At 47.1% G+C, this 70,750-nt stretch overlaps 4 protein-coding genes across 4 annotated transcripts; 2 read left to right on the top strand and 2 right to left on the bottom strand.

Annotated features, from left to right (window-relative positions):
• The first annotated feature begins 12,019 nt into the window (after positions 1–12,019).
• On the top strand, positions 12,020–12,968 carry LOC125124238 (olfactory receptor 1I1). The gene has a single exon (XM_047774386.1). The coding sequence runs from the start codon at positions 12,023–12,025 to the stop codon at positions 12,962–12,964; it is 942 nt and encodes a 313-aa protein (XP_047630342.1). The 5' UTR covers positions 12,020–12,022; the 3' UTR covers positions 12,965–12,968.
• A 16,437-nt stretch (positions 12,969–29,405) lies between these two features.
• SYDE1 (synapse defective Rho GTPase homolog 1) lies at positions 29,406–36,237 on the top strand. Its single transcript, XM_047776769.1, has 8 exons — positions 29,406–29,554; positions 31,142–31,483; positions 31,585–32,229; positions 32,410–32,624; positions 33,272–33,398; positions 33,612–33,772; positions 34,331–34,556; positions 34,834–36,237. Exons 1-8 carry the CDS (start codon positions 29,467–29,469, stop codon positions 35,235–35,237), a joined length of 2,208 nt encoding a protein of 735 aa, XP_047632725.1. The 5' UTR covers positions 29,406–29,466; the 3' UTR covers positions 35,238–36,237.
• Position 36,238: 1 nt separating this feature from the next.
• On the bottom strand, positions 36,239–46,862 carry ILVBL (ilvB acetolactate synthase like). Its single transcript, XM_047776770.1, has 15 exons — positions 46,718–46,862; positions 45,096–45,297; positions 44,849–44,976; positions 44,625–44,763; positions 44,421–44,532; positions 40,684–40,783; positions 40,445–40,542; positions 40,198–40,334; positions 38,831–38,965; positions 37,675–37,789; positions 37,411–37,580; positions 37,263–37,333; positions 37,108–37,179; positions 36,825–36,930; positions 36,239–36,703 (listed from the first exon to the last, which is right to left on the bottom strand). The coding sequence occupies exons 1-15, from the start codon at positions 46,850–46,852 to the stop codon at positions 36,525–36,527; spliced, it is 1,899 nt and encodes a 632-aa protein (XP_047632726.1). The 5' UTR covers positions 46,853–46,862; the 3' UTR covers positions 36,239–36,524.
• Positions 46,863–52,875: 6,013 nt separating this feature from the next.
• LOC125124602 (olfactory receptor 10T2-like) lies at positions 52,876–64,687 on the bottom strand. The gene is made up of 4 exons (XM_047774665.1): positions 64,613–64,687; positions 64,260–64,371; positions 64,200–64,207; positions 52,876–53,865 (listed from the first exon to the last, which is right to left on the bottom strand). Exons 1-4 carry the CDS (start codon positions 64,685–64,687, stop codon positions 52,876–52,878), a joined length of 1,185 nt encoding a protein of 394 aa, XP_047630621.1.
• Between the last annotated feature and the right edge of the window lie 6,063 nt (positions 64,688–70,750).

Raw genomic sequence — 70,750 nt, 5'->3', positions numbered from 1 at the left:
AGCAAGCTTAAAGGTTACATACTGTATTTTTGCATTAATATAACATCCTGGAAGTGACAAAGCTATATTACTGGAGAAGACTGTGAGAAGGATCTTAGTATATAGAAGTGGAATGAGGCACTCCAGTCATGGCTCAGCGCCAACGAAGCCAACTAGGGTCCATGAGGATGCAGGTTCAATCCCTGGCCTTGCTAAGTGGGTTAAGGATCCAACATTGCCGTGAGCTGCAGTGTAGGTTACAGCTCCAATTCACCCTCTACCCTGGGAACCCCCATATGCCATGGGTATGGCCCTAAAAAGACAAAAATTAAAATTAAAAAATAAAGAAGTGGAATGAGGAGCTCCCTTCATGGCTCAGCAGTTAACAAATCTGACTAGTTACCATGAGGACACAAGTTCGATCCCTGGCCTTGTTCAGTGGGTTAAGGATCTGGCATTGCCACAAGCTATGGTGTAGGCTGCAGATGAGGCTCAGATCCCTCGTTGCTGTGGCTGTGGTGTAGGCTAGCAGCTACAGCTCCAATTGGACCCCTAGCCTGGGAACCTCCATATGCCGTGGGTGTGGCCCTAAAAAGACCAAAAAATAAAATAAAAATAAACATAAAAATAAAAAGAAGAGGAATGAGTCAATTTCTATATCCCGATATTAGGGTGTGATTTGGGGTTGCATGAATCTGTATAGAGTATACAATATATCCAAAAAAATATGAGCACATGTAAAAACCAGTGGAACCCAAATAAGATCTTTCATTTATTTTATAATATTTTAACCAATGTTAATTTTCTGGTTTTGATAATGTGCTGCAATTATATGATGTATTATCAACAGGAAAAGCTGGCTAAAAAGCACATAGGGCCTTTCTATACTATTTTTAAACTTCTCGTGAGTCCGAAACTATTTCAAAATAAAAAGTATGTGTAAGGGAGAGAGTTTATTGAGCTGGAATCTAAGCAGTTCAGAGACAAAACTGGTGTCATTCATATTGGTCCCGCATCATCTTTTTTTTTTGTTTTGGTTTTTTTGGGGGGAGGGAGGTTTCTGTTGGTTTTTTGTTGTTGTTGCATATGGAAGTTCCTGAGCGAGGGATTAATCCCTAACAGCTGTGGCAATGTCAGATCCTTAACTCACTGTGCTGGGCCGGGGATCAAATCAGTGCCTCCATAGTAACCTAAGCCACTGCAATCATCCTTAATCCACTGCACCACAGCAGGAACTCCCAGAGTCTGCTCTTGATCCCAGCAACTTCAGACTACAATATCTTAGCCTACTAACCCTGCTCCAGCAACAAAGTCCAGAGAAAAATATGATTGGCCAAGCCACAGTCATGTAACACAAGGACTGAATGATAAAGCATTCTGATTGGCCAGACTTGCCACACCTACACCACCACCCCATCTGGCTGAGATGATAGGATTAGCCCCACCTGGATCAAGTATCTCTCTTTAGGGGAGTACCCATGGTGGCTCAGTGGTGAAGGAACCAGACTATCATCCATGAGGACACGGGTTCGATCCCTGGCCTCCATCAGTGGGTTAAGGATCTGGCATTGCCATGAGGTGTGCTGTAGGTCATAGAGGCAGCTCAGATCAGTGTTTCTGTGGCTGTGGTGTAGGCCGGCAGCTGTAGCTTTGATTCGACCCCTAGCCTGGGAATCTCCATATGCCACGGTTGCAGCCCTGAAAAGACAAAAGACAAAACATATCTCTCTTTAGGGAACAGTGCTACTCTTATCAGAATTCAAGGGACAGAGCTGCAAAACAGATATACCACCTCATTCTCTAGAGTTGAGTAGAGATTTGAATCTTTATCTTACAGAGAAGGAAGGGGAGAAGTGCCTTGCTCTGGATCACATGGTAAGTAGTGAGTCCTGCATGCATTCCATAGCTTTTTCCACTGCATCATGCCAGCTCCATTAAAACTTTCATCACTTTGCAACACAGTTATCTAAGCATCTGTCTCCTTAATGTGCTCCTATCTCCTTACTGCTTACTACTTACTTTGAAAGCTAGACACTAATTAGGCTTCTAGAGCTTTTTAATACAAGTCAAAACTGAGAAAACAGAAACTTTACACATAATAACTGAAGGGGTTACTTTAAGGTGCAGCTTCTCTCAACAGTGCAAAGGTTTAATGGTTTTGTTAATGTTTAATCCTGAGACCAGGCACATGTAGACAGCTTCCCTGGCCCAACTTCATTGACCTTTGTACAAATATTTATCTTTCATCAACTAGAAAGAGAAATAACTGAGAAACAATATGACTGAAACTACAGAAAGAATGAAGACAAAAACAAGGAAACCCTGGGAAGAAGTTTTAAGAGATAAGAGATTTACAACTTATATCATAGACAAATGGTTAATTCCTCTCATATATAAAAACCTCCTGGAGGAGTTCCCACTGTGGCTCAGCGGGTTAAGGACACTATGTAGTCTCCTTGAGAATTCAGGTTCAATCCCTGGCCTCACTCAGTGGGTTGAGGGTCTGGCATTGCCACCAGCTGCGGGTCGCAGATGGTGTTCAGATCTGGTGTTGCCATGGCTGTGGCCTAGGTTTCAGCTGCAGCTCTTGTTCCACCCTTAGCCTGGGAACTGCCATATGCCACAGGTGCAGCAATAAATAAATAAATATCTCCTGGAAATTGGTAAGAAAAGCCCAACAAATGAAAAGAGAAATAGGCAAAGGATCTGAAAAGACAGCTCACAGAAAAGAAAATATACATTACATTTAAATATTAAAAAGATTTTCCGTCCCACCCACAGAGAAATGCACATTAAAATTCATACCGAGGAATGTATCGATATTGGTTGATTAATTGAAACAAATGCACCTCACCAGTGCAAAGGATTACAGATAAGGGAAAATATATGCAGGAGTGGAAAGAGGAGGAGGATATATGGAACTCGTTGTACTGCCTGTTCAACTATTCTGTAAATCTAAAACTGTAATAAAATAATAAAGTCTTAATTATTTTTTAGATAATACTGAGGTACTGTGTATTTTTTCACATGTCAGAGTGACAAGAATAAAATACAAAAGATGACAGCACAAATTGTTGGTGAGGCTGTAAAAGATAGGCACTCACACATCTCTAAAGGAGCTCTAAATTAGTACAATTCCTATGGAGAAAACTTGGGAATGTCAATCAAAAGGCAACCTTTTCCCCATCAACTCCATTTCTGGAGTCCATGTGCAGATATATTATGTTAAATAATATGTGTACAAAGTATTTATTACAACAAAAACTTGAAACACCCATTAATAACAAATTCATTACACAAATTATGGTACTGTCAACAGAAAATGGGTTAAGTAGATTATGGCACCATCTGTTCAATGGAAAATAAGGAGCTTTAAAAATATTTCCTGCCATGGTGCTGTGGGTTAAGAATACAACCACAGCAGCCCAGGTCACTGTGGAGGTGCAGGGTATATCCCCAGCCAGACACAGTGGGTTAAGGATCTGGCCTTGTCCCAGCTGTGGTGTAGGTGACAGCAGGTCGCAGCTGTGGCTCAGATTCAGTCTCTGGCAAGGGAACTTCCATACATTGGGGGTCCAGCTATAAAAATTTTTTTAATTTTAAAAAAATTAAAAATATATATATTGATATGAAAATGTTACCAAGACAATTTAAGATAATCTGAGAACTATAAAGTATAGAAGAGTATTATAATGTGCTGCTTTATGTACAAAGGAGGGAGGGGAAGAATGTGTGTCTGTGTGTGTGCACACTGGAACTTTACACAAGAAATCATTAACAAACTTCATTCACTGAAGAGGCTTGTTAAGAACTGGAGGAATGAGGACCTAGCTTGGAGGACAGCATTTCATTATTTCATTGCATGAAACTTTCTTAAAAATTTAGTATTTGCATGCTTAAAAAGTTAACATTTTTAAGACCTCAAAAAGCCACTTGGGGAGAAGATAAAAAGAGGAGGATTCCAGGAGATAGAGATGTTTCTTGGGGAACCAGAAAGGGGAGTCATGGCATGGACACTCAACCACAAAGAATAAAGTCCACTAACAATTTCCATTCAAGGGTAGAAGAGAAGGGACTACACCAGGTTAACAAATCCCTTCATGCAGCTGACAAGAAATATTGGGGGGGGAGGGCCAGGGGGGCACATCTGCAGCATATGGAGGTTCCCAAGCTAGGAGTCCAATCGGAGCTGCAGTTTCCAGCCTACACCCCAGCCACAGCAACATCTGATCTGAGCCACGTCTGCAACCTACACCACAGCTCATGGCAATGCCAGATCCTTAGCCCACTGAGTGAGTGCCAGGGATCAAACCTGCGACTTCATGGTTCCTAGTCAGATTCTTTTCCACTGCACCACAATGGGAACTCCAAAAAATCCTTTTTTTTTTTAAGTTTTATTGAAGTATAACTGATTTGCAAGGTTGTGATTTTTCTGCTGTACAACAAAGTGATTCAGTTATACATGTATATGCATCCATTCTCCTTCAGATTCTTTTTCCACATAGAGAATCACAAAATACTGAGTAGAGCTCTCTGTGCTATGCAGTTGTTGTTTTTTTTTTTTTCTTTTTTAGGGCCTCACCTGCCACACATGGAAATTCCTGGACCAGGGATCCGATTGAAGCTGCAGCTGCCGGCTTACGCTACAGCCACAGCAACACCAGATCTAAGCTGCGTCTTCGACCTACACCATAGCTCACGGCAATGCCAGGTCCTTAACCCACTGAGTAAGACCAGGGATCAAACATGCATCCTCATGGTTACTAGTCAGGTTCATTTCCAATGAGCCACAACAGGAACTCCCAGAAGTCATTTTTAATAAGGACACCGTGGTTTGAAACCCCTGTGCCAAGCACAGCACCTGACCTATGGGCAAGAAGTATTTGATAAATGTATTTATTTAATACTTACTGATCGATTCTTTATTCCTTTCCAGGAGGTTTCACTGATGAACCCATCATTATAAATTCCCTTCCCCTGTGAAGTTTCCATCATGGTGGAATGAGAGAAAGAACATCGATTCAGGCATCTGAGCACCCCATGGAGGGGTTTGGACCTCCAGATAAGCCTGCCTTGGAACTGCCATGAGACTCAATCTGGGCTGGGAGGAGACGCGGGGGATGGGGGAGGTGTTCTAATGAGAATAAATCCCTAGTGACATCTCTATGTCCTCACTCACTTCATCCCAAAGCCCACATGCCCTAGAGAACAGGCCACAAGTGGCAAGAATAAAAACAAAACAATTAGCATCTTCCTTCTTAACAAAGAGACATTGGATTAGAATGCCCAAGAGCCCCCAAACTGTAAATATCCTGCTGTATCCCTGGCCATCTGTTCACATACCCCAAGCTGGGGTAGAAACACAGGAGTCCCCACCACCACCCATCAGAGACATCAGACTGCCCCAGCCCTCACAGCTGAGTGGCCTCCTCATGCCCTTCCTAGTGGCTTAGCACTGACCCCAGAACCAGTGGAAAAGGAGTATGCCAAGACCATATCCTTGGTAATACCATCCTGGTAAGTCAGTGGAAAATGGAGAAGGGGAGTGAGCTTGATGAGATTGGGGAAGAGGGACTTCTTTCTTTCCCTCCCAGAGAGAGAAGTGACCAAGACCAGTTCTGTACCTCAGTGAACAACAGGTACAGAGGGAAAACTCTCTGGAGAAAAATATTTAGGATCTGTAGTTGGGAGACAATGAAAAACAGCTGTCTCCAATGCAACGGTTCTGCAGATGTGGTCCTGGGCCAGTGGCGGCAGCAGCCCCTCGGAACTTCCTAGAGGTGCTGGTTCTCAAGCCCTACCCCAGACACTCCAAGGCATGGGAACTGCTATCTGTGTTTTAACCAGCCCCCTAGGTGACACGTACAATAGTGCAACTTAGAGCTTCATGTCAATAACCAAAGACAATGATAAATGCTTTGGCAGGAAGGGACTGTGGACAAAACTCCACCTCTGTCCACCAGTGCCTAATAGAGTGGAGACAGTTTGGGGGGAAGGAGAAAAAGATAGCTTTATTGTTTTGCCAAGCAAAGGAGGATACAGCAGGCTAATGCCTTAAAGACTGTGCCCCCCCCACCCCACCCCCCCACCTCCAGTGGGAGAGATTAGGAGATGGTTTTTTAATCTTGGGAGTGGAAAATAGGGCCACAACTAAGGGTCAGAGTAGAGGCAAGCTTTCAAATTTTCTCCTGGTGGTGTTTGTGACTCCAGGACTGATTCTGGTGGCCCTGAATGAAGAACGCTCCATCAAGTAGTTAACATTTTCCATTCATTGGGGATTTTAGTTCTGCAGAATGGCTCAAAGATGTTGTTATGTATGTTTCTTGAAGAGCAAGCAGAACCCTGCCCCCCAGGCTGCACTAGTCTCTTGACCAGTGCTCCTCCCTGGTCATTGCATCCCCTCCCTTCCCTAATTAGCAACTGTTTGAACCTGCCCTTTGGAACTCAGGAAAGGTCATGGAGCCTGAAGCTTATTCCCTGAAAACAAGAAATGGAGGACACAGAAAGATTTGTGTGCCCAGGAGCCCCACAGGGTCCTACCTCAGTTACAGGACTCACAGTAGTATACACAACCCAGAGAAATCTGAGCTTCACCTTACAAAAAAGCCTCAAACCCAACTCTAAATATCCTTGAAAAGTAGTAAAATCTCTGCTCTGGAGATCTCTTATGATTACCATGCAGGAGCTTATGCTGCTAACCTTCCTAAAAGCCCCCTTTCATCACCTCTTCACCTCCACTTGTCCTGCTCCTTATAGTGAAACTGACAACACTTATGACTTGAACCCAGCCTAAACCCAGATTGGGACTTAAACCCATGCTTTTGCTTTGTTTTATTTTTTGTTTGTCTGTTTGCTTTTCAGGGCCACACCAGTGGCATATGGAGGTACCCAAGCTAGGGGTCAAATCAGAGCTACAGCTGCCAGCTACAACACAAGCACAGCCACTTGGGTTCTGAGCCACGTCTGTGACCTACTCCACAGCTCACGGCAATGCCAGATCCTTAACCCACTGAGCAAGGCCAGGCATCAAACCTGAGTCCTCATGGATACTAGTCAGATTTGTTTCATTTCCGCTGTGCCACGAGTTCAGCAAAACAATGACCTTTAGGACCAAAGGCAGGAGTTTAAGTGAAAGATGATATTGCAAAGTACCTGAGATGATACAATGAGTTTAGGCCATTGTTTGGGCCTCATTTTATCTTTCATTTAACGACCTGAGGCAGATCACGAAGCAAGCCTGCTTTGCTCTGATGGCGATTTTTAACTTACAGTGGATTCCCAAAGTTCCCTAGAAATCTCTCTCTTCCCCCTACTGAAACTTCTACAACTACCTGTATAACTACCCTACTCCATCCCTATCAATAGCAGGTTTTGCATTGCTTCCTTATTCTTTTTTGTTTTTGTTTGTTTGTTTGTTTTTGCTTTTTAAGGGCCACACTTATAGCATATGGAGGTTGCCAGGCTAGGGGATGAATCAGAGCAGCAGCTGCCAGCCTACACCACAGGCACAGCGACGCAGGATCCTAGCTGTGTCTGCAAACTACACCACAGGCCACAGCAATGCCAGATCCTTAACCCACTGAGCAAGGCCGGGGATGAACCTGAAACCTCATGGTTACTAGTCAGATTAGTTTCCACTGCACCACAACAGGAAATCCATCACTTCCATATTCTTGAAACACCATGGGGTCACCCATCACCTTTCTTTTAAAGACCGAACTATGGTCTTCCATTCACTTCGGCAAACCTTAAATCTTTCCAGAAATCAATGTTCCTTGGAAAGCAGGGAGATAAGAATCTAAAACACCAGTAACTGAAGAAGTTTTACCTGGCTCACATGGATAGCACCACCACTCATAAAGGGGTGTGAGTGGCCGTATTCAGAGGCAATGGTGTGTGAGAGAGTGAAAATAAATCTCAGTTCAAATGAGAGGCCAAGCACTTGCAGGATGAGGGCCCCTAGCATCTCTCTCAACTCCCCTCCTTCTTGTCACTAGTTGTAACCAACACCCCCTCCCTCTCAGCATCACTGTGAAAGCTGCGCATAAAGAAACCATAACTCCTTAGAAGGCTCAACAGGTTACAGGTATTGTCATTAAACTCCACTAATATATTCTTGTCAGCAACTGGCTTTAAGACATGGAGACCTAACCAGGTAAGAAATCAGTTAAGCAAAGGAAAAGCCTCTTTGCTAGAAAGAGACAATATTAAGGTTTTACAAGGACCTGGTGAATCATGCCATATTGATTTTTTTTCAATATCATCTATGTATCAGAAGAGAACTGTACAGTGCCTAGCACCTAACATGTGTTCTGTAAATGTTCATTAAGTGAAAGGAAGGATAAATACCCCCACGGAGACTTAGAAAGGCAATGCAACCAGGCTTTGGTGGTTCCATATGAACGCAATAAAGGTCTGATTTCTCTGGGCTTTTGATGAGAAGGTGCTTAGTAAAAAATAGGAATTTTCTAAATAGATGGGGAAATAAAACTAGGAACATACCCATTAACAATTTAAAATGAGTGAATGAGAATATCATGGCATACCTATGTGTCTACATTTCTTTTTTTTTGTCTTTTTTCTTTTTTTTATTTCCCCAATACATTATTTTTTTTCTACTGTACAGCATAGTGACCCAGTTACACATACACGTGTATGTTCTTTTTTCTCATATTATCATGCTCCGTCATAAGTGACTAGACATAGTTCCCAGTGCTACACAGCAGGATCTCCTTGCTAATCCATTCCAAAGGCAATAGCCTGCATGTATTAACCCCAAACTCCCAATCCATCCCACTCCCTCCTCTTCCCCTTGGTAACCACAGGTCTATCCTCCAAGTCCATGATTTTCTTTTCTTGGAAAGGTTCATTTGTGCCATATATTAGATTCTAGATATAAGTTTATTGTGCTTGCATTTCTTAAATCTTGCTCTTTCATATTCATTCCTTTAGTTGATATTTTCAGTTATTGTCACAATGTTATTATACAAATTCACTTTTCTTATCATTGTCGACTTTAAAAAACTGTACAACCTGAAAGTTGAGAGTTAAGTTTTATTTGGGGTGAAATGAGGGCTTAAGCCCAGGAGACAGAATCTCAGGCAACCCTGAGAAACTGCTCTGAGGAGGAGAGTAGGGAAGCTGGGATATATGAGTTTTGCAACAAAGGAAAACTAGTAGGAACAAAAGATTTCCAGATAACCAGATTTACAGACGAAGATTTGCAGAAAACCAGTTTCTATGGGAAGGTGCAAATGTCTGGGCTTACTGGAATCACTCCTTTGATAGGCACCTTGGCTGTGGGCCAGTCTTTGTTCTTTCCTCAGTTCCCTCAGGGCTCACTAGCTCACCCTTTGGAGTGGCTCTTCTCAGAGATGACCATCTTTTGTTTTGTCCATGCAGCCATGCACACATTTTACAGAAGTTTGCTGCTGGTCTCCTGAAGTTTCCTACTAGTTACAGACTTCAGTCATCATTGAAGGGTTTTTTGTTTTTGGTTTTTGGTTTTGTTTTTATCTTTTTGCCTTTTCTAGGGCCACTCCCACCATTGAGCTACTGAGCTAGGCCAGGGATTGAACCTGCAACCTCATGGTTCATAGTCGGATTCATTAACCACTGTACCGCCATGGGAACTCCCATTGTAGGGTTTTAGTGTTTTACTAGATATGAGGAGATGCAGTAACTGGGCTCATAAAATCTTCTAAAAATATCTAACCATCTGATGGACTGTTCTTCCAGTTTTTTCTGAGCAGTCAGAGTGCCTCACTCCTGATCTCCACCCTGAGCTCCGCGCAGGGGGTGCTGTGGGTCGGCAGTTGCGGTAGCTCATGTTTTACTCCATGTAGAGGCTGATGGCAAGGGTCAAACGTCAGTTCACATTATAATAACTCCAGGACTATGCATATAGCACATCCTGCTTTCCATCAAGTAGGCATTTGATCACACCCTTGTCGTTTATGTGAAAACAGTTTATTTCTTAATAGTTTGGGCTGTGTCTGGAGTTTTTTGTTTTTGTTTTTTTAACCTTTTTTTAACTGTATTTTATTGAAGTATAGTTGATTTACAATGTTGTATTAATTTCTGCTGTACAGCAAGTTGACTCACTATATATATATATATACACATTCTTTTTCATATGATTTATCACGAGGTATTGAATATAGTTCCCTGTGCTTTACAGTAGGACCATGTTGTTTATCCATTCTACATATGTTTGCATCTGCTAATCCCAAGACGGGAATCTTTATTTTGAATAAGCTTTTGGAACAGCTGTTTGACATGATATAATAGTGTACATTTTACTGAGGATGCAAAACTCTTTCAATTGGCCATAATAATGTGTCTAAAACTTTAAAAAATACAAAATTTCTTGTCCTGGGAAGCTACTGCTGAGAGAAAATACAAAGTGCCATTAGCTTTAAAGCCCCAGATATTCTTTTTTTCACTGTGAAAACTCTCTTTAAAACCTTAACTAACTTTCTGGGTTCATTCATGGTCTCTGTTTCCCCTGAAAATATACTGACTGCTGTCCCAATATGCTGAATGCTTGGGGCCAGAAGGCTACTCACAAGCTTGCTGAAAGATTACTGATCAATTGAGTTGAGGCATTTCAAATAATCCCAAACCTGATTATGCTGATTGTAGCTGCTGCCGAAATTGTGCTCTTTAAATAATACCATGTAAATTAACAAAAGGATGAAGGAGAGAGGGAAGGAAAGAAGGGAGGGAGGGGGGAAAGGAGGGATGAGAGGGGGAGAGAAGAAGAAAGGTAGAGACAGGAAAATGTCATTTTATGACATCAAAGCTGAATGCTTTGTGAAGACAATAACGCACCGGAGTAACAAAAAAAATTGCTGTCAGATTATAAGCAAGGTAATTGAAAACAATTGGATGTAAAATTGTAAAATTTTAAAAATCTGAAAGGATTTTGCACCCAGATTGTTTTGCAAGGGTCCTTAATTTCCTGCTCCACATTAATGAAAAAAGCCGGAGCACAGATTTCAGCCTATGTGTATGGCTGAGGCAAGGCATTTGCTAAACATTATGGATGCATTCATACTCTGAGAAAAGCCCTTGGCCTTCATCAAAAAGCCTGGTGAATAAATTTACATACTTAAGTTGAAATGCGAAAGGTATGTTTGTGCATGTTTATGTTCCCACCCTTTTGCAGGAGTTTTCAACACTGGTTCTCATCACAAGAGGGCGTCTATCAAAGTGATCACATGGTCACAGATCATAAAGGGCCCCTAATGAACTTTAGGTCACAGGAAGAAGCAGAAGAGAGTTATTTGTCCTTATATCCATAGACAATAACCCCAAATTGATGCTAAAATTATATCTTGTTCATGGAAGGATGAAAAATAGGGAGGAAGGAGAAGAGAGAAAGATAAAAAGAGAGAGAAACAAGAAAACCAGATGATCAAGTTCTCCTTTAAAACCATGTCAGGTTTCAGTTTAGGGTTGATGTCTCTCAATTTTGTCTTCTGTGAAGCTTTGTTCCACTGAAGAAAAACAAGGGTCTTTATGAACAATATCCAAGGTGTCTCTAAATAACGAAGTTGTTTTGTTCATTTGTTTGTTTTGTCTTTTTGCCATTTCTTGGCCCACTCCCTCGGCAAATGGAGGTTCCCAGGCTAGGGGTCAAATCGGAGCTGTAGCTGCTGGCCTACACCACAGCCATAGCAACACAGGGATTCGAGCCGTGTCTTCGACCTACACCATAGCTCATGGCAACGCCGGATCCTTAACCCACTGAGCAAGGGCAGGGATCAAACCCGCAACCTCATGGTTCCTAGTCGGATTCGTTAACCACTGTGCCATGACGGGTACTCCCAACAACGAAGTTATATCATTGAGATTGTCTCAGACATGGTTGATGTGGCTGGGGAAACAGAAATACACTGAAGGGAGTTGTAAGGATTCCATGAATTTTCACAGAACCCACAGATCTGTAGGGAGCTGAGACTGGAACTCCGTCTCTGACATTCATCTTTATGTCACTTCCCTTGAGCCTTTTCTCTTTCACAGTAGACACGGGCTGTCCATGGAACCAGAAAACCTAACAACAGTCTCAGAATTCCTCCTCCTGGGACTCTCAGAAAAGCCAGAGCATCAGAGCTTCCTCTTTGGGCTGTTTCTGTCCATATATCTGGTTACTGTCTTTGGAAACCTGCTCATCATCCTGGCCATCATCTCAGATTCCCACCTCCACACCCCTATGTATTTCTTCCTCTCCAACCTGTCCCTCATTGACATCTTCTTCTCTTCCACCACCATCCCCAAGATGCTGGTGAACCTCTGGACTCAGTGCCAAGCCATCCCCTTTGCAGGCTGCCTCGCCCAGATGTATGCCTTCCACCTGTTTGGGACCATGGACAGCTTCCTCCTGGCTGTGATGGCAATTGATCGTTTCATGGCCATTGTCCACCCTCTACGCTACTTGGTCATCATGAGCACCTGTGTGTGTGGGCTGCTGGTGGGGGGGGCATGGCTGATCACCAACCTCCAGTCCCTCGTGCACACCTGCCTCATGGCTCAACTGACCTTCTGTGCTGGCTCTGAAATCCCCCACTTCTTCTGTGACCTCATGCCCCTGCTGAAGCTCTCTTGCTCAGACACCCACACCAACAAGCTGGCGATCTTTGTTTTCGGCATCATCATGGGCATCAGCCCCCTCGCATGCATCCTCTTCTCATATGCGTGCATTTTCTGGGCAGTCTTCAAGATCCCTTCTGCTCAGGGCAAGTGGAAAGCCTTCTCCACTTGCAGCTCACATCTCACCGTGGTGTCACTATTCTATGGTACCATCTTTGCTGTGTACTTGCAGCCCGCATCTCCTGCCTCCACCCAGAAAGATAAGGTGGCTGCTCTGATGTGTGGGGTGGTTATCCCTATGCTAAACCCCTTTATCTACAGCCTAAGAAACAAGAACATGAAGGAGGCCCTGAGGAAGCTGATTGGCAAAGTGGCCTCTTCTCAGTCCTAAAGCACAGTAGTTGTTGGGTGTCTGTTGTATTCCAGGACCACATTTCAGTGCCTGGGACTCAGGGATACATCCAATCTCTGATCTCAAGGCATTCAGAATCTAGTGGGGAAGAGAGACCTGTAAATAGAGCATCACAGAGCAACATGGTAAATGTGTCATAAAAGAAACAAAAAGTGTTGGAGTTCCCATCATGGCTCAGTGGTTAACAAACCCAACTAGGAACCATGAGGTTGCAGGTTCTATCCCTGGCCTTGCTCAGTAGGTTAAGGTCCCTCGTTGCTGTGACTCTGGCATAGGCCGGCGGTTACAGCTCTGATTCGACCCCTAGCCTAGGAACCTCCATATGCCACGGGAGTGGCCCTAGAAATGACAAAAAGACAAAAAAGAAAAAAGAAAGAAAGAAACATAAAGTGCTAAGGGAAGGGAAAGATGTGCATTTTTCCCATGGTTTATCTTCCCCTGAAGATCAGAGTAGCAGAGAAGACTTTGAAGCAGCCTTAAACTGGCTCTCTCTGGAGTATCAGGCTTATGGAATCACTATGTGGATAATCCTAGTGGAACAAAAGATTAGTTATACTAATGGTGAAAGTCTCTGAAAGCATCCGTTCAATGGAACAGAAAGGAGACCCCAGAAATAAAACCACACACATATGGACAATTAATCTTCGACAAAGGAGGCAAGAATATACAATGGGGAAAAGACAGTCTCTTCAGCAAAGGATGTTGGGAAATTTGGACAGCCGTGTGTAAATCGATAAAGTTAGAACACTCTAAAGTTTAACTTTCACACACTAAACACAAAAACAAACTCAACGTGACTTAAAGACTTAAATATAAGACAAAACATCATAAAACTTCTAGAAGAGAACATAGGCAAAACATTCTCTGACATAAATTATACCAGTGTTTTCTTAGGTCAATCTCCCAAGACAACAGAAATAAAAGCAAAAATAAACAAATGGGACCTAATCAAACTTATAAGCTTTCAAAGCGGAGGAAACCATTAAAAAAACAGAAAGCCCGGAGTTCCTGTCATGGGTGAGCAGTTAATGAACCCAACTAGTATCCATGAGGACACAGGTTCAATCCCTGGCATCACTCAGTGGATTAATGATCTGGCGTTGTCGTGAGCTCTGGTGTAGGTCACAGATATGGCTCGGATTTCACCTTGCTGTGGCTGTGGCACAAGCTGGCAGCTGCAGCTCCGATTTGACACCTAGCCTGGGAACTTCCATATGTGTGGCCCTAAAAAAGACAAAAGGACAAAAAAAAGCCCAACAGACTGGGAGAAGATATATGCAAATAATGCAACTGACAAAGGCTTAATTTCCAAAATATACAAACAACTCATGCAATTTAAAAGCAAAAAAAAAAAAAAAAAATCAAAAAATTGGCAGAAGACCTAAATAGACACTTCTCCAAAGAAGACATACAGGTGGCCAAAAGGCACATGAAAAGATGTTCAACATCGCTAATTATTAGAGAAACTCAAATCAAAATTACAATGAGGTACCACCTCACACTAGTCAGAATGACCATCTTTAAAAAGTCTACAAATAATAAATGCTGGAGAAGGTGTGGAGAAAAGAGAACCCTCCTACACTGTTGGTAGGAATGTAAATTGGTGCAGCCACTAGGGAAAATAGTACGGAGGTTCCTAAAAAAAATAAATGTAGACATACCCTATGATCCAGCAATCTACTCCCGGGCATATATCCAGACAAAACATTTATTGTAAAATGTAAAATGAGCAGGAGTTCCTGTCATGGCTCAGAAGAAACAAATCTGATTAGTATCCATGAGGACACAGGCTCGATCCCTGGCCTAGCTCAGTGGGTTAAGATTCAGCATTGCTGTGAGCTGTGGTGTAGGTCACAGACGCAGCTCAGATCCCATATTGCTATGACTGTGTCATTCCAATTCGACCCCTAGCCTGAGAACCTCCATATGCCACGGGTGCAGCCTTAAAAGGACAAAAAAAAAAAAAATGCTTGCACCCCTGTGTTCATTGCAGCACTATTCACAATAGCCACGATGTAGAATGGACCTAAATGTCCATTAACAAATGAATGGATAAAAAAGATGTGGCATATATTTTGAAACAACATGGATGCAACTAGAGATCATCATACTACACAAAGTCAGAAAGAGAAAGACAAACACCACATGATGTCACTTACATGTGGAATCTATAATACGACACATATCAGGAGTTCCCGTCGTGGCACAGCAGAAACAAATCCGACTAGGAAACATGAGGTTGCCGGTTCCAATCCCTGGCCTCACTCATTGGGTTAAGGATCCGGCGTTGCTATGAGCTGTGGTTTAGGTCACAGACACAGCTCGGATCGGGTGCTGCTGTGGCTGTGGCATAGGCCGGCAGCTGTAACTCCAGTTAGATCCCTAGCCTGGGAACCTCCATATGCCACAGGTGCAGCCCTAAAAATAAATAAATAAATAGATAATAAAATATGACACATATCAACATATCTACAAAACAAAAACAGACTCATAGACATAGAGAACAGTCTTATAGTTGCCAAGGGGCAGAGGGAGGGAAGGACTGGGAGTTTGGGATTAGCAGAGGCAAACTATTATATATAGGATGGATGAATAACAAGCTTCTACTGTATAGCACTGGAAATTATATTCAATATCCTGTAATAGACCATAATGGAAAAGAATATGAAAAAGAATATATATTATGTATACGTACATATGTCTGAGTCACCTTGCTATACAGCAGATATTGACACACCATCGTAAATCAACTACACTTTTTTTTTGTTTGTCTTTTCTGGGACCGCACCTGCAGCATATGGAGGTCCCCAGGCTAAGGGTCAAATCAGAGCTGTAGCCGCTGGCCTACGCCACAGCCACAGCAACACCAGATCCAAACCGCGTCTGCGACCTACACCACAGCTCACGGCAACACCGGATCCTTAACCCATTGAGCAAGGCCAGGGATCGAATCAGCAACCTCATGGTTCCTAATCGGATTCGTTAACCACTGAGTCATGACGGGAACTACACTTTAATAAACCTTTTTTAAAAACAAGCAAATGAGGCCCACAATTTAGGGAAGCTCACTTGCTATTTAATTCAGCAGCCACCAGCCTCAGTCTCACAAGGGGCCTTGTGGTGCTGACTTTGCACAGGGATCATTGTCATCAACAGGCCTGGGACACAGGAGATGCTAGCATTTGGATTGTGGAGATTGTGATTCAACTGGCAGGCCCTGGACCCTGGAATCTGCTTTCTTAACAAGCGCTCCAGGTGGCGGAGAGAGCACAGATCACATGGGAGACACTGGCCCTGGACTAGCTTCAGAGTCCACATATTTCCTGTGATGCCCATCACCTGACTCCAAACAATACAATTCTGCAGCCCCCATCAGCAACAAGAGGATGGATATGGTATCCTGGGACGCATGGGCGGTTAGAGTTAGGGGTTGAATTGTGTCCTGCAAAAAAGGTATGTTGAAGTCGAACCCCCTAATACCCCAGAATGTGACCTTGTCTGAAAATAGGGTATTTACTGGGGTAATCAAGTTAAAATGAGGTCATTAGGGTGGGCCTGAATCAAATATGACTGGCTTTTTTATAAAAAGAGAGAATTTAGGGAATTCCCTGGTGGCTCAGCAGGTTAAGGACCCAGCATTGTCATTGCTGTGGCTCTGGTTACTGCTGTGGTTCAAGTTTGATCCCTGGCCCAGGAATTTCTGCATGTTGCAAGTGTGGCCATAAAATTTTTTTTTAATTTTTTATTAGAGTTGATTTACAGTGTTGTGTCAATTATAAACATTGTTTTAAAAGAATGCAATTTGCCTTTTGCAACAACATGAATGGACCTTGAGGGCATTATGCTAATTGAAACAAGTCGGACAAATACAAGTACTGTACAATCTCTCTTAGATATGAAAGCTAAAACAAAATCAAAACCAGGGAGTTCCCATCATGACTCAGTGGTTAACGAATCCAATTAGGAACCATGAGGTTGCTGATTCGATCCCTGGCCTTGCTCAGTGGGTTAAGGATCCGGTGTTGCCGTGAGCTGTGGTGTAGGTTGCAGACTCGGCTTGGATCCTGTGCTGCGTGGCTCTGGCGTAGGCTGGTGGCTACAGCTCTGATTGGACCCCTAGCCTGGGAACCTCCATATGCCGAGGGAGCGGCCCAAGAAATGGCAAAAAGACAAAAAAAGAAAAAGAAAAAAGAAAAAAACAAAATCAAAACCAAGCTCATAGATTCAGAGAGCAAATTGGTTGCAAAAACAGCGCTGTGGGGAGTTCCCATCGTGGCGCAGTGGTTAATGAATCCGACTAGGAACCATGAGGTTGCAGGTTCGGTCCCTGCCCTTGCTCAGTGGGTTAACGATCCGGCGTTGCTGTGAGCTGTGGAGTCAGTTGCAGATGCGGCTCGGATCCCGAGTTGCTGTGGCTCTGGCGTAGGCCGGTGGCTACAGCTCCTATTGGACCCCTTGCCTGGGAACCTCCATATGCCGCGGGAGTGGCCCAAGAAATAGCAAAAAGACAAAAAAACAACAACAAAAAAAAAAAAACACAAAAACAGCGCTGTGGAAGGGAGGGGTGGGGAGTATACTGTTAAAGAAGAAGAAAAATAAAAAATTAATAAATAAAAATTAAAAGGGGGAATTTATTTCTTTATTAAAGTACAGTTGAAAAGAAACGAAGGAGCAAACAAAAAACAGAAATAGATCATGGCCAAGAAAAGCAGACTTGCAGTTCCTGGGGGAAAAGGGAGGGAGTGGGATGGATGGGCATTTGGGAGGTTTGAGGGTTGCAAACTGTTATATTTGGAATGGATGGGCAATGGGATCCTATTGTACAGCACAGTGAAATGTGTGCGATTGGGTCATTTTATTGTACAACAGAACTTGATGAAACATTGTAAATCAACTATACTTTCTGCTGAACAGCAAAGTGACCCAGTCATACATACATATATATATATTTCTCTTTTTTTTTTTTCTTTTTAGGCCACACCTGCAGCTCATGGAAGTTCCCAGGCTAGTGGTCCAATCAGAGCTGCAGCTGCTGGTCTACACCACAGCCATAGCAACACCAGATCCAAGCTGCGTCTGCAAACTACACCACAGCTCAGGGCAACGCCGGATCCCTAACCAACTGAGGGAGGCCAGGGATCGAACCCACATTCTCACAGACACTAGTCAGGTTCTTAACCTGCTGGGCCATAACAGGAACTCCTACACATTCTTTTTTATATATATTATTTTCCATTAAGGTCTATCCCAAGAGATTGGATATAGTTCCCTGTGCTATACATTAGGATCTTGGTTTTTACCCATTCTAAATGTAATAGTTTACATCTACTAACTCCAAACTCCCAGTCCATCCCACTCCTTCCCCACCCCCTCGGCAACCAAAAGTCTGTTCTCCATGTCTGTGAGTCTGTTTCTCACAGACATGTGAGATAGATTCATTTGTGCCACATTTTAGATTCCACATATAAGTGATAGCATATGGTATTTGTCCTTCTCTTTCTGGCTTACTTCACTTAGTATGAGTCTCTAGTTGCATCCATATTGCTGCAAATGACATTATTTCATTCTTTTTTAGGGCTGAGTGGTATTTCACTGTATGTATGTTTGTATGTATGTATATACCACATTTGCTTTTTTTTTCCGCTTTTTTTTTGCTTTTTTTTTTTTTTTTTTTTTTTTTTTGCTTTTTAGGGCCACACTTGCAGCTTGTGGAAGTTCCCAGGCTAAGGGTTGAATTGGAGCTGCAGCTGCCAGCCTATGCCACAGACACAGCCATGTAGGATCTGAGCCTACACCACAGCTCAGGGCAACGCCAGATCTTTAACCCAGTGAGCTAGACCAGGGATCTAACCTGCATCCTCATGGATACTAGTCAGGCTTGTTATGCTGAGCCATGATGGGAAGGCCTGTACCACATTTTTTTAATCCATTCATCTGTTGATGAACATTGAGGCTGTTTCCAGGTCTTGGCTATTGTGAATAGTGACACTATGAACACAAGAGTGCATGCATCTTTTTGAATTATAGTTTTGTCTGGATATATACCCAGAAGTGAGATTGCTGGATCATAGGGTAGTTCCGTTTTTAGTTTTTTGAGGAACCGCCATATTGTTTTCCATAGTAGTTGTACCAGTTTACATTCCCACCAACAATGTAGGAGGATTCCCTAAAAAGGGAGAAATTAGACACAGACACACACGCAGGGAAAATGCCATGTGAAGTTGAAGGCAGAGATCTAGGTGATGCTTCTTCAAGCCAAGAAATGCCAGAGATGGCCATCCAACTGCCAGAATCTAGGAGAAAGGCATGGAACAGCATCTCCCTCACAGTCTCAAAAGGAACCAACCCTGCTGACAACTTCAATGTCAGACTTCTGGCCTCCAGAACTGCAAGGGAATACATTTCTGTGGTTTAAGTAATGCAGTCTATGGTACTTTGCTATTGCAGCCCTAGCAAACTAATACAGTTAGTTTAGCAAGGGCTGGCATGCAAAGACCATGCCCAGATACACCGCTCAACTTCATGACCTACCCTGTGTTCTGGTTAAGGGAGTCTGTGCTACAACTGGAGAAAAAGCTGAAGGATTCAGATTGCATGGATTCAGGTTTTGGGTCTCAATGTGATGGCAATAACATGTCAGCTGAGATTTATTATGTTCCCTGCACAGGGCTAAGCCCTCTGTATACACTAACTCCCTTTTTTTTTTTTTTTTTTTGCTTTTTAGGGCCTGCAGCATATGGAAGTTCCCAGGCTAGGGGTCCAATTAGAGCTTCAGCTGCCAGCTTACACCACAGACATGGCAACACCAGATCAGAGCTGCATCTGCAACCTACACCACAGCTTGCAGCAATGCAGGATCCTTAACCCACTTACCAAGGCCAGGGATCAAACCTCCATCCTCATGGATACTAGTTCAGTTCATTAACCCTGAGCCACAATGGGAACTTCCTAGCTCATTAAATTTTAAACCAAAACCCTACAACGCAGGTAATATAACTTCTTATTTTATAGATGAGGAAACTGAGGCTTGAAAGTGAAGCTGACTAACAAGTGCTAGGCGAAGGTTCAAACAGAGGACATATCCCAGAGCCCCAGGTCTTAAAGACACAAAATATTGTCTAGAATTCAGTGCCTAAAGCGGGGGTTTACAAACTACAGATTACGAGCAAAATCCAGCCAACAACCTATGTTTGCATGGCCTGCAAGTTAAAAATGGTTTTTATGTTGTTAAATGGTTAGAATATTTTTAAAGAATATTTTGTGACCAATTAATATTATATGAAATTCTGTTGTTAAAGCCCATAAGTAAAGTTTTATGGGAACACAGTGACACTTATTAGTTCATATACCATCTACGACTGTTTGCAGGCTACAAGGCAGAGTTGGGTAGTCTCAGCGGAGACCCTATGGCATGCAAAATCTAAAATACTATGCAGCCCTTTATAGAAGGATTTGATGACCTCTTTTTTTTTTTTTTTTTTAACGGACACACGCACGCAGTATATGGAAGTTCCCAGACCAGGGGTCGAATTGGAGCTTCAGCTGAAGTCCTACGCCACAGCCACCACAACACTGGATCTGAGCCCCATCTGTGATCTTTGTGGGATCCTTAACCCACTCAGGGAGACCAGGGATTGAACCCACATCCTCACAGAGTCAATCTCGGGTCTTTAACCGACACAGCAGGAACTCCACTGACCTCTCTTTCATAGAAAAGTAAAGCCTGATATTCAAAGTGGTTCATGAATCAGAGGCATCAATCTTATGGGAAGTTTGCTAGAAATAAGAACTCAAACACCATATCAGTCAAATCATAATTTTAACAACCCTGGGGAGAGTTACATGAGCCTTAAAATTTGAGGATCACTGGAATCTATGGGATATGGATGGTGATAGATATTTGGGCCCTGAATAAGCCTGAAGTTCAAAGATACGAAAGAACCATACCTGGGGCATTTTTCCGTGGGCATTTTCCAGTTTTCCCTGCTCTGGACAGGGTCCTGGAGAGGATGAAATGCTTTGAAAGAATTGCAGCTACAGTTTGAGGAAGCGGCCACCAGGTGGCGATAGTGCCATCTCACAAAATGGATTGAAAGCTCTCGGGAAACACAGATCCTGGATGTGAATTGGCTCGGTTCCACCCACCCCAGGTATCATCGTCCTCTGGAAAGGAACAGCATGTGCAACAGTCCCTCAATGGGACAAGCCTGAGTTGTAAGGACTGGTGTGTCCTTAGCCCACAGTGAAGGAGAATGCACAGGGAGCTGTGGTCAGGGACTCAGGGCAGAGGGGTCCATGATAAGGGTTAAACAGGGGTATGGGAGGGCAGGTGCTTCAGAACAAACCTGCTGCTGAGTCCTACCATGGGTTAGAGATGAGCAAACTCTCTGTTGGAATGATGCCTCAGCTCTGCTGCTACAAGGTAGAAGCCACTGCAGACAATACATCAAGGAAAGAGCTTAGCCCTAGTGAAACTTTATTTATAGACACTGAAACTTTTTTAGGGATTTCCCTTCCTGGCTCAGTGGTTAATGAACCCCACTAGCATCCATGAGGACACGGGTTCGATCCCTGGCCTTGCTCATTGGGTTGAGGATCCAGCTTGCTGTGGTGTAGGTCACAGATGCAGCTTGGATCCAGCATTGCTGTGGCTGTGGTGTAGGCTGGCAGCTGTAGCTTCAATTCGACCCCTAGCCTGGGAACCTCCATATGCCTCAGATGCAGCCCTAAAAAAACAAAAAAAACAAAACTTTTTTAATTTATTTTTTTTGAAGTATAGCTGATTTACAATGTTGTGTTGATTTCTGCTGTACAGGAAACTCATCCAGTTATACATCTACATACATTCTTTTATATTCTCTTTTATATTCTCTTCCGTCCTGGTTTATCACAGAATATTGAGTGTAGTTTCCTGTGCTATACAGTAGGATCTTGTTGTTTATCTATTCTATGTGCAATAGTTTGTCTCTGCTAACCCCAAACTCCCAGTCCATCGCTCTCCCCTCCCCACTCCCCCTTGGCAACCACAAGTCTGTTTTCTATGTCTGTGGGTCTGTCTGTTTCTGTTTCATAGATAAGTTCATTTGTGTCCTATTTTAGATTCCATATATAAGGAATATTATATGTGGCATTTGTCTTTCTCTTTCTGACTTACTTCACTTAGTATGAGAATCTCTAGATCCATCCATGTTGCTAAAAATGGTATGATTTCATTCTTTTTTTTTTTTTTTGTCTTTTTAGGACTGCACCCACGGCATATGGAGTTTCCCAGCCTAGATAGGGGTCAAGTCAGAGCTACAGCTGCCAGCGTACACCACAGCCGCAGCAACTCAGGATCCAAGCCGCATCTGTGACCTACACCACAGCTCGTGGCAATGCCAGATCCTTTAACCCACTGAGTGAGGCCACAGATGGAACCCATGTCTTCATGGGCTGCTAGCCAGATCTGTTTCCACTGCACTACAATGGAAACTCCCATGATTTCATTGTTTTTTGTAAATGAGTGTTATTCCATTGTCTATATGTGCCATATCTTCTTTATACATTCATCTGTTGAAGACATTTAGATCGTTTCCATGTCTTGGCCAGTGTAGGCACCAAAACTTGAATTTCATATTATTTTCCATGTCACAAAATATAGCTTTTTTTACTGTTGCATTGAGAAACGTATTGTAGTCATCAAAATGATGCAGAAAGATTCTTAACTAATATCTACCTTCTGTGTATTCCTCTTTCCCAAATTGTAGTGATAAAATATGGCGTGTAGGGGAAGATTTGTTTGTTTTAAAGAAAGTAAAAAATACTGCAGAAATGGATCTGGCTTTTGGATTTTAGTGACTGGTATTTGTTCACTCCTTTTCTCCCCCACCCTGCCCCAGAAACCCTCCTACATAGTTGCCTCTCCTAATACAGCTACCTGGCAGCAGGTGTTCCCAAATATAACTACCAAAATATCTCAACTACATGTCACAAAGCAGATATCAGGAGGAAGGTACCGCCGTCTATATCGACTATCTATTGCAGAAAAACCCTAATTAATTTGCAACCCAGAAAATCCTAAAATCTGCCATCCAGTGTGGACTTTCTAAAATTATATATCACTGGGAGTTCCCAGTGATAAATGGCTCAGCTGTAACTAGCCTGACTAGTATCCACAAGGATATGGATTCAATCTCTGGCCTCACTCAGTGAGTTAAGGATCTGGCATTGCTGTGAGGTGTGGTGTGGTTTGCAGATGCAGCTCAGATCCTGTGTTGCTATGGCTGTGGTGTAGACCAGCAGCTGCAGCTCCGATTTGACCCCAGCCTGGGAACCTCCATGTGCCACAGATGCAGGCCTAAAAAGCAATAATAAACAAAATAAACAAATTAATTGATTAAAATTACTTATTACTGGACATGTTAATTATATGCTTATCACTCTTTTCTCATGGACACTAAATGTGAACATCTTAATTACCAAATGACATTATCAAAAGTAGTGTGAAATTTGGTTCCTGAAATGTAGTCTTTTGTTTTCAACCATTTTAAAAATTTAAAAATCATTCATTGCTCAAGAGCCAGATTGGGCCTCCCGGCCCTAGTTTGCAAACCTTCATATAGATGGTTGCAAATGACAAGTGGCAGGGAGGCCAAAAGGGACTGAAAAAATAAGGAGTTCTGTGGCACAGCAGGTTAAGGACCTGGCATTGTCACTCCAGTGGCTTGGACTGCTGTTGTGGTGTGAGTTCAATCCCTGGCCTGGGGCATTTCTCCATGCCGCAGAATCAGAAAAGGAAGGGATAGACAAAGATGGTGCCACAGGATCTTTGTAAAAGCTGCCCTCATCTCTCCACTCCCTCCCAGAGTTAATGCCTCCCTGGCTTTGAGATTTGAGATGGTTTGCTCAAGGCAAACCCCACTTCCTCAGGGAAGCCTCTCCTCACCACCCCGCAGCTACATCAGGTGCTCATTATCCCCTCATTCTCATCACATCAGTGATTTTGTATTCATCTATATGATTATTTGATCAATGTCTATTTCACCCACTTGACTGAGCAGAGAGCTGGGGATCCATATGCCCATGCTTCATGAGGCCCATTGGCCACTCAAAATTTACTTGTTGAGTGAATGAACAAATGGATGGATGGATGGATGGATGGATGGATGGATGGATGGATAGATGGATGGATAGATGGGAAGGTAATGTGATGGCAAGACTCTAGGATGTCAGATGAGGTGGCCAAGGTAAGCTGGGTTGGAACAGAGATGTCGAATAGACAATGTTAAATTGATGCTGTTGTGATGTCAACTCTCCCTTCACTCCTCTATCCTTTAATAAAACCCACTCCACACCTAGTATCCTTATGTGAGTGAGTTTCTGCTGAAGTCAAGGAAAGAAGCCAGTTCCTCATCCTCTAGACCAGGAATATTGAGTTTGCCATGAAACTGTTAATTCAGCCACAACATGAGACCATGAGAAAATAATCATCTAGAGATTCTCCAAAGTCTTGGCAAGGATGTTGAAAGAGGTTTGAGCCAATCTTTTCTAGATCTGAAGAAGAATGACTGGCCAGAATGAGAGTACAATAACATTTGTTTCTCTCCATATGGGATTTTATTGGGTATTCCAGACAATTTTGGAGATTCAGACACTGAGGCTCATAGAGGGAGAGAGGTTGTCCCAAGATCACATGGTGGATTGGGGAGGAATTCATATCCAGCCTGGTGTGACCCCAAAACCTGATCCCTCCTTCCACCATGATGCTGGATGGCCTCGCAGGTAGGTCACTCTCCCGAAGTCATGCTGCAGCTTGGAACAGCTTAATTCTGCCCCTTGTGGGGCTTTAATAGGAGGTGGGTAAAAAGTCCCACCAGATCCTCTGATTTGAATGACTAGAAAAGCCACTTCCAGCAAGGCATGAGGAAGGTCTTGGTAAGGCTTGATCCCAAGGTCCTGGAAAGAGAGCTCCTATTTCATACGTTTGCCTTGGAAATGGGGAGTCATTTCCATCTCTGTGCATCTGTGTGGTGGGAGGTCTCCCAGGACCACCCATGGGTTCCAGGATTCACTAGAAGGACTCACGGAACTCAGCAAAGTTGTCATACTCATGCTGTATCACAAGGGAACAATACAGATTAAAATCAGCAATTAAAAGGCACGTGGAGCAGGGTCCAGGAGAGACCAGGCGCAAACTTCCAGTTGTCTCCTCCCTGTGGAGTTATTGGACAGTGCTTAATTCTCCCAACAATGATGTGACAACACACATGTGTTTACCTCCAACCTGGGAAGCTCCCTGGGGCCCAGGGTTTTCACTGGGAGTTGGCCACTGTATTAGTTTACTAAGGCTGCCATGACATCACAGACTGGGGGCTTAAACAACAGAAATTAATTTTCTCACAGTTCTAGAGGCTGGAAGTCCAAGATCAAGGTGTCAGCAGGGTTGGTTCCTTCTGAGGTCTCTCTCCTTGGCTTGTAGATGGCCATCTTCTCCCTGTCTCTTTACATCATTTTCCCTCTGTGTGCACATATGTCTGTGTCCAAATTTCCTCCTCTTAGGATAATAGTCATATTGGATTAGACTAAAGACTTTATTTTTATTTAATCACATGTTTAAAGATCCTATCTCCAAACACAGTCACAGTCAAAATTACTGGGGAGTTGAGATTCCAACATATGAATTGGGAGGGGCACATAATTCATCCAATAACACACACCTAGACATGGCTGACCACCTATGTGGCTCATCTTAGTTACTCAGTCTCTGGCCCCTTCAGAGATTAAACTGATACATTGTAGACCAAGGCCCCCACCATAAATCACATTGTTAGCATAAATTATTTGGCATGGCCCCCAGGTATACAATAGATTTCTACAAGGTAGCCTAATACAAGGGCTTAGAGGCTACCTCCCAGAGCGAGTCAAGGGCCAGACCATTCTTTGGAATGTGCAAGAGATCAGAGGCCTGAGAAGGGAGGAGGAAGGAGCTAAGGAATGACATGGGGTCTCTTCCTGGCCTGGCCCACCCCAGGCCTCTTGTCCCTAGCTGACCAGTCACCCCTATCCAGCCTGCCTCCTCTTCCTCTAGGACAACGAGCATCTTTGAGGCCCTCGTGACCAGTACCCTCAGGCTCTGCACACTGGACGCTGAGACAGCTCTTGGCATGGCCACACGTGACCACAGGTGACCAATTGCTAAATGTGTCCTAGGACCTGTGCAGGAGCGTGGCCAGCAGAAGAGCCTAGCAGGCCTTCAGCTAATAAAAGGAGGGCACTGTGTGGGCAACAGGGGGACCCACTGTACCTCAACTGCAGCTCCAAAACTGCCTGGTGTGGCTTTTCAAAGGGCCACTGGGAGGCTCTGACCAAGATATGCTGCCCTTTTAACTGCCTCCTGGGTGACACCACATACTCCCTCAGGAAGATGCCTCTTGCTAACTCGACTACCCTTTGTCCCTTCAGCTCCTCAACACCACCCCAGTGGACATCTCTGAGCAGCCACCACTTCCCTGGTGCCTCTGGGGACTGACTCCCAGCCAGGGAGTTCTGTGCAGGCTGCAGCACTTGCCTTCTCATCCTGGAAGATGCCAGATAAAGGTGAACCTCCAGTGTAGGAACAACTAGAATGAGAGCAGGGGGTGGAGGATACTAGGAGCCTGCTCCCCATAAACTGCTCCATCTTTCATTTCCCAGGAACTGAGGACCCCAGAGAGGGACAGGGGACTTAGTCCACAGACACATGCCCCATCCAACACCTCCTACCCCCATAGCCTTTATAAGAGAGAGAGTCTCTTTGGACCCATCCCTTTGGATAAATGAGGAAACTGAGGCCTGGAGAGAATGTCTTCATTTGATGTTTCCCAGAAGCTGATCCTAAGATAAGGATTCAAGAACAAGTTGTTTATTTGGAAATTGATCTAGGAAATGCTGAAAGGGCAGTGAAGAAGTGAGACAGAGAAGGGAAGGGAATCAGTAAAGAGTGAATTGATATGCAAGTTTTCGCCATAGGCAGGTAAAATTCAATCCCTTGGGGACCTCTGAGATTTGGTGTGGAGCACATACCTCACTGATACCATCTGAGGGGTAAGGAAATTAGGGCACTTACTTATCCACCAACTTCCATTGTCTGCCAAGAGGATGTAGAGCTCTACTCAAACGCGACATGCACCATCTACCTGAATTTCAACAAAATCCTGTATCTCCTGGAGGCTGTGCTTATTCATAAGCATAGCACATTAGCCAATTATGTGAACATTTGGAGGAAAGACACACACACACACACACTCCAAAATCCAAATGGTGATAAGTAAAATCCAGATGAATAATTTACAAACTTCACCAAGTGTGAAATTTAGCATTCATAATCATTTCATTATATACAGCCAGCAGATCATTTGTTCTCACTTATCAAGAAATTTTTTTTTTTTTTGCTTTTGTTTTTGCTTTTTAGGCTGCACCTGTGGCGTATAGAAGTTCCCAGGCTAGAGGTCAAATTGGAACTACAGCTGCTGGCCTATGCTTATCTAGAATTTCTGATTGCTGGGAAAGAATCATAGCCAATGGTGAATTAAATGAGCTGCATGTAACCAAATAAATGCAACAGGAAAAGTACAGAAATCCTGTCAAAAGGGTTTACCAAAAAATAAATATTGAGGAGTTCCCGTTGTGGCTCAGTGGTTAGTGAACCCAACTAGCACCCATGAGGATGTGAGTTTGATCCCTGGCCACATGAAGGAACTGCATGTACAAAGAGCCTGGGGCAGAAATAATTTGATATGAAGGAGAACCAGAGATGAGGTTATGGTGAGTGACAGGGACAACAAAGGAGACAAGGCCAGAAGTCTTGTTGGGACTGGATTTTATTTATAGGAATCTAGATTTTATTTTAGGTGGGGTGAGCAATTATAGGAAGACTGTTCGGCATGGGTGTGCCATGATCTGATTTCAGGTTTTTAAGTCCACTCTGAATATTGCATGGAGATTGGAATATACAAGTGAGGCAAGTTAAATTTTCCAAATGGCTACAATAATATCTGCCATCCCACATTCTCCCACACAAGAATGTTACAAGGTCACATTGACACATAGCCCACTGAGAGAGGTGCAGCCTATGACCCCTCTCCTTGAATCTGGTGTGAGAAGTAACACAGTGTGGCACTCAAAGCTGATTCAGCAAAGGTAATGTCTTGTTCATTTTGGATTTTTTTCTGCCTTGCCTGTGGCATGCAGAAGTTCCTGGGTCAGGGATGGAACACACATCACAGCAGTGACCAGTCATAGCAGTGACCAGAGCCACAGCAGTGACAAAGCCAGATCCTTAATCCACTGCACCACCAGGGACTTCCTGCCTTGTTCTTTTTTTTATTTATTTATTTATTTATTTTTTTAGGACCACACGCACAGCAAATGGAGGTTCCCAGACTAGGAGTCTAATCAGAGCTACAGCTGCCGGCCTACACCAGAGCCACAGCAAGGCCAGATCCAAGCCCCATCTGCGACCTACACCACAACTCATGGCAACTCCAGATCCTTAACCCACTGAGCAAGGCTAGCAATCAAACCCACAACCTCATGGATTCTAGTCGGATTCACTTCCACTGCGCCACGACAGGAACTCCCTGCCTTGTCATTTTTGAAGCTTCGGTAGATAAGCAAGAAGCCCAACTACTCTAGACTATTGAGCTGCTCGAAGCCCCCAATTCACAAGGAGAAGCATGTGTAGGTGCCCTATTCCACAACCCCTATAGAGGTCCAGCCCACACCTGGCATCAATTGCAAGATCTGTAAGTGAACATTTTTCCAGATGATTCTGGACCCTCACTTGTTGAGTAACCCCTAAACCTCAAAATCTTTCCAACTGAATAGAAACAATGTTAGCTCACATTTCTGACTCACAGCATGTGTGAGCATCATGAAACTCTGTTTCACACCACTAAGTTTTGGGATGGTTTGTTAAACAGCAGCAGTAATTGGAATTGCCGGGGGCCGGTTGAGGGGAGGAGAACTGGGTGGAGGAGACAGGCACCGCAATGGCATCAGGAAACTAAGGAAATGGCCATGTCTTCAAAAACTGAGAAGTGCCTAGGGCTTGCACCAGGCTAGAACAGTGGATGGGGGGAAAGAAAAGGGATAAGTGCCCGATGAATTTTGTAATAAACCCAAGAGAACTTGCTGTAGGCGGTCGTCAACAGAAGGTGGGTACGAGGAAAGATGAGGGCCTGGTCCTGCGCTACAATATTGAGTTGGAGCCCAGGAGGCAGCACAGAGCCCCCATTCACTCCCCTCTCGGCCCCAGGCGACTGACTACATATCCCAGCATCGCCCGCTCAGGCCGCGGGAAGGGGAAAGAAAAAAAAAAAAAAATTGGGGCCAAGCATTCCCGGAATGCGTTTCCTGCTGCCGCTGGACTGGGGGCGGGCGGGGAGGCCCAGGCGGGGCGGGGAGGGCGGGGGGCGGCGCGGCCCGAGCCCGGGGCGCGCACTCCGCCCGGCCCGGGCCCCAGCATGGCCGAGCCGCTGCTCAGGAAAACCTTCTCCCGCCTTCGGGGCCGGGAGAAACTTCCCCGGAAAAAGTCGGACGCGAAGGAGCGCGGTGAGAGGGGAAGGTGGAGAAGAAGGGGCGCCAGACCCCATCTGGCCTGGGAGGGGGTGTCCCGAGGCCCCAAGGAGGGACCACTGAGGGGACTGGGGAAGCCCAGCGGAGCCCCCTGCGGGCCGGGGTTGGGGGCCGGGGTAAGCAGGGGTCCTGGAAGTAACGGGCTGGGGGGAGAGGGGGCGCGGACCGTTATGTGCGCCTGGCCAGGGATGCCAGCGCTGCGTGCTCCTTGGGAGGCCCTGGAGGGGGCCTCACCCCTGACAGGAAATGGGGCCGAGGCGGAGCGCCTGGAGAGTGGAGGGGAGGAGGAGGTGGGAGGCTGAGAAACTGGGGTTTAGTCAAGTCAAGCAGGGAATACCCTGAGCCCTAGAGACCTGGTATAGGGTTGCCAGGCATACTCTTGCAGAGGAGGGAGAGAGGCGGTTTATCAAGCATGGTGGCCACCCCCTACCACCGCCCCCCCCCCCCCCCCCGCGACCTATTAACCAGTGACTGCAGCTGAACCCACCTAAGGCAGCCTCAGGAAACTGTCCCCTTTATACAGATGGGGAAACTGTGGCACAGAGAGGTTGAGTAATTTACCAGTGCCAGTGAAGTGATTTAACAGCTCTTTAGACTATGCTACTAAATGAAACCTCCAAAGCTGAGTCCTGGGGAATAGAAATCTGAAGTGACCAGAGGAGGGAGTCCACAGGCAAGACCTTAAAGAAATGGGAGCTGTGTCAGACAGGAAGTCCCAGGAAGGAAGGAGTTAAAGGAGGGGGTGCAGAGGACTGCATGGATCTGACCTCCCCCCCAGCCCTTCCCAAAGATTCCCAAGGTTCCCAGAGCAAAGGGACAGGGGTGCCCACGCACAGAAAAACACAGGAAACAGCTCGAGATGTCAGAAAGGGGAAGATGAGGGGGGAGGAAGGTCAAGGCATTGACCATGGAGGCCTGGCCTGGGCTGAGAGACAGGACCCGCTCCAAAATGCGGGCAGAGTTTGGAACACAAGCAAGGAGTTGGGGAGTGACATGGTGCAACTAAAGGAAAACAAAGCAGGCACTCTTTCTCTTATGCCTGCTCTTGTCTTCCAAGCAAGCTAGCCAGTGTCCACTGTGGACTATGGGCTTGACCAAGATGTGAGTGCCTGGGAAATGCTTCCCATGCTGAGCTCCCCAAAGCCTCCCTGAAGGGAGCAACAAATCCCTGCATTTCACAGGAGGAGACACTGAGGCTCAGAGATCGAAAGTGACTTACCCAAAGCCACCCAACGAGAAGGGATGGGGCAGACCTCCATGCCAGAGTTAATGAGAGGCAAGGGGAAGCAGAGTGGGGAATGCAGAACCCAAGCACAAAGAAACCCCGCTGGACTGCTGAGGCTGGAGGGCAGAGGGACAGAGTCCTTTTTGGGATGGGGGGTAGTGTGCAGCTCTAAGCTGGTAATGAGATTGCTGGCCTGTTGCCACCCATTCTAAATGAATGTATAGACTGTCAGAGCTGAGTGCACCCCAGCCCCAGCCCCTGCTGGGAGAAGAGCCCTGGACTGGGGCTATTCTGGGGACAGTGGGAGGCTGGGTCTCATTTCCTTTGCTCTTTACCAGGCCGCCCAGCCCAGCGCCAGGAGCCTAGCCCTCCAGAGCCAGAGCCCCAAGCCCTGGAAGGATCCCAGCCTGGAGCAGAGGGGCCTCCCAGCCCCGAAGAATCTCGTAGCCCCGCTCGGGGTGCCTACCTGCAGAGCCTGGAGCCCAGCAGCCGCCGATGGGTGCTGGGTGGGGCCAAACCACCGGAGGAGGCTGCTTTGGGGCCTGGGGCACCTGGCAGTGGAGAGCCTGCCGGTGAGATCTGGTACAACCCCATCCCTGAAGAGGACCCCAGACTTCCGACAGCTGAGCCCCCAAGGCTGCAGCCAGGCTCAGCTGAGCCAGAGAGCCTGACTTCCCCAGGTGAGCACAAGCCTCATACCCTGGAACCCCTAAGATGACTACTAGCCTCACCCCCATCCCAAACTCAGATTTCTCGAGCCTGAGTTCTGCCTTCCCCACAGGCACAGCCCCTGCCAGTCCCCCAACCAAAGCCTCCCGCACCAAGTCTCCTGGCCCAGCCAGGCGCCTCTCAATGAAGATGAAGAAGCTGCCCGAGTTGCGGCGCCGCCTGAGCCTGCGGAGCACCCGGGCTGGCCGAGAGCGTGAGCGGGCCGCCCCAGAGGGCTCAGTCATCAGCCGTTACCACCTGGATAGCAGCGTAGGAACCCCGAGGCGAGCGGCAGTGGCTGAGGGCGCACGGGGCCTGAGGGCTGGTTACCTCAGTGATGGCGACTCACCCGAGCGCCCAGCAGGGCCCCCATCACCCACTGCCTTTCGCCCCTATGAGGTGGGCCCATCGGCCCGGTCGCCCCCGGCTGCACTCTGGGGCCGCCTCAGCCTGCACCTGTACGGGCTGGGGGGGCTACGGCCAGCACCTGGGGCCACTCCACGAGACCTCTGCTGCCTGCTGCAGGTGGATGGGGTGGCACGGGCCCGAACGGGGCCGCTGCGTGGGGGGCCAGACTTCCTGCGTTTGGACCACACCTTCCACCTTGAACTCGAAGCTGCCCGGCTGCTGCGGGCCCTGGTGTTGGCATGGGACCCAGGCGTTCGGCGGCACAGGCCCTGCGCCCAGGGCACTGTGCTGCTGCCCACAGTTTTCCGAGGTAGGACGAATGGCTGCAAGGGAGGAGGGGTAGGGCTCAGGATCCAGCTCAGGGCTCCCTCCTTCCCCCAGAGAGCCCAGGGTACTAAGACCAGGGTAGGGGCGTGGCTTGAAGTAGGGGGCCAGGGCACAGGAGCCTGTGGTGGCACACCCCATTCAGGAGGCCCCCTTCTGTCTTCAGGATGCCAGGCCCAGCAGCTGGCCGTGCGCCTGGAGCCCCAAGGACTGCTATATGCCAAGCTGACCCTGTCAGAGCAACAGGAAGCACCAAGCACAGCTGAGCCCCGTGTCTTCGGGCTGCCCTTACCACTGCTGGTGGAGCGGGAGCAGTCCCCAGGCCAGGTGCCCCTTATCATCCAGAAGTGTGTCGGGCAGATCGAGCGCCGAGGGCTGAGGGTAAGCCTCTCACCCCACCCTAGCTAGCCCCCAAACCCACCCACCCCCCTCCCAGAACACCCAGGGTACAAAAGCCAGGCTTCACCCTACCCCATCTGGGGAACTCCTAGCTCGTCCCAGCCTAGACAAGGGCAGCAGCCTCCCTTTGCCCCAGACCCTAGCACCTAGCCCATAATTCATGGGTCATCTGTTCATTTAGTAATACAGGATTCCAGCCCTTCTGCAGCTCTGAGCCTGATGGGGAAAAAGACATGACTCCAGTAAATCACACATGTAAAGCTGTGTCTGGGATAAGAGTGAAGAAGCTGGGAAAGCTTAAAGCAGGGCCTGACCTGCTGCTTGGGGTAGTCAGGGAGGGCTTTCCAGAGGAGGTGACAAGTAAGCTGAAAAGGAGTCAGAGCTTCCTGAGTCAAAGTGGGTGTGGGTGCCAGGACAAGTCATCCAGAGGATTTACAGGGCCAGGTTGTCCAGGCAGCCATGTAGGTCCCCCATGACAGGTGTCAGAGAACCAGGAAGGTAGTCAGTGAAGCCAGCCCCCAATCTCTCAGTCCATTGCCACACTGACCTAGACCTCTGGCCCTCACCCCATAGGGCCCTGATCAGTCTGTGGCCCTGACAAGACATCTCCTGTCTGCTCCTACCCCCAGGTAGTGGGGCTATACCGTCTGTGCGGCTCAGCAGCTGTGAAGAAAGAGCTTCGAGATGCCTTTGAGCGGGACAGTACAGCTGTCTGCCTCTCTGAGGACCTGTACCCTGATATCAATGTCATCACTGGTCAGCATGCCCCTTCTCTCTCCTGCCTGCTCCGCATTCAATCCTCACCTCAAGGCAGTCCCTGTGGTCCTTCTGGGACTTCACCCCTTATTTTAGCCTTGTTTTCACCTTCCTGCATCCATCCTCCTCCTCTTTCCCCACTCCCAGCCCCAGCTGAACCTCCAGCTTTAGAAACCAGGGGTGCCCTGACCAGAGTCGGCCCTGTATCCACAGGTATTCTCAAGGATTATCTTCGGGAATTGCCTACCCCACTCATCACCCAGCCCCTCTATCAGGTGGTGCTGGAGGCCATGGCCCGAGGGCCCCCAAGCAGGGCCCCCCAGAGCACTGAAGGCACACGTGGGCTCCTCAGCTGCCTGCCAGATGTGGAGAGGGTGAGTTGGGCCTGGTGGGAGTAGGCGGGACAGGAAATGGGCTGACATCAACAGAATGCTTCACCCTGGGCTAGTGATGGCCATGAATGTGTGGTGTTGTCACAACCCTAATTTTCTAGGTGCTATTAGTATCCCCACTTTATAAATAAGGAAGCTGAGGCCAGATCACGTGAGCGAGTTACCTAAGGTTTCACAGACACTGAACATTAGATCTGTCAACCTGCCATAAGGGAGGTTCCTGACTGTGGGATCCTGGACAAGTCCAGACCCTCTCTGTGCCTCGATATTTTCATTTGTAAAATGGGATTAATACCGGTCCTGCCTGATACACAGAGGTTCAAGCCCAAATTCTGCCATTTCAAAGGTATCTTTGGCCTCAGTCTCCCAACCAGCAAAATGGGATCATAATACTAATAGCTAAACGGTTACGTCTTAGCTGGGTCTTCTGCCAGCTATGAAACCTTAAACCTCAGTTTCCCTGAGGTTCTGGGAACCGCCTTAGGTGCAACAGGGAACCGGCTTTGCCCCCGTCATGCCCTCCCAACCCTCTCCTCTTAGGCCACGCTGACTCTTCTTCTGGACCACCTGCGCCTTGTCTCCTCCTTCCACGCCCACAACCGCATGACCCCGCAGAACCTGGCAGTGTGCTTCGGTCCCGTGCTGCTGCCGGCGCGCCAGGCACCCACCAGGCCCCGCATCCGCAGCTCTGGCCCAGGCCTCTCCAACGCTGTGGACTTCAAGCGCCACATCGAGGTGCTGCACTACCTGCTTCAGGCCTGGCCAGGTGAGCCCGCCCTCGCGCCGCCAATCGGGGCCAGTCAGCCGCAACGAAGCTTTCTCTAGCTACCAGTCAGTCTCTGACTTCATGCAAGGCACGCCCCCTCGTCAGAGTACCTGGTTGCCTCAGCAACCAGTTCTGGCTTAGCCAGTGAAATCCTGATCCGGTCGAAGGCCTTGCCATTCGACCGGCCAATCAGGGTCCTGGTTACCTAAGCAGCCAATCAGGTCTGGTTGCCGCCGCTGGGCATGACATCATCCAAGCCTTCCCTCTCCCTCTACAGATCCCCGCAGGCCCCCAGAGGCTCCGGAGTTAGTCCCGTACCTGCGGCCCAAACCACAGCCGCCGCTGCACTTGCCACTAGCGGGCCCGGATGTGGTGACTCGGCCTCGCGACCGAAGCGGCCCCGAGAGCCCCCCGAGCAATCGCTACGCCGGTGACTGGAGCGTTTGCGGGAGGGACTTCCTGCCCTGTGGGCGGGACTTCCTGCCCGGGCCAGACTACGACCACGTGACGGGCAGCGACAGCGAAGATGAGGAAGAAGAGGGTGGTGAGACGACAGGCGCCACCGACTTCGAAGACGATTTCGAGGCGCCCTTCAACCCGCACCTGAACCTCAAAGACTTTGATGCCCTCATCCTGGACCTGGAGAGAGAGCTCTCCAAGCAGATCAACGTGTGCCTCTGAGCCGGGCGGGGCTGGACCCCATCACTAAGGCCAGGCTCCTGGCTGCCAGGGTGGTGCCCTACCGATCTAGGGGTGCCAGACTTGTAGCTCAGGCCTAGCTCCTGGTTCTTGGGAAGTTACCTAGAGGCCAGCCATCCCGTTGATGAAAATCATTCGTCGTTTCCAGTGCTCAATATTTGGACACTGGTTGCGAAGACCAGGGTCTGGGAATTTTAGGGACCATCTACTGTGGCCATTTTTTCTGAGTACAAAGGGCTTTCTGCCGAGGCTGCCAAAAGGCAGTTCTGCTTGCAGGGCTGGCCTCTCTTGCCTCTCTTTGGCCAGGGTTAACACCAGTTACTGTGAGCATCACCCTGGGATGGTGAGACACCCACCCCCAAAGACAGTCCTCTTGCTGCTGCCAACCAAATCAGTATTAGCTTTGAGCACTGCACTCTGCTTCTCCTTCGGCGGGCCCAAGGACTATCATGAGGTGCTGTCTGAGGCAGGGTTCGGGAGAGCCCCCTCCCAGGCTCTGGCTGGAGAGGGGCAGCCTGGGGTTTATATAGGAAAACAGCTGGTTTCCCCACTGTCTTTTTTCCAGAGAAAAATCCCACAATTGCCTCAAACCAGCAAATGGAGACAGCAGAGTCGCCCTTCCCCTCCCCAACTCTTCCTCCCCATTCCTGAAGAAACTGAGCACTTATATGACCTCCCTTTAGGAGGGGCCCCACCTGAAGTGTCAGGCTGGGAGCACTTTGGTACGGAACATATTTATTGCCTCCATGCATGTGTGTCTGTGTGTGAGGACTAGTGTGCATGGACATGTCTAGAGTAAGCATGTGGGGCTTTCAGGGACCACAGAGCGGGGAAAGAGTTTGCAGTGCCAGGGCACCCTGAAATCCCCATAGTGGTGCCTCAGTGGGCCCCAGAATTCCAGTGGGAGAGTAGGGCCCCCTCTGTCTCCTCTCTCTTTCCCTCACTTCCATCTTTGTGGACAATAAACCAATATGCACAGGTTCTGGAATGAGTACTTGGGCCCATGTGGACCAGAGATGGTTTATTCAGTGTGTGAAAGAGGAGGGGAGAAAGGGCACCATTGGGCCCACAAAGAAAAAGGCCCAAGGGCTCTGTGCTGCCAAGGAGCCTCTGAGCCCTGACCCCTCCAGACCCTCCCTGTCCTCAGGGAGGGTTGCAGAGTCACTGGGCCTCAGAGGATAGGCCCAGGGAAGGCAAGGATGAGACTCCAGACCAGCTAGGCACAGTCCAGGGATGGGAAGAGAGCCAAGAGCACTGACCCCTGAGGTCCTACACGGCAATGGAGCCATCTCGGAAGTCTGTCCTCCCGATGAGGATGTTGACCACAACCGGGTGGCCATCTTGGCACTGCTGCTGGGCATCACGCAGCACCTTGACCACCTGATCCTCACTCTCTCGTGAAAGCAGCAAGCCCTGGGCCCCCAGTCCCATGGCTGCCTTGTGATAATCTAAAAGGGGAGGTCAAGTCAGGTGGTGGCAGGGACCCAGCCTACCAAACAGCCAACTCAGGAGAGGAACACACATCCAGTGGGGTGTTCCCCCCCTCCTCACCCATCCCAGGCCCCTCACCAGTGTAAGCCAGGCCACAGGCCACATTGCTGCCCAGAGAGGGCACCTGCTCCCGAGAAATCTGGGTCCAACCAGCATCATTCCCTATTAAGGCCATCACTGGGATCTGCAGGGAGAGGATGAAGCCAGGCCACGGCCTTCAATCCCAAGGCTTGGCCAGCCACAGGACAAAGACAGGGACAGGACTTCTGCCAGACAAGCAGCTCCCTCCCCAGCACACCCCACCCATGAAGGCATCTCCCAGAGCCCCAAGCTCTGAGTTTCCCTTGGGTGAGCCCGTCACCTTGTGTCTGACGAAGGTGTCAAATTCGATGAGGCTGTAGCCAAAGGCTCCATCCCCAAACAGGCACCAGACCTGAGGGGATGCCAATGATTGTTGGGGTGGCTCCCACCCCAAAAAAGGAGCAAGCCTCCCACCCCCAGCACGCTCTGACTCACCTCAGCATCTGGCCGACACAGTTTGGCCCCAAGTGCAAATCCTGCACCAACCCCTAGAGTCCCAAAGGCGCCTAGGAGAACCAAGAGCAGGTGAGTGTGAAGAGGGCCCAGACAGTGCAAGCTGCCCCAGGCATAGGCCCTTCTTTACCAGGATCAAGCCAGCGCAGGGGGCCACGGGGTTGCACCAGGTGGGCAGCAGTCCCCACGAAGTCCCCACCATCAACCACCAGGATAGAGTTGTCTGGCAGAGTTTCCTCCACTAACTGCAGGATCCGCACTGGGTTTAGGTGCTGGGCTAGAGGCATCAATGCCTTCTCCCTGTGATGGAGCAGCACAGGTCAGCAGAGCCAGTTGCACGGCCTGCCAGGATCCCAAAAACCCACCCCCCAAATCCACTCCACCCAGTCCCTACTTAAAGGTCTGCTCCTTCTGCCGATCAGCTTGCCGCAGCTCCTCTGCCCAGTCCGAGGCCCACGTTTGGCCCTGAAGGCCCTCCACCAGCTTGACCACGAAAGAGCCCACGTCTCCTGGAGAAGGAAGAAGGCACAGCTGCAGGGAGGTGGCCTCCTCTTGCCCTTCCAGCACCAGAGGCCCAAAGACAGCAGGAAGCCAAGAGCAGCATCTGCATAGGAGGCAAGGAGGCAGGCCAGGGGTGCTCCTAAGGCAAAATGGGGAAACACACCCCAGAGCCTGTTGGAACCAAGTTAGGGCAACCGGGGTGAGAAGGAGAGCAAGGCCAAAGAAACACAGTTTAGGGGACACAAAACAGGTTAGAGACACACCAGCCTCATCTCCTGCCTCCCCTTCACAGCCCAGATCGTACAGTCCTATCAATTCTGTCTCTGAAACATGTCACTAAAAATACCACACCCTCCAAGCGCATCTCTATGACCCAGACACACGAAGTGCTTGTGGAGTGACCAAATAAACAAGCCAGTGATGATGTACATTTTATCATCTCCATTTTAGAAATGATCACACAGAGGCCCAGAGAAGTTGAGTTTCTTGTCCCTGTCCATCCCCACCCCAGGCCTCATCGTTCCTATCCTGGCCCTCACAGCCCCCTTGCCTCCACCTAGCTCCGTCCAACTCACAGCCCATGAACCACTACAGTGGACCTTCCCAAACATGAATGCAAACAGTGCCACTTCTCTGCCTGACTCAAGTTCCTTCTCGCCTACACTGCAGGAGAGAGTCAACATCCTTGGAAAGATGGGCAAAGCAGAACATGGAAAGGCCATGGGAGGGGACTGAGCAGGGGTGGAGGAACTGTGACAAGACAACTAAGAGACGTAAGGGCAGCGGGCAGCACAGGAGAGTGCAGCTAAGGGATGTGATCACGTGCACGTTCCCAGGCCTTCCCTCTGGTACACATCCTACCATTAGTTCATCCAGAAGCAGCCATCCGTCTGAGAGCCATATGGGTGTCTGTGACTGACTGGTTGCCCCCTGGGGCAGGGTCCAGGCCTTGGTCACCAACCCGCACCCAACTCAACCCAGCTGCAGCAGAGGCCAGGAGCAGAGGGACCAGGAAGAACACATATGTGTGGGGGTTGTCAGGAGCTCACCCTGCACAGCCTCCTGCGGCTTCCAGAATATGTCTGAGTTGATCAACATCTCTTTCCGGTCACGGTTGACAATGATGATCTTGCTGCTGCGGCTGAGGACACGGCCATAGGACAGGCGGAAGTCACACACCATTCCTGGGGTAGGGGACAGGGCCTCAGTGGACGAAGGACTAACATCCTGGGGAGTGCCCACTGATTTACTTCATCCACCACGGTGGACTGAATGCAGAAAGGTCCCCATTATTCACCTCTCCCCTACGCCAGTATTACCTGCAGTGAGACCTTGCAGCTCCCAACCCTTGAACCCGGGCTGGCCTCAGGACGTGCTTTGGCCCAAAGAATGTGTCAGAAGTGCGTATGCCTTCCTAAGACCAGACCTCCTGGGAGTTCCCATCGTGGCTCAGCGGAAACAAACCCAACTGAGATGTGGGTTCAATCCCTGGCCTCACTCAGTAGGTTAAAGATCCGGCATTGCCATGAGCTGTGGTACACATTGCAGACATGGCTCAGATCCCACACTGCTGTGGCTATGGCATTCAGCCCCTAGCCTGGGAACTTCCACATGATGCAGGTGCGGCCCTAAAAAAAAAAAGACAAGACCTGACCTCCAGAAGCCTTGCAGCTTCCACTCCCTCTCTCAAATAATCTTGCTTCCCCCAGCTCTGCATGTTTCTCATCATCTACCAAGTGAACAAGCACAGGCTAGCCTGCTGGATGATGAGAAACATGGAGGAGGAGGTAGGGAAGCATGAGAAAACTCAGTTACCCCAGCTAAGCCCATGCTAGCCCAGCCAACAGTCAGCCAACCACCAAGTATATGGGCCGGCCAGCCTGTATCAGCACAGCTGCCTTCCTACCTCCCTGACAGCAGACACAGGAATGAGCCCTCCTCAAAAGGAGAAAAACCACCACCTAACCCATAAGTGGGTCTTGAAAAATAATAAGTGCATTTTAAGCCACTGAGTTTAGGGATGGTTATTATAAAACAATAGCTAACTGATAGAACTATCATGTGTCTGGCAGGATTCCAGACACTTTAGGTAAAAACACAGATGCTGTAGGTGGACATGCTGTGTAAATGCTGAATAATGCATACAAATGCAAATGCTGTACATAAAGTACTGCAGGTGCCTGTGATCTGTGCATCCTCCTTTGTGCAAAGCTGAGTCACAGCATACAACTGCAACCTGGCCAGAGTTTAGCTGAATTTTGGGTCCAGGGGAAGGGGTGGGGCGAGAGGTAAGAGGGTCGGTGACTATGAGGGTGGGGTGCCAGCCAGTACCTGTAGGAGGCAAGGTCACATGGTCGGGAGGTGCCCGGAGAGAGAAAAAGGGAAGGGGAAGGGAAAGTAGGAAGCCAAGACCCACCTGCCAGGATGACGACATCTGCCTTCTTCAGGGCGGCACTGCGGTTCTGCCGGATGTGGAGGGGATGGTTGCGACCCAGCAGTCCCCGAGCCATCCCCCCCAGGAAGCAGGGGACACCCAGGGTCTCCACGGCAACCCTGGGGGTCCAGGAAGAACAGAGGTGAGTGTGGCCAAGGGCCTGCCCCTCCTCACAGGGCACGAGGGGACCAGGGATGTGACAGTAAGGGCAAAGGCTGAGGCTTCTCACCTAAGTTTGTCTGCGGGTGTTGGGGGCAGCAGGGCCTGGCTCCCAAGGAGCATAAGGGGCCTTTTGGCCCGGCTCAAGATCTCCACACAGCGCTGAACCTAAGGCAAGAGGGGGGGCTCAAATAGCCAAACTCGGGTCACCATCGCCCCCCCCACCCAAGATCACAGACCTGATACTGATACAGGGATAAGCCATTGAGCAGGTGGAGGGGCCCTGGCCAGGTTAGAGAGGTGATTCACCTTCTCAGGGGAAGCCTGGGGGATGTCCAGAGGCAGAGGCCCCTCAGGCCGAGGTTCCCAGGCTCCTGCAAAGAGGTTAGCCAGGTGATTTTCTAAGTACCTGAGAAGGGAAAGGGAACAGGCAGTTACCAGAAGTAATTACCAGGATTCCAGAAGCTGAAGGAGAAGGGCCAAGAAAGGGACCATGAGAACAAGAATAGGGTACAATGAGTAATGGCCCAGAGACAGACAAACCCCAGTGTCTGAGTGTCCAGTGGCCTGTTTCCCCTCAGAAGCTCCTGGTGACCACCCGAACCTGACACAGACTGTCAGAAACAAGTGACACAGGTGTGGAGCACCAGGATCAGGGCCCGTGGCTGTGGGGTCAGACAGAGGAGGGGCTTAAGTCCTGGCTCTGCTGCTTCCTGTGTGACTTTTGGTGAGTGACTTAACCTCTCTGAGCTTGTTCCTCAGTAAAACATAAAAGAGAAACATCTCTCCCAAGGTTCAATGATCTATATCCACTCAGGATACAAAACACATTGCAGGGAATTCCCTTGTGGTGCAGTGGGATAAGGATCTGGCATTGTCACTGCAGTGGCTTGAGTCGCTGCTGTGGCTCAGGTTCCATCCCTTGCCCAGAAACTTCCATATGCTGTAGGCATGGCAAAAACAAAAGCATATTGCAAAACACTTGAGTTAATGGGAGTTATCAACACCATCCATATTGCCTTTCTCCAACTTCTGACACCTCCTCATTCCTTGGATCACAGGGCCCTGGGGACACAAAGATAAATCCTGCTAAGTCCTACTTGCAGGGAAATCCAATCCAGCCAAAAATACACACAGGGGCATGGGCTGGAAGTAGTCAGAGCCTGAAGCTTCTATTTCGCCTTTTTTTTCCCCTGCGCTTTAGGGCCAAAGGCGTGGCATATGTAAGTTTCTGGGCTAGGGGTCAAATCAGAGCTGCATCTGCCAGCCTACACCACAGCCACAGCCACGCCAGATCCTTATCCCACTGAGCGAGGCCAGGGATCAAACCCGCATCCTCATGGATACTAGTCGGATTCGTTTCCACTGAACCACAGTGGGAACTCCGCTGTGTCACTTTTGAGGAACAGTAAAGGTTACAGAAAATGAGAAGAGGCCAAGGACGGAGCCACATGAGGAACCCTAACATGGAAAGAAAAGGCAAGGCATAAGCCAGCTTTGCAGGGGGCTGAAGAGGGGCAGCCCAAGAGAGAAGAGGGGGACAGGGAGTGTGGGGGAGGAGTCAGGGAGGCCAGGGAGCAAAAAAGCTGTCACAGCCACAGAACAAAACTGCTAAAAATTCAGCCTACCTGGCGTGGTCACTGACCACTTCCCATGTACTCAGGACCCCTGAATCCTCCTCTCTATTTCTGGCTCCCTAGTCATGTTGGAGGAAGGTTGCAAGAGACCTTGCTTGCCTGACACTTGATATGACACTGGATCCAGCCCACTTTATTTTGTTTGTTTGTTTCTTTTTGTCTTTTTGCCATTTCTTGGGCCACTCCCGCAGCATATGGAGGTTCCCAGGCTAGGGGTCAAATCAGAGCTGTAGCCACTGGCTTATGCCAGAGCCACAGCAACTCGGGATCCAAGCCACGTCTGCAACCTACACCACAGCTCACGGCAATGCCAGATCCTTAACCCACTTGAGCAAGGCCAGGGATCGAACACGCAACTTCATGGTTCCTAGTCGGATTCGTTAACCACTGAGCCACGACGGGAACTCCTATTTTATTTTATTTTATTTTATTTTATTTTATTTTGTTTTTGTTTTTTAGGGCGGCACCTGCACCATATGAAATTCCCAAGCTAGGGGTCGAATCAGAGCTGCAGGCTGCCAGCCAGAGCCACGGCCACAGCAATGCCAGATCCAAGCCACATCTGCAACCTATGCCACAGCTTGCAGCAATCCTGGATCCTTAACCCACTGAGTGAGGCCTAGGATTGAACCAGCATCCTCATGGACACTGTGTAGGGTTCTTAACCAGCTAAGCCACAACGGGAACTGCATCAGGCCTCTTCTCATTTAAGATAATAATTGTTAATTCTTTTATACTTCAGCATATACTCTGCACTATCAAAATAACCTCATTTGAATCTTCACAGAATCTTAGTATAGAGAGAAAAGGCAATATTCACCCATCTTTCAGACAAGGAAGCTAAAGTCAAGAAAGATTTAATCACAATATATGTAAGCCAAATCATTGCACTGTATCCCTTAAACGTGCACAGTGCTGTATGTCAATTAAATCAAAATAAAACTGGGAGAAAAAAGGGGCTTAGTCATTTGTTCAAGTTAACATAGCTAGTTAGTGGCAGTGCTGGGATTCGAACCCATCTCTCTGGACTTTTGTTTCACTCATTGCAGATGGAACATAGCTCTGTGGATAAAGCACTGAAGGCTCCCCCAGAACTGAATCCTTGCACGCCATTAACGAACTGGAAAACTTCATGCAAGTCATTCAGCTGCCTTGGTCTCAGTTACCTAATCTATGAAATGGGCATAATAATACCACTGAGACTTAATTCAAAGGGTTGTTACAAAAAACATGTAAGTAAACTTGCTATTCCCTGAGTTGACCCTCAAGGTGTTTCTCATATGCCCAGCATGCTGGGACCTCTTCTGCCCTGTTCATGCCCCTTCTTTGTATCTAGCGCAAAGTGGCACTCGCTAAATATTAGGAGAGGGAGTGGAAGGCAGAGGCACAGAAGAAAGGCCAAGGGAAGGAACAGAGAGGATAAGAGGAGAAGGAGCAGGAGAAGAATTGATTCTTCCTTCCGTGCCCTGTTTCAGCCAAACCCAGCTCAGTGGTGACCTAAAATGGATCCCTTTCACACACCTCTGCCCCTTCATGGAACCCCTTTTATCTTCTCTATGGAAAGATGTTTCCCCTCGAAACTTGTAGCTTTTCTGGAAAACCTTCAATCCTGTCCCAGGCCAGCCCCGCTGCCCTGCTCTCTCCAACATCCAGGCAACTCACCACCCAAAAGTCCCATGGTGGCCCCAGAGTGATCTGTGCCCATGTCATGGGCCTACAGGGACCCAATGTCCCCTTATTCTGACCTGCTAGAGGTCCAGGCACCCATATGCGATCCATCCACATCTCTGCATCCCACAGCTACCACCCAGATTCCAGGCCACCATCATTTCTCATGCCAGTGACCAGCACACCTCCTCCTTGGCCTCCCAGCTTCCACCCAACCCCAAAGTTCACTCTCCAGCAATAGCCAGAGGAAACATAATAAAAACCCGAACCAGGGTATCCCACGCCAATGCTCAAGGCCCTGCATTACTTCTCAATAGATCTCAAATTAAAAACAAAGCCGCACAATGGGATCAGCAGTGTATTGGGAGCCCTGGGATGCGGGTCGGACCCGTGGCCCAGCACAATGGTTTAAGGATCCAGATCTGATCACTGATATGGGAACTCCCTGAGACAAGGGGAGGCAAGAAAAAAAAAAGCCCTAGGTCTGCCCAGTGGCTCCTACTGGCTGCTCTGCTTAGCCTCTGCCCCTCTCCCTTTTGCTTACCTGCTGCCACTTTGCTTTCCCAACACACCAACTTCATCCCTGCCTCAGGACCTCTATCTGGAAAGCTATTCCCATGGCTGGCTCCTCTCAACTGATGTGAAATCCACGAATGAGTCAAAGGAGGAATGGGCACTGGCAGGAGGTTGCAGGAGGAGCCAGGGGAGAGGCGAGAGCATGGTAGGAGTGGGGCTACTCACCAGGAGACTCCTCGACCCATGAGGCCCTTGGGCGGCTTAGCTGGCACCATCTCCTTCTGAACCATGAAATAGGGGTACAGCACGTCAATAGGCAGTTCCACAAACACTGGGCCTACATGGACAAGGAGAATGCTGAGTCTGCTGTGCCTCCCAGCCCCAGGCCCTATGGCCTGACTACTGCCCAACCCCCACTCCACCACCTACCAGGGGTGCCCGACTGAGCAGCAGCCATCGCAGCCCTCAGGGTGGGGATGATATCTCTCACCCTTCGCACAGAAGCACAAAACTTGCAGAGTGGCCGGAACAGGGACATCTGATCGACAGCCTGGAGTGCACCCCGGTTCTGGTGGAGATTGGATTCCAGGGAGTCAACACAAGAGAACTTCCAGACTCCCTGAAGCTGCTGCCACCCCCCAGGGACAGAGCACCTGCAGCAGGGTGCTGGCAGCCCCACCCAGAAGCAGGACCGGGGACTGGGCTATCTGGGCGTTCTTCACCGCAGTCACTGTGTTGGTAAGGCCAGGGCCTGCCGTCACTGCCGCCACGCCCACAGACCCTGGAACACAAACCCTGTCACAGCTATGTCCACACTCCTGGTCGCTCCCCCCAAAAAAACCCTGCCCCTCAAAGGCATCCCAGTCTCATCAACCCTAGCCCTCTCCACTCTGCCCTCACCAGTCAGGCGGGCCACAGCATCGGCAGCAAAGACGGCCGTGACTTCTTGGCGGGTGTCCACCACACGAATGCCCAGCTTCTCACAGGCCACCAGCAGTGGGGAAATGTGCCCACCAACCAGTGTGAAAAGGAACTTCACACCATGGGCCTTCAGTACAGCTGCCACATTCTCCCCACCATTCCGGATGCTTGCCTTGTCCACCTGGGCCCAAAGACGGAGAGAAGATTGTCAAGAACCAGGGCAAGGACACCAGGGCAGGGGGTAAGAGGAATGATCCCCCTCCCCCAGGAAGGAAGGAGGGGAAGCTTGGTGTTGATTAGGCACATAGTATGCTATACCCCAGGCTCAGCACAGGACATATTATCTTATCAGATCCTCTTGACATTATATCCTTTTACAACTACAGAGACCAAGACTCTTGAGCAAAATTCAAAGTCCCATAGAACCAGAGCTCCCACTGTGGCTCAGCAGATTAAGAACCCGATGTAGTAACCATGAGGATATGGGTTTGATTCATGGCCTTGCTCAGTGGTAAGGATCTAGCATTGCTGAGACTGTGGCATAGGCCAGCAGCTGCAGCTCCACTTCGACCCCTAGCCCAGGGAACTTGCATATGCTTCATGTGTGGCCATAAAAAGAGAAGTCCCATTGGACCAATGCTCTTAAGGCACTCCACTCTGTAACACTGCCCACATTCCTTGGGAATAGTGGAGCAAGTAGGGAGAGACGTAAGAGAAGGTGGATCCTAAGAACCAAGGGAAGTTTTCAGGGGTCATCTGCTGGGACTCCAGAACACCTGCCCGCCAGGAAAAGGGCCTCATTACATGACTGCTGACTGACACCACCAGCCTACCAGACTCTCTCCAACTCACTGGGCCAGGCCCAGGTGTCAGGCTGCCAGCTACCAAGTGCTGGCACAAACAGTGCTGAGGCCTCCCAACGCCAACTTCTGCACAGCCCCAAACACCAGGGCTCTTTGCTTTGCTTTAAATCACCACAAATCCTCAAGGCTAGTGGTGTTGATTCTGGTTAGGAGAGGAAAGACTAGGCGGAGGGTCTGGGGAAGGGGTAAATTTCTGAAAGAGGAGCCAAGTAGTTCAGAGCAAGGTCTGTGGGGTCAGCTCTTCACCTAAGGCAATTATCATACAACCTCTATGAGCCCTGGTTTCCTCCTAAGGAAAATGAAGACAGAAACCAGAGCATCTATTCAGGAACGTGTTGGGTACATGAGAAAACCCCTCTAAAGCATTGAGCTCAGCAACTGTCACAAAATTGTCACAGCCTCCTCCTCTGGAGCCTGTGTTCAGCACTCTGACCCCACCCTGTTAGGGTACTGCTCTGTAAAACGGGCCCCAGGCCCCAGATGTAGGAGGTTGGCGGGGTACTGAATGCCCCGGGCAGCTGTGGCTTCCAGGTGATCTCTTCCCTGAGGCAAAGTCCAGAGCTCCGCAAGCAGCTCGGGGCAGTGGCGACGGAACCCTGGAAAAACTCTCCCGACCAGTTCCTCTGATTAGTCGGGCCTCACTTTCCTCGTCTTTTAAAATGAGTTAGCTGGAAAGAGCGCTGGAAGTCCACTCCTTCTTTACTTGCCCCCGGCCGCCACCCCCGTATTCCCCCAAACCTTATGCGTTAGCTGATAGAAGAGCCCCAGGCGATAAGCAGCGCCCAGCAAGGCGGCCACTAGCGTCCCGAAGGCCAGGAACAGGAAAGAGGGGAAGAAGCCCCCAGCAGGGGCGGCGGCCGCGGGGGTCTCCATATGGTAGCACCTAAGAAAGAAAGGAGAGCGCTAGGACATGGGCGCGACAACCGCGACCTCAGAAGGCATTCCCCCACTCCCAGCTCAGATTCCGAACCACGCTCCTCGTCGCGAGTTTCTGAGCGACCACGCCCCTTACACCGCTAGGCTCCGGACCAGGCCAAGCCCCTCGGGGATCAGGCCAAGCCTCTTGCAACACCAGCACCGCCCCCGCCACCCCCCCCTCATACCTCACCATGACCACCTAAACTGTGCCATCACAGGTCAAAGCGGCGACAATGCCTCAAAAGAGTTATTTTCCCATTTACTTGCTCCTCAATGGATCAGCGGGAAGCTCCGCCTCTCTTTGCCATCAAGGACCAAGACTCTCAGCCCTGGAGATGAGCCCATCCTACATCTACGCCCCCCAAGTTAGCGTGCGCGACACTGTCTTCAAGCCAGGCCCCTCTCCGCTAGCAAGCGCCCAGGCCCGAGCCTAACCCCCAACCCCAGGCAGCGAGGTCTGGACGCACCGGGATGCTTCTCCGACCCACGGGGCACTTTAACCTTCACCTACACGAAAATCCGCCGACTCCGGTGTAATTAGGCGCCCTTCGTGTCACGTGACGGGGCGCGCAGCCTGAAGAGGCTGGACCAGGAACCTATGACCTTGCCCCTTTCCCCCACTTGGATCAGGGCGCCCGGTAGTCCAACTCGAAGCACGTGGGCGGAACTGACCCGTAGCCATGTTCCGGTACACAGGCACCTCCCATAAGAGCCCTGCCTCTACTGGCTGCCTCTGCACAGGTTCCGCCCTCTCTCGCTTCTCATTGACTCTCACTGCAGGCCTTTTACAAAAGGCCGCGCCCCTTTGCTGCTTCCAATAGCCAGGCCTTCATTTGGCTGACTGTTGCAGGCCTCCGCAGATTCCCTGCGCTCTGAACCCAGGCGGCTTTCCGCAACCGCGGCGCTGAACACCTCTTCTCGTTGGCGGAGCCTGAACAGTCACGGTCCCTTTGCCAGAGTCCACATCTTTCGGGACCTCACCCCCAACAAACCTCGCCCTCTCGATCTAATACCAGACTCCACCTCCCATCCTACCGCAATACTGCCATGGAAGAGGCCAGGTCCCCACCCTCTCCTTTTTTTTTTTTCTTTTTTTGTCTTTTTGCCATTTCTTGGGCCGCTCCCGCGGCATATGGAGGTTCCCAGGCTAGGGGTCGAATCGGAGCTGTAGCCACCGGCCTACGCCAGAGCCACAGCAACTCCAGATCCGAGCCGCGTCTGCAACCTACACCACAGGTCACGGCAACACTGGATCCTTAACCCACTGAGCGAGGCCAGGGATCGAACCTTCAATCTCATGGTTCCTAGTCGGATCCGTTAACCACTGAGCCACGATGGGAACTCCTCACCCTCTCCTATTGAGAGACATTTCTGTTTCTCCAGTTTGGGGCTATTACAAAGCCCCTATGGACAATCATACCAAGTGTAAATGAAACGAGAAAGCTTCAGAAGTGGTGATGGAGAACAGAAGACAGTGAGGAGCCAGTGAGGTCATGGCCAAGGACCACGGAAGACCATAGATCAAGACCTTACCGCCAGAGAGGGCAGGAATATTCACAACATATTTAAATTGCTAAATCCATGGACTTCCGTGTGTGTTTCCCATGCATCCTTTGAAGTTTATTGTCTGTTATGACTTTAACATTTATTTTGGGAGTTCCTGTCGTGGAGCAGCGGAAACGAATCAGACTAGGAACCCTGAGGTTGTGGGTTCGATCCCTGGCCTCGCTCAATAGGTTAAGGATCCAGCGTTGCAGTGAGCTGTGGCGTAGATCACAGAAGCGGCTCAGATCTGGCGTTGATGTGGCTCTGGCGTAGGCTGTCGGCTATAGCTCCGTTTAGACCCCTAGCCTGGGAGCCTCCATATGCGGCTGATGCAGCCCTAAAAGGACAAAAGACAAAAAAAAAATTATTTTTCATGTGGATTGGACGTTTCTCCCCAGCCATTGTCTGTGGGTCACCAGCCATAAAAAAACCCCATTCCGGGGCTTGAAAGACAGTTTGAACTGGATGCTGTGGATGCTGGATGGTGACTCACTAGGCTGTGTTCTTGGAGAAGATGCTACACGTGAGAAGGAGCATATGGTTGGTGTAAGACCCTGAGAGGCAGCAGTCCTTCTGGTTCAACCTGTCTAAGATGTCTTTACATCTTTTCAGCACCAAGATATTTACAAGACAAATAACTCCTCTTGCTAATACTGAGTGCCTCTCATAACATTAACTTTTTAAATTTTAATTGTAGCAAAATACACATACAATGAAATTTACCAGTAGCATTAAGTACATTCACATTGTTGTGCAACCATCACCACCATACCTCTCCAGATTGATCTTTTTCATCTTGTGAAACTGAAACTTCATAGCCATTAAACAGCAACACGCCATGCCTCCTTCCACCCAGTCCCTGGCAACCACCATTCTACTTTCTGTCTCTATGAATCTGACCACTCTAGTTAATTCATATAAGCAGAATCATACAACATTTGTCTTTTTTTGTGTCAGACATTTCATTTAGCATAATGTAATATCCTCGAGATTCTTCTATATTTTAGCAGATGTCAGAATATCCTAGAGTTCCTGCCATGGTGCAGTGAGTTAAGAATCCAACTGTAGAAGCTCAGGTCACTGCAGAGTTGTGGGTTCAAATCCCAGCCCCGCAGTGGATTAAAAGATCCAATACTGCCACTGCTGCAGTATAGGTCGAAGCTGCAGCTCAGATTCAATTCCTGGCCTGGGAACTTCCATATGCTGTGGGGGCAGCCATAAAATAAATTTTAAAAAAAGAATGTCCTTCCTTTTTGAGATTGGATAATATTCCATTGTGTGTATACACCACATTTTGATGATCCATTCATCTGTTAAATGTTCTACCTTTTAACTATTGCAAATAATGCTGCTTTGAACATGAGTATACAAATACCCAAGACCTTGCTTTTGATTCTTTTTGTTATATATACAGTAGTCAAATTTCTAGATCATACAGCAATTCTGACTTTAATTTTTAATCTTTTGAGGAATCACCATACCATTTTAAAATAGTAGCAGAGGAGTTCCCATTGTGGCTCAGAGACAACAAACCCAATTAATATCCATGAGGATGCAGATTCAATCCCTGACTTCACTCAGTGGGTTAAGGTCCAGTATTGCTGTGAGCTGTGGTGTATGTCACAGACACAGCTCAGATCTTGCATTGCTGTGGCTGTGGTGTAGGTCAGCAGCTGCAGCTCCAATTTGAGCCCTCGCCTGGAAACTTCCACATGCCACAAATGTGGCCCTTGTGTAGAAACTAAAGTAAACTAAAATAAAAAATGGTAGCAAATGCACCATTTTACAATTCTATCAACAGTGTGCAATGGTTCCAATTTCTCTATATCCTCGCCAACACTTGTGATTTTCTGGGGGGGGGGGGTTGTTTGTTTTTCTGTATTTTTAACACTAGCCATCCTTATGGATGTGATAGTACAATTTTTCATTCATCATTTTGCTGACTCACTATTTTTTTTTTTTTCTTTTTGGGCTGCACCTGTGGCATATAGAGGTTCCCAGGCTAGGGGTCCAATCAGGGCTACAGGTGCCAGCCTACACCACAGCCACCGCAACACCAGATCGGAGCCACATCTGCAACCCTACACCACAGGTCACGACAACGCCAGATCCTTCACCCACTGAGCGAGGCCAGGGATCGAACCCACAACCTCATGGTCCCTAGTCAGATTTGTTTCTGCTGCTCCACAACGGGAACTCCTCAGGACTCACTCTTTCTTTAATTTTGACAGCACTTCCCTTGGAAAAGAGAATGAAAAACTTGCCCTGCAGCAAACAAACAGGCACACAACAAATTTCATTTTCACAAAGAAGGATTAAGGCAGCCTAGTTACACTAAAAGAATACTGCAATCCATATTTCCCAGCATGATGGTCATGTAATCTTTGTGATTAATTAGTTTCAAAAACAATCCTCCGAGGGAGTTAAATATGGAAGTTCCCCTCTGGCACAGTGGGTAAAGGATCATACAGCATTGCCACAGCTGTGGTGCAGGTCACAGCTGCCGCATGAGTAAGTTTGATCCCTGGCCCAGAAACTTCCATATGCCTCAGGTGTGGCCAAAAAAAAAAACCCAAAAAAAACAAAAAAGTTAACTAAAAAAATGAAAAAAATTATAAAATAAAAAAAAGTGGAAGTTCATATCATGCTGCTGCAAGTGGCTAATCATTATCCTTAATTTTTTTTTTTTTGGTTTTTTTGCCTTTTTTTTTCCCTAGGGCTGTTCCTGTGGCATATGGAGTTTCCCAGGTTAGGGGTCTAATCGGAACTGTAGCCGCTGGCCTATGCCACAGCCACAGCAACACCAGATCCAAGCCATGTCTGCAACCTACACCACGGCTCACAGCCGTGGCCAGGGATTGAACCCACAACCTCATGGTTCCTAGTCAGATTCATTAACCACTGAGCCACGATGGGAACTCCTATCCTTAATTTTGAAGATGAAATGACAATAATTTGAACTTGAATTTTAAAAAAGATGGAAGAAAAATGAGCTTAATTCATCTTCAAAAAGAATAAAGCAAACTAAAAATTCAAAAGAATAAACCTACACCACAGCCACAGTTCCCATCGTGGCTAGTGGTTAACGAACCTGACTAGCATCCATAACGATGAGGGTTCGATCCCTGGCCTCACTCAGTGGGTTAAGGATCCGGCGTTTCCGTGAGCTGTGGTGTAGGTCGCAGACGCAGCTCAAATCCCGTGTTGCTGTGGTTCTGGCGTACCCCAGAGGCTACAGCTCTGATTCAACCCCTAGCCTGGGAACTTCCATATTCCGCGGGTGGGGCCCTAAAAGACAGGAAAAAAAAAAGGTCAATAGTTCTTACCATTCATTCAATCAACAAATATTTGTCAACTGCATCTAAAATACCAGGCACCATGATGTGCACTAGAAATACACATTATTTGTGCACCCTACACTGTAGTGAGAGGAGACAAACAAAAAAATCATTTCATTTTATTTATTTATTTTTAATGGCTGCACCTGCAGCATACAGAAGTTCCTAGGCCAGGAGTTGACTCAGAGCTGAAGCCACAGGCCTACACCACAGCCACAGCAACACCGGATCCGAGCCGCATCCATGACCTACACCACAGCTTGCAGCAAGGCTGGATCCTTAACCCACTGAGTGAGGCCAGGGGTTGAACCCGAAAAACCTGCATCCTCACCGAGATTACATCAGGTTCTTAACCCACTGAGCCATAATGGGTACTACCAAGATCATTTTAGTTAGTGGTAAATACTTGGGAAAATATAGTGTCAAGAAAACAAGCCACAGACCGGGAGAAAATATTTGCAAAAGAAAAATCTGATAAAAGACTCTTATCCAAATATACAAAGAATTCATATAACTTAACAATAAGAAAAAAATTTTAATAGTTAAAATGACAAATTCTGTCATATGTATTTCATCACAATTAAAAAATACCAACTCTTCCCGCTTTCTTTTTTCTCCTATCATATACCAAAGAAGTAAAGGATCAAAGGGGAAGAGAGCTAGAGGATAATCATGAAAACAACTGCATATGAATGTGTGATTCTGATAGGAAATCTAAAGGCAGTCTTGGGTTGGAAACAATCACCCTTTCCCACCCCCCACCCCCCCAAAATGAACTACTTCTGAATGAGATAAAACAGAAGGATGCTGCATGGGGTGCCAATCCTTGTTCATGCTGGGTAAAGTACTGCCCACCACTGCCTTCCACAGCCGGCTAGTGCCAGGAAGGGTCAGTGGCTCCAGTAGCAGCCATCATGCACTGCAGACCACGTTGCATCCAGCAAAGGAAAGGAAATGAAGACAAAGGGAAAAGGCAGGCTGTATGGATCTCAGGCACTGTTTGTAAATTGCTTCACCTAGACTATTTCATTTAAGTTTATGGGAGTAGCCTCTGTCTTCCAGGTGGGGGTACTGAGTGTCAGGCAGGTCACCTGTTCAGGAAAAGCTGAAGCGGGAACGCTGAGCAAGTGTTATTTTAAAATTCCGAGGCTTCGCCCCCAGGGTCCTACTCAGGGCCACCCTCACCTCCTTATTGCGCAGAGTATACACCACCGGGTTCAGCAGCGGCGTCACTACCGTGTAGAACACAGCCACCAGGCGGTCCTGGTCCGGGTTTCCCCTGGACTCAGGCCGCAGGTAGATGATGGAGGCGCAGCCAAAATGCACAATGACCACCGTGAGGTGGGCGGCGCAGGTGGAGAAGGCCTTGTGCCGTCCTGCTGCCGACGGGATCCTCACAATAGTGGCCACAATGAAGGCATAGGAGAGGAGGATGAGGAGGAAAGAGACCAACACCACAAGGATACTCAGGAAGAAGATGGCCAGCGCTTTGCTGGCACTCTCAGCGCAGCTGAGCTTCAGGACCGGGGCAATGTCGCAGAAGAAGTGTTCCACACGGTCGCTGTGGCAGAAGGGTGAGGAGAAGATCAGGCTGGTCTCGATTAAGGCCACCGAGAACCCTGAGCAAAAAACCAGTATTCCCAGGCAGAGGCAAAATGTGGGTCTCATTATTACTGAATAGCGCAGGGGATGGCAGATGGCTACATAGCGGTCATAACCCATCAGGGTAAGGAGAAAGCAGTGGCTGCATCCCAAGCCCAGGAAGAAGAACATCTGAGCCCTACAGCCAGGGATGGAGATAGCCTGGTTCTCCATGAGCAGATGAGCCAGCATGTTGGGGATGGTGACCAGTGTGTAGCAGGTCTCAGAGAGTGACAGGAGGGCCAGGAAGCAGTACATAGGAGTATGAAGGGTCCGATCCACATGGATGATGGTGATGATGGTAACATTGCCACTGAGGGTGACCAGGTATATGAAGAAGAACAGTGCAAAGAGAGGGGTCCTCAGGTCTGGGAGGTTAGAAAAACCTACCAACACGAACTGTGTCACCAGCCAGGTGGCATTTTCCCGCTGCTTCTCAGGAGCCTGAGAGAAGAGGACAGAGGAAATGGAATCAAACTTAAGAAGGCTCTGCTAAGTGTCAGATACCAGTAAGCTAGGATAACCATCCCTGTTAACAAAAAAAAAAAAAAGAGAGAGAGAGAGAGAGAGACTCAGAAATGAAGTCAGTATTTTCCTAATATCACTCAGCCATCATCTCTTCAATAGACAAGAAAAATCACAGATATGGAAACAACCTGAGTGCCCATTAACAGATGAAAGGATAAAGGAAATGTGGTACAGGAGTTCCAGCTGTGGTACAGTGGCTAAGAATGCGAATGCAGCAGTTTGCTCCCATGACTCTGGAGGCACGGGCCCAGCCCAGTGGGTTAAAGTACCCACTGTTGCCACAGCTGCAGCTCAGATTCAGGATTCAATCCCTGGCCCTATATGCTGCCATGAAAAAAAAAAAAAAAGAAAAGAAGGAGGAGGAGAAGGAGGAGAAAAAGAGAAAGAGGAAGAAGGAGAAGGAGAAGAGTTCCCGTTGTGGCTCAGCAGAAATGAATCTGACTAGTATCCATGAGGACACAGGTTCAATCCCTGGCCTCGATCCATGGGTTAAGGATCCTGCATTGCTGTGAGCTGTGGTGTAGACTGCAGATGCGGCTTGGATCCCACTTTGCTGTAGCTGTGGTGTAGGCCAGTGACTACAGCTCCAATTCGACCCTAGCCTAGGAAACTCCATATGCCACAGGAGCGGCCCTAGAAAAGGCAAATCCGACTAGGAACCATGAGGATGCAGGTTCAATCCCTGGCCTTGCTCAGTGGGATTGGCATTGCTGTGAGCTGTGGTGTAGGTCACAGATGACTCGGATCCCAAGTTGCTGTGGCTGTGGCATAAACCGGCAACTGCAGCTGATTCGACTCCTAGCCTGGTGCAGCCCTAAAAGAAAGGAAAAAAAAAAGAGGAAGAAGTAAAGAAAACCCTCTAACACTGATATCTGAAATGAACAAAATAACACTTTAACCTAATACCCAAGTTTACATCAGGACTTCCATAGGCCCTAGGCATTTTTGCCTTCCTCCATAAAAATTGTAGGGTTGTTTTGTTTTGTTTTTTGCAGCCGCATCTAGGGCACATGAAGTTCCCAGCCAGGGGTCTAATCTGAGCTGCAACTGCCAGCCTACATCACAGTTTGCGGCAACACCAGATCCTTAACTCATTGAGGGAGGCCAGGGATGGAACTGGCATCCTCACAGAGACAACATCGGGTCCATACCCACTGAGCCACAGTGGGAATTCCCACAAAAATTGTTTTTAATTTTTATTTAAATTTTATTTTTTAAATTTTTATTTGAATAAAATTCATTTAATTTATGAAATAAATTAAGTAAAATTTATGTATTTAATTTTATTTATTTAATTTATAAATTAAAATTTAATTTTCAGTCGTTTTATTATAAAATTAAAGTTTTAGCATTTTAGGGCTTTGGTGGTATAAAGATAACTATAGTTTTCACCCTAGAAGTTCATTTATTTCTTCTGATCTTAGAAATTAACATGGCTTCATGGACTTCCTAATTAATGTTGCAGGTCCTAGGCATTGTCCTTATGAATATAGCTCTGTTAATTAAATGGAAGATAACTTTGAAATTATTGACCATTTTATATTAAAAAATAAGGCTTCATGGAGTGGATAAGCAGTGAGATCCTGCTGTTAGCACAGAGAACTATATCTAGTCACTTATGATGAAATATGAGGAAGGATAATGTGAGAAAAAGAAAGTGTATATATATATATATATATATATATCACCAGGTTACTTTGTTGTACAGTAGAAATTGACAGAACACTGTAAACCAACTATAATGGAAAAAATAAAAATTAAAAAAAATAAGAGTCCAGTAAAAATCCTAGGTTGGGAGTTTCCATTGTGGAGCAGCAGAAACAAATCTGACTAGTATCCATGAGGATGCAGGTTCAATCCCTGGCCTTGCTCAATGGGATTGGCATTGCTGTGAGCTGTGGTGTAGGTCACAGATGAGGCTCGGATCCCAAGTTGCTGTGGCTGTGGCATAAGCCGGCAACTGCAGCTCTGATTCGACTCCTAGCCTGGGAACTTCCATATGCCATGGGTGCAGCCCTAAAGAGCAAAAAGAAAAGAAAAGAAAAAAGAAAAATCATAGATTGATGATAGTTTTATTATTGTGTAATCAATTAACCAGCTAGCTCAGAAATACCCACGTTAATGTTTGAGTATTTTGTACTCAGTTGGAATAGGACTTTGTTTTAAGGAAAATAGTCCTAATGCAATCTTCCTAGCTTAAGAGTTAAATGGTTTGGAGAGAAGCAAATTTCAGCCTTGAAATGCAACTCTGAGACAGGGATGGGTGGCAGTGGTGAAGTGAGTCTTGATTTATGCTCCGTCTAATGGCACTTGGGGTAACCTCCAAGCCAGTGACGCTTAGAAGAGAATAAATAAATGGCTGTCCCCCTGAAATTATTCATCTGCAGCAAGAGGATGAGAGAAACAGAATGATTTCAATTACAAGTTTGTTGAAACTTTAATTTGGGAAAAATAAATTTTAGTTTTTAGTTCTGATATATAGAGAAAAAGAACAAAAATGCGCTTGGTCAACACCAAAGATATTCTGTTTATAAAAAAAGACTCATTAAGACCATCAAAGAACTTAACAGGAGCAATGACAGTGAAAAAGGGATGCCCATTTTCATGAAGAAAGGAAAACCAGGAAGCAGGAAGCAAGCAGGCATATTGATCAAGCAGAGGGGTGCACATTTTTCTTGTTAAAGGCCAGATAGTGGACATTTTAGGCCATTTGGGCTGTATGGTCTCTGTCATGACTTTTCAGCTGCCATCCTTTTTTTTTTTTTTTGTCTTTTTGCCTTTTCTAGGGCAGCTCCCATGACATATGGAGGTTCCCAGGCTAGGGGTTGAATCGGAACTGTAGCCGCCAGCCTACGCCAGAGCCACAGCAACTCGGGATCCGAGCCACGACTGCAACCTACACCACAGCTCACGGCAATGCCGGATCCTTAACCCACTGAGCAAGGCCAGGGATCAAACCCACAACCTCATGGTTCCTAGTCGGATTCACTAACCACTGAGCCACGACAGGAACTCCTCAGATGCCATTCTCGTGTGAAAGCAACCATAGCAATGTAAAAATGAATGTCCATGGCTGTGTTTCAATAAAAACTTTGTTCATAAAAACAAACATGGAGGAGTTCCCGTCGTGGCGCAGTGGTTAACGAATCCGACTAGGAACCATGAGGTTGTGGGTTCGGTCCCTGTGCTTGCTCAGTGGGTTAATGATCTGGCGTTGCCGTGAGCTGTGGTGTAGGTTGCAGACTCGGCTCGGATCCCGAGTTGCTGTGGCTCTGGCGTAGGCCGGTGGCCACAGCTTCGATTAGACCCCTAGCCTGGGAACCTCCATATGCCGTGGGAGCGGCCCAAGAAATAGCAAAAAGACAAAAAAAAAAAAAACAAACATGGAGACAGACCTGGCCCTCAGACTGTAATTTGCCAACCCCTGATCTAGCACAAATAAAACTAAAAGAATATTCAACTTAGGGAAATTTCAATGAGGTCCTTGAGGGAGTCATGCTATGAAAAAAAAAAAAGGAAAAAAGAAAAAATGAAACCTGACTTGAAATCTTCAAAAACTAAAGCAAAATGAAGCTCCAAAACCAAGAATCTCAGACACCTCTTAGATGTTGAGTTCCCTTGTGGCACAGCAGGTTAGTATCTGGCATTGTCACTGCAATGGCCCAGGTCGCTGCTGTGGCACAGGTTCAGTCCCTGGCCTGGGAATTTCCACATGCTGCAGGTGTGGACCAAAAAAAAAAAAAAAAAATCTAGATCAAAAAAAAAGCACACTGGGCAAAGATGTCCAGATCATGTGTCTGAAAGAGGCTCATTTACTACAAATTAAACTATATTAGAAAGAATATCAGGAATTCCCCTCATGGCTCAGTGGTTAACGAAAGCGACTAGCATCCATGAGGACACAGGTTCAATCCCTGGCTTTGTTCAGTGGGTTAAGGATCCAGCGTTGCCATGAGCTATGGTGTAGGTCACAGACGCAGCTTGGATTCCGCGTTGCTGTGGCTCTGGTGTAGGCCAGCAGCTACAGCTCTGATTGGACCCCTAGCCTGAGAACCTCCATATGCCGTGGGTGCGGCCCCAAAAAGACAGACAGACAGACAGAAAGGATATCAAAGCCACTATGTAGTGAGAATAAGAAATTCAATTACCTAGAAGTTTTCACAGAGGAAAAAAAAGTAACTGGATTATAACCACTAAAAAGGTATAATCTCTGAATTTCACAAAATATTGTTAAATTGAAATAAACATATAGGCAAGTCACAAACTAGAAGAGGTTGTTGTCTTGTTTGGCTCTTCTTTTGCACAGAAAAATAACCATAAACAAAATGAAAAGACAATGTACAGAATGGGAGAAAATATTTGCAAACAGTGTTACTAACAAGGGATTAATTTCCAAAATATGCAAACAGTTCATACAGCTCAGTATCTAAAAAACAAACAATCCAATTGAAAAATGGGGAGAACACTCTTGGGCGTATATCTGGACAAAACTTTCCTTGAAAAAGACACATGCGCCTGCATGTACATTGCAGCACTATTCACAATAGCCAAGACATGGAAACAGCCTAAATGTCCATTGACAGATGATTGGATTAAGAAAATGTGCTATTAAAAAAAAAAGAAGATGTGCATATATAATGGAATGCTACTCAGCCATAAAAAAAGAATAAAATAATGCCATTTGCAGCAACATGGATGGAACTAGAGACTCTCATACTAAGTGAAGTTAAGTCAGAAAGAGAAAGACAAATACTATATGATTTAAATTGTATCTGGAATCCAATATACGGCACAAATGAACCTTTCCACAGAAAAGAAAATCATGGACATGGAGAACAGACGTGTGGTTGCCAAGGGGGAGGGGGAAGGAGTAGGAGGGACTTGGAATTTGGGGTTAATAGATGCAAACTATTGCCTTTGGAATGGATAAACAATGGGATCCTGCTATATAGCACTGAAAACTATGCCTGGTCACTTGTGATGGAGCAAGATAATGTAAGAAAATAGAATGTGTACATGTATGTGTAACTGAGTCACCTTGCTGTGCAGTCGAAAATTGACAGAATACTGTAAATCAGCTATAATGGAAAAAATAAAAATCTTTTTTTTTTTGTCTTTTTGCCTTTTTCTGGGGCCACTCCCATGGCATATGGATGTTACCATGCTAGGGGTCGAATCAGAGCTGTAGCCGCCAGCCTACGCCAGAGCCACAGCAACACAGGATCGGAGCCGCGTCTGCGAACTTCACCACATCTCACAGCAATGCCAGATCCCTAACCCACTGAGCAAGGCCAGGAATCGAACCCACAACCTCATGGTTCCTCGTTGGATTCGTTAACCACTGAGCCAGATGGGAACTCCCCATAAAAATCTTTATTAAAAAAATTTTTTTAAATGGGGAGAAGACAACATAGACAACTTTCCAAAGACATACAAAAGGGCAAAAGGCACATGTAAAGATGCTCAACATCACAAATTATTAGAGAAACACAAATCAAAACTATGACAAGGTATCATCTCACCCCTGTTGGAATGACCATCATCAAAAAGTCTAAAAATAATAAGTGCTGGAGAGGATGTGGAGAAACGGGTGCCCTCCTACGCTGTTGGTGGGAAGGTAAATCGGTGCAGCCACTATGGAAAAAGGTTCCTTAAAAACTAAAAATAGAATTACCAGGAGTTCCTGTTCTGGCACAGCAGAAACGAATCCGACTAGTATCCACGAGGATGTAGGTTCAATTCTTAGCCTCACTCAGTGGGTCAGGGATCCAGCGTTGCCACAAGCTGTGATGTATGTTGCAGACTTCGCTCAGATCCTACGTTGCTGTGGCTGTGGTGTAGGCCAGCAGCTGCAGCTCCAATTTGACCCCTAGCCTGGAAACATCCATATGCCTTGATTGTGGCCCTCAAAAGAAAGAAAAAAATAGAATTACTATATGATCCAGCAATCCCACTCCTGGGCATATATCTGGAGAAAACCATATTTTGAAAAGATACATGCACCCCAATGTTCATTGCAGTATTATTTACAATAGCCAAGACATAGAAGCAACTTAAGTGCCCATCAACAGATGAATGGATAAAGAAGATGCAGTGTATATATACAATGGAGTATTAGCTATAAAAAAGAACAAAATAATGCCATTTTCAGCAACAAGGATGGATCTAGAGATTATCATACTGAGTGAAATAAGTCAGATACAGAAAGGTAAATATCATATGATATCACTTATGCGTAGAATCTTAAAAAATGATAAAAATGAACTTACTTACAAAAAATTGAAGCAGACCCACAGACAGAGAAAACAAACTTACAGTTACCAGAGGGGAAAGGTGGAGAAGAGGGATAAATTAGGGTTTGGGATAAACAGATATACACTATCACATATAAAATAAACAGCAAGGACCTACTGTCTGGCACAGAGAACTATATTTGATGTCTTATAATAACCTATAATGGTTATTACACTTAGCCAAAAAAGGAAAAAAAAAGAATCTGAAAGAAGAGAAAGGAGATATATATATCATATATATACATATACATATATGAAACAATTTGCTGGAGTTCCCATCGTGGCTCAGTGGTTAACAAATCCGACTAGGAACCATGAGGTTGCAGGTTCGATCCCTGGCATTGCTCAGTGGGTTAAGGATCTGGTGTGAGATGTGAGCTGTGGTGTAGGTCGCAGACGCAGCTTGGATCCTGCGCTGCTGTGGCTCTGGCGTAGGCCAGCGGCTGCAGCACTGATTCCACCCCTAGCCTGGGAACCTCCATATGCCGTGGGAGCTGCCCAAGAAATGGCAAAAGGACCAAAAAAAATAATAATAATTGCTGTACACCAGAAACTAACACAACATTGTAAATCAACTATACTTTATTAAAAATAATACCATATTGCATATTTGAAAGTTCCTAAGAAAGTAGACCTTTAAAATTCTCATCCCAATTTTGTTGTTGTTGTTTTTCTTGTTGCTTTTTAGGGCTGGACCTGCGGCAAATGGAAATTCCCAGGCTAGGGGTCAAATCAGAGCTATAGCTTCCGGCCTATACCACAGCCACAGCAACACAGGATCCAATCTGCATCCGCAACCTATACTACAGCTCACAGCAATGCCAGATCCCAGACCCACTGAGCAAGGCCAGGAATTGAAGTCACACCTTCATGGATACTAGTCAGATTCACTTCTGCTGTGCCAAAACAGGAGCTCCTAAGTAGTTCGTTTTTTAATTTTTTTTTAATTGAAGTATAGTTGACTTGGAGTTTCCGCTGTGGTACAGTGGGTTAAGGATCCAACGGCAGCAGCTGGGGTTGCAGCAGCTGTGCAGTTCAACCCCCTGGCCTGGCACAGTGGTTTAAATGTTGCTACAGTGTTGCTACGGCATAGGTCACAGCATTCAATCCCTGGCCCAGGAACTTCCATATGCTCTGAGTGGGTCCATAAATAAAATAAATAAAGTATAGTTGATTTACAATGTTGTGCTAATTTCTGCTTACAGCAAAGTGATTCACATATATATATGTTGTGCTATACCGTAGGACCTTGTTGTTTATACCCTCTGTATATGATAACTTACATCTGCTAACCCCAACCTTCTTCTCCATCCCTCTCCCAACACCCCGCCCCCTGCAACCACAAGTGTGTTCTCCTTGTCTGTGAGTCTGTATCTGTTTCAAATATAGGTTCATTTGTGCCATATAAAATTGTTCACTTTATGTTATATGAATTTTACCCCATTTTTAAGAAAGATAGCATTTTTTTTTTTGTCTTTTCTGTCTTTTTAGGGCCACACCTGTGGCATGTGGAAGTTCCCAGGCTAAGAGTCTAGTCAGAGCTGTAGCCGCCGGCCTACACCACAGCCACAGCAATGCAGGATCCAAGCCGCGTCTGCGACCTACACCACAGTTCATGGCAATGCCAGATCCTTAACCCACTGAGTGAGGCCAGGGATCAAACCCACCACCTCATGGTTCCTAGTTATTTCCGATGCACCACGATGGGAACTCCAAAAGACAGCATTTTTTAAAATATCAGGAGTTCCTGTTGTGACTCAGCAGTAAGGAGACCAACTAGTATCCATGAGGTTACTAGTATCCATGAGGTTGGAGGTAAATCCCTGGGCCTGCTCACTGAGTTAAGGATCCAGCATTGCCGTGAGCAGGTATAGGTTGCAGACGCAGCTCTGATCCTGCATTGCTGTGGTTGTGGTGTAGGCCAGCAACTGCAGCTCCAATTCAACCCCTGGCCTGGGAACTTCCATATGCTGTAGATACAGCCCTTAAAAACATATAAATAAACAAAATAAGAAATAAAATATCAGATAGACAATGATTGAACAGGAAAATAAATGCTGGGTGCTAATGGGTTTGTGCAGAACTAGGTGCTCTATCATCACCTTTGCATTGCCGATTGCAGGAGATGCAATTTGTCTGTATATTTGGTTCTATTATTCTGCTTCTAGATTTTTCTTTGATTCTATTATTCTGCTTCTAGATTTTTCTCATAAAGAAACTATCTGACATATGTACAAGGATATTCACAGTAGCATTATTTAAAATTAAAAAATAAAAACAAAAGTAAACAAATGGGACCTAATCAAACTTACAAGCTTTTGCACAGCAAAGGAAATTATCAACAAAACAAAAAGACAACCTACAGAATGGGAGAATATAGTTGCAAATGAGGCAACCAAAAAGGGCTTAATTTCCAAAATATACAAACAGCTCATACAATTCAACAACAACAAAAAACCCAAACCAACTGATAAATGGGCAGAAGACCTAATAGATATTTCTCCAAAAAGCAATACAGATGGCCAAGAGGCACATGAAAAAATGCTCAACGTCATGAATTATTAGAGAGGTGCAAATCAAAACTATAAGGACCCTGGTCAGAATGGCCATCATTAATAAGTTTACATATAGCAAATACTGGAGAGGGTGTGGAGAAAAGGGAACACTCCTACACAGTTGGTGGAAATGTAAGTCCGTAGAGCCACTATGGAGAACAGTGTGGAGGTTCCCCAGAAAACAAAATAGAGTTACCATATGACCCAGCAATCCTCTTCCTGGGCATATATCCAGAAAAACTATAATTCAAAAACGTACATGCACCCAGAGTTCCCATTGTAGTTCATCGGAAATGAATCTGACTAACATCAAGGAGGATGCAGGTTCGATCCCTGGCCTCACTCAGTGGGTTAAGGATCCAGCGTTGCCATGAGCTGTGATATAGGTTGCAGACACAGGTCTGATCCTGCATTGCTGTGACTGTGGCGTAGGCCAGCAGCTACAGCTCCAATTCAACCCCTAGCCTGGGAATCTCCATGTGCCTTGAGTGCTTCCCTAAAAGACAACAACAAAAAAAAAGACACATGTACCCTTATGTTCACAGCGGCACTATACACAATAGCCAAGACATGGAAACAGCCTAAATGTCATCAACAGAGGAGTGGGTAAAGAAGATGTGGTACATATATACAATGGAATATCACCCAGCCATAAAAAAGAATGAAATCATGCCATTTGCAGCAGCATGGATGCATCTAGAGATTATCATATTAAGTGAAGTCAGAAAGAGAAAGACAAATACCATATGATATCATTTATATGTGGAATCTAAAACATGGCACAAAGGATCCTATCTACAAAACATAAATAGACTCACAGACATAGAGAACAGACCTGTGGTTGCCAGGGGGGAAGCGGGTGGGAGTGGGATGGACTGGGATTTGGGGATTAGCAAGTGTAAGCTATTATACATAGAATAGATAAAAAAATAAGATCCTACTTATAGCACAGGGAACTCTACTCAATGTCCTATGATAAACCATAATGGAAAAGAATATTTTTTAAAAAGAATGTATCTATTTATCTATCTATATACATATACATATATATCTATGTATAATTGAATCACTTTGCTGTAATGCAGAAATTAACACCACATTGTAAATCAAATATACCTCAATTTTAAATGTTATAAAAAAATAAAATAAAGTTTTTAAAAAACACCTAATATTCAATAAAATGCCCTTACAAACCATTAAGGGGGAAAAGGCACTAAAACTTTAATGGAAAAGAAAATAAAGGACCATCATTAAAGTCATGTCTTTAAGGAGTTCCCATTGTGGCTCAGCAGTGATGAGCCCAACTAGTATCCATGAGGATGTGGGTTCAATCCCTGGACTTGTGGTTTAAGGCTCAGTCGCTCTGGAATTTCTTGTTCCCCTCCTCAAGTTCAGATCTCACCCGTAGGGCTGGAGATGGGCCAGGGTGGCTTATCCAGCTGGGCAAAGGCTCCAACCTCACCCTGGAAGGAAACTCGGAAATCCATCGAGAGGATACATGGGGGAAGAATGTTTCGGGTAGACACAACAACCCGTACAAAGGCCCTGGGGCTGGACTGTGCCTGGAACAGGAACTGCAAGGAGAAACAAGGAGATAGAGGGAGTGACTGAGAGGGAGGAAGGAGGCGAAGGCAGGGAGGTGACTAGACATGTCTCGTGGGTCATGGCGAGGACTTTGGCTTCTATGCCAGGCAATGTGGAAGCCATGAAGGCTTCTGAGCAGAGGAGGGATGTGACTTGACTCAGAGGTCCCAGGTTCCCTCTTGCTCCTGTGGGAAAACAGAATGTGGGGTATATAGGGGACAGCTGAGAGACAAAGAGGAGGAGGCTGGGCTGCTCCAGGTGCATGATGACAGTTGGGGGCCACAGAGGTGGTGGGAGGTGGCCCATTCTGGACAGATTGTGGAGATGGAGCCCACTGAATTTCCTAACAGGTTACACGTGGGTGTGAGAGAAAGAACAGGGTGTGGAAGCTGGCACAGCTGTATCAGGAGGGCAGGGTGGGACCAGCCCAGCCAGGATCAGAGGGAACTCTGTTCATCTCAGGAATGCTGGGCCGGACACACACTGAGCACGGCTGACTCATGTGGACAGACAGCCCCTCTCCATCCCCACTGCAAAGGTGGCATCTGCCCAGTCCAGAGAGAAGGAAGAATAAAGAGGGAGGCCCTGAATGGGGCTGAAATATCACCCTGCAGCAGCCAAGAAGCTGTGACTTAGAGTTGACCTCAAAGCATCCAAAGTCTGCTTTCTAGTTGTGGCAGGTGAGAGTGTCTGGCGGACAAGGCAGTCTGGTTATAGGACTAGAAAATTCCTCACTGGGGAGCTCCCACTGTGGCACAATGGGATTGGCAATATTTCTGGAGTGCTGGGACAAAAGTTCAATCCCTGGCCTGGCACAGTGGGTTAAGGATCTGGTGTTTCCACAGCTGTATGGTGTAGGTTGCAATTGCAGCTTGGATCTGATACCTGGCCTGAGAACTCCACATGCAGCGGCCAAAAAAAAAGAAAGAAAGAGAGTTCCTCGTGTGCATACCTGGAACTGATGACAATTGCACCTACAGACAGATCTCCAGGCCGAATGATTGTTGGTGGGAGAGTTGGGATTTGGTGAGTCCTGAGCTCAGGGGCACACCTATGCCACCCCCACGGTGAGGGTGAGGACCAAGGAACACATGGAATTAGGGTCTGGAGTCTCTTTTTTTTCGCCTCTTTAGGGCTGCACCCACAGCATATGGAGTTTCCCAAGCTAAGGGTCTAATCGGAACTACAGCTGCCAGCCTACGTCACAGCCATAGCAACACCAGATCTGAGCCACGTCTACAACTTACACCACATCTCACAGTACTGCCAGATCCTTAACCCACTGATCAAGGCAAGGGGTCAAACCGACAACCTCATGGTTCCTAGTCTGTTCGTTTCCGCCATACCCCGACAGGAACTCCTGGAGTCTTTCCTTTTCCTCTTCTCATCAGGAAGCCTCCCTAGAACAGGAGCCCCTTCCCCATCATATTTGAGCCCTCACCACTAAATGATGTGTATGTGTGCATTTGTGCACATGAAGCTCCAAGGTACGTGTGTGCATATGAATGACAGCTGCTTGTAGGGCACACATGTATGCATTTTGTGATGCACGTTAGCCCCACCCTCTCCCCCTTACCGCTCACACACCTGAGTATGCCAGGGTTCTGGGTGTGTGTTCCAGGTATGAGTGAGTGTGCATGGCAGTGGACAGTTCTCCTTGAGCTCCCCCCTTCCTTTCCTGAGCAAATATCATCTCCTCCATCCCACAATCAGCAGAAAACAGAAGTGAACACCTTTGGGACAAAGGCTCTCTAAATCCATTCCTATTGGCTATTTTCAGATAAATGCTCAGTCACTCCGTCATGTCTCTCTCTACCGACTGTGACTGAAGTTTGGCACCTGCCATCACCCTCTACATGGAGTAAAACATGAACTACTGCAGCTGCCAACCCACAGCACACCTTGAGCTCCAGAAGTGAGGCACTCTGTACTCTGGTTGCTCTGGGAAAACTGGAAGAACAGGTCTTCAGATAGTTAGATTTTTCAGGAGAAGATTTTATGAGCCTAATTCTTGCATCTCCTCATATCTAGTAAACCACTAAAACCCTTCAATGATGACTGACATCTATAACTAGTAGTAACCTTCATGAGGCCAGCAGCAAACTTCTGTAAGATGTGTGCATGGCTGCATGCACCTCCCCTTTCACCTTTATGACTCACATCTTTTTGGACCACATTCACGGAATTGGGAATTGGGAATTCACGGAATTGGGAATTGGAGTTGGGAATCTCTGTATGCCGTGAACGTGGCCCAAAAAGATACAGAGATTCCCAACCAGCCTACACCACAGACACAGCAGCCACAGCAAGGCAGGATCTGAGGCCATCTGCAACCTACACCACAGCTCATGAAGCCAGAGATCAAACCTGAGTCCTCACGGTTCCTAGTTGGATTTGTTTTCGCTGTGCCACGATGGGAACTCCATGATTTATATCTTGATATTCACCTTTCCTCTTTTTTTTTTTTTTGGCTTTTTGGCTTTTTGCCATTTCTCGCTCCACTGCTGAGGCTTATGGAGGTTCCCAGGCTAGGGGTCTAATCAGAGCTGTAGCCACGGTCCTACACCAGAGCCACAGCAACACGGGATCCGAGCCGCGTCTGCGACCTACGCCACAGCTCACGGCAACGCCGGATCCATAACCCATTGAGCAAGGCCAGGGACCAAACCCGCACCTCTTGGGATTCGTTAACCACTGAGCCATGACGGCAACTCCTCCCCTTTCCTCTTTCTGTGAGGACTGTCACTCCAAAGGTGGGCCAGTGAGCCCCGGGGGAACTCAGGAAAGAAACAAAGAAGACTGGACCACAGTTGAGGTGCATATCAAAGAATTCCAGTAAGCCCAGACCTTTATATCTTCCCATAAAAATGGGTTTTCTGTAAATCTGGTTATCTGTAAATCTTTTGTCCCTACTACCTTCCCTCCGTTGCAAAAACTCATAGATCCTGGCTTCCCCCCTAGATTCCTGATTCCTCAGGGCAGTTTCTCAGTTTCTAAATCCTAATTTCACCCCAAATAAAACTTAACTTTCAACTTTCAGTTTGCGCTTTTTTTTTTTAAGTCAGCATGACTCATTTTCAGATTCACACCTAAGACTGAGGATGGACTAGGGTGGCTGCTCCAGCAGGACAAATATCCTGAGTCCACACTCACCATGGCCGAGGGAAGCTCCCACAGTGCCTGCCAACACCCCGTTCTGCTTACCGCCTGAGAGGAGAGGCTAAGGACTGGGGTCCTGTTATACAGGGGGGCCCTGGAGTTGCTGTCCCAGGGGCTCCCCAGACACTAACGAGCCCCCTAGGGCTCAGGCTGGTAACACCCTGCGGGGGTTTTTCCCTCCTGGAAACTGGAGACCCCAGGGTCTGCTTCTCCATCCCCCAGGCTCTGATGACAAAAAGTGGGTGGAGGACTAATTACAGTTTCTCTGTGGATGGCAGGCTATGACACATGCATCCTCAACTCAACTCTGCCAAGGGCCGGTTAGCGCCCACCACGTGCTGGGAAAGACTTGCTGCCCCCAGGCAGATGCACACTCCCTGCTGTGCCCTCAATTGGGGAAGGAAGAGTGGATCATTTTGATGTTGTACAAATGTTGCCCAGCTTAACTTCTTGCGATTATCCCTCTTTTGGCCTCCCCAGAATTAATTAGTCACCAAATCTTCCCTATTCTTTCTCAACTCCTCCCACCCCATTCACTCCACCCCGTCCTAATTCAAGCTGCATCCTTCTCACCTATTGCAAAAGCTTTCAGTTTCTTCTCCCTCCAGTCCATCCTCTGCACTGGCCACCAGAACAGGAGATGATGGCTCTCTACCCAAGGACCTTCCATGGCTCCCCATTGCCCTCAGAGTAAAGTTTAAAATTCTCCATCTTCACTTTCAAGACTCTTGTGGTCTGTTTGGTCCCTGCTACCAGCTCTAGTTTCAAATCCAGCCATTGCTTCAGCGAACTGACCTACCTCCACTGATTAAATTACTAATAAGTGAGATGATGTATAGATAGACCCAGCCATTCAAATTGCTGGCTCTCCCTCTAAGATTTCCATGCTATTTCACATCATTTTGCCCCTTCCTATGCTATTCTGATTCTCTCAGAATTTCTTTTCCCCCTCCTCCTAGCCTCTTGGCAAACTCTTCCTCCTAAAACACACATCTCTAGTATCACCTCCTCCAGGAAATCTTCCCTGATCACTCCAGGATATAATAACATGCAGCATCTGTGCTCCTAGAGGTCCCAGGTTTCTTCTTGATACTGTCTTTCCCTGTGTGTCTCCTCCTAACCTGTGAGTGCCTCAGAACTCTCTTCATCTCTTCCACCTCCCAGGAATATTAAACTTAGATGACAAATTTCCCCCTTGCATTGCCATCCTCTCTTGCTTTCTATGCTGCCTGCTTTTTGTCCCACTCTTCTAGCCACTCTTTCTCAATCTCCTCCTCTCATACCTCCTGAAATTAAAATTCTCTGGAGTTCAGGAGTTCCATGGTGGCCTAGCGGTTAAGGATCTGGCATTTTCACTGCTGTGGTTGGGGTTTGATCTTTGTCCCAGGAAATTTCACATGCCACGGGCACAGCAAAAAAAAAAAAAAAAAAAAAAATCTCTACAGTTCAGTCCTAGACTCTCCTCTCTCCCTAGCTGAAACATTTGTATTTTTAAAAATTTCCCTCAGTGGAGTTCTCTTGTGGCTCAGTGGGTTAAGGATCTGGCATTGTCACTGCAATGGTGTGGGTCGCTGCCATGGCAACTGTTCACCCCCCAAGCCTGGGAAATTCCACATGCCCCAGGCATGGCCAAAAAAAATTTCCCTCAGGTTTTTTGAGTTATAATTAACATACAATATTGCGTAACTTGAGTACAATGTGTTGGTTTAATACATTGTATAGTCCAACATTATGGCCACCGTGAAATTAGCTAACACTTCCGTCCCATCACATAATACCATTTCTTTTGTTTTTTCTTTTTAAGGCCACACACGCAGCATATGGAAGTTCCCAGGCTAGGGTCGAACTGGAGCTGCAGCTACCCACCTACTCCACAGCCACAGAAGCACTGACTTGAACCTAGCCAGAACCCACATTCAGAATCCCATGGGCTGGGATTCGAACCAAGCCTAAACCCCAATTGGGACTTGAACCCACAGATTTTTTATTTATTTATTTATTTATTTTGCTTTTCAGGGCCACACCCACAGCTATATGGAGGTTCCCAGGTAAGGGTCGAATCAGAGCTGTAGCTGCTACACCACAGCCACAACAACGCAGGATCCAAGCTGCATCTGCAACCTACACCACAGCTCATGGCAACACTGGATCCTTAATCCACTGAGCGAGGCCAGGGATAGAATCTGCGTTCTCATGGATCCTAGTTTCCTCTGTACCACAATGGGAACTCCATTACTTTTTTTTTTTTTTTGAACCCACAGTTTTTAAATTAAAATCACTCACCTAGTATCTGGACTTACTGAGATTCAGGTTCTTTGTGTCTCCGTGCAGAAGGAATTCAGCAAGAGACAAATTTATAGGCAAGAAATAGATTTATTGAGTTCCCTTAGTGACTCAGTGGTTAATGAACCTGACTAGGATCCATGAGGATGCAGGTTCGATCCATGAGACTAAGATAACTCACTCAGTGAGTTAAGGATCCAGCATTGCTCCGAGTTGCCCTCAGCATTCCACCTGAGGCATATCTCTTACCTCCACTAGTCAAGCAAGCTTGCCTTGTTCTGATGGCTTTCAGGAGCAATTATTAACTTACAGTGGACTCCTGAAGTTCCCTAGGTTTCCCTCTCTATCTGGGGTCCCTTATTGGGACTTCTACAACTACCTGTGTAACTTTCCTACTCCATCCCTATCACCAGATCCGAGCACATCTGTGACCTACACTGCAGCTCACAGCAGTTCCAGTTCCTTAACCCACTGAGCAGGGCCAGGGATCGAACCCATATCCTCACAGAGACAACATCATGTCCCTAACCCACTGAGACACAACAGGAACTCCCTGTCATATTATACCATTTCTTTTTTGTGGTGGTGAGAACATTTTAAGATTTATTCCCCTAGCAACTGTCAAGTATGTTTAGCTATTAGTATTATTAGCTATAACCACCATGCTGTACACTAGATCCCCAGAACTTATTAATCTTAAAACTGGAAGTTTCTAACTTTTGACCAATATCTACCCCACTTCCCGTCCCTCAACTTCTGATAACCATGTCTCTACTGTTTCTCTGAATTCAGCTCTCTTAGATTCCAAATATAAGTGAGATCATACAGTATTTGTCTTTCTCGATCTGGCTTATTTCACTTAGCACAATGCCCTTGATGCAGGCACCTCATACCCCAGAGAGAAAACTTATATTCCTTATGCTTCTT

Source organism: Phacochoerus africanus, chromosome 4 (assembly GCF_016906955.1).
Source record: "Phacochoerus africanus isolate WHEZ1 chromosome 4, ROS_Pafr_v1, whole genome shotgun sequence".
Taxonomy (NCBI): domain Eukaryota; kingdom Metazoa; phylum Chordata; class Mammalia; order Artiodactyla; family Suidae; genus Phacochoerus; species Phacochoerus africanus.
The sequence above is the reverse complement of the archived record's forward strand: the minus strand, read 5'-3'. Positions and strand labels throughout refer to the sequence as shown.

What these genes read in the sequence shown, in the direction of transcription:
- LOC125124238 (XM_047774386.1), top strand. Translation starts at nt 12,023, where the DNA reads ATGGAACCAGAAAACCTAACAACAGTCTCAGAATTCCTCCTCCTGGGA.
- SYDE1 (XM_047776769.1), top strand. Translation starts at nt 29,467, where the DNA reads ATGGCCGAGCCGCTGCTCAGGAAAACCTTCTCCCGCCTTCGGGGCCGG. An exon ending in GTCGGACGCGAAGGAGCGCG is followed by an intron (nt 29,555 to 31,141) that starts GTGAGAGGGGAA and finishes GCTCTTTACCAG; the next exon opens with GCCGCCCAGCCCAGCGCCAG. An exon ending in GCCTGCCAGATGTGGAGAGG is followed by an intron (nt 33,773 to 34,330) that starts GTGAGTTGGGCC and finishes CTCTCCTCTTAG; the next exon opens with GCCACGCTGACTCTTCTTCT.
- ILVBL (XM_047776770.1), bottom strand. Translation starts at nt 46,852, where the DNA reads ATGGAGACCCCCGCGGCCGCCGCCCCTGCTGGGGGCTTCTTCCCCTCT. An exon ending in TCTATCAGCTAACGCATAAG is followed by an intron (nt 45,298 to 46,717) that starts GTTTGGGGGAAT and finishes CTTTGGGCCCAG; the next exon opens with GTGGACAAGGCAAGCATCCG. An exon ending in CTGCCAGCACCCTGCTGCAG is followed by an intron (nt 44,764 to 44,848) that starts GTGCTCTGTCCC and finishes AATCTCCACCAG; the next exon opens with AACCGGGGTGCACTCCAGGC.
- LOC125124602 (XM_047774665.1), bottom strand. Translation starts at nt 64,687, where the DNA reads ATGGGCCACCTCCCACCACCTCTGTGGCCCCCAACTGTCATCATGCAC. An exon ending in AGCCCAGCCTCCTCCTCTTT is followed by an intron (nt 64,372 to 64,612) that starts GTCTCTCAGCTG and finishes TTCTCCTTGCAG; the next exon opens with TTCCTGTTCCAGGCACAGTC.